This window comes from Patagioenas fasciata, chromosome 15 (assembly GCF_037038585.1).
Source record: "Patagioenas fasciata isolate bPatFas1 chromosome 15, bPatFas1.hap1, whole genome shotgun sequence".
Taxonomy (NCBI): domain Eukaryota; kingdom Metazoa; phylum Chordata; class Aves; order Columbiformes; family Columbidae; genus Patagioenas; species Patagioenas fasciata.
In genome coordinates this window covers 9,182,325-9,252,207 of record NC_092534.1, presented here as the reverse complement: position 1 = coordinate 9,252,207, position 69,883 = coordinate 9,182,325, and the positions used below count along the sequence as shown (strand labels likewise).

The 69,883-nt window shown below is 55.8% G+C and overlaps 1 protein-coding gene across 2 annotated transcripts; it reads right to left on the bottom strand.

The window, feature by feature from the left end:
• Positions 1-33,188: 33,188 nt before the first annotated feature.
• NTN3 (netrin 3) lies at positions 33,189-65,047 on the bottom strand. 2 transcript variants are annotated; one of them, XM_065850770.2, is made up of 7 exons: positions 64,922-65,047; positions 54,638-55,633; positions 47,433-47,621; positions 41,522-41,671; positions 40,493-40,546; positions 37,358-37,432; positions 33,189-37,080 (listed from the first exon to the last, which is right to left on the bottom strand). In XM_065850770.2, exons 2-7 carry the CDS (start codon positions 55,602-55,604, stop codon positions 36,752-36,754), a joined length of 1,764 nt encoding a protein of 587 aa, XP_065706842.2. In that variant the 5' UTR covers positions 55,605-55,633; positions 64,922-65,047; the 3' UTR covers positions 33,189-36,751. The 2 variants fall into 2 exon arrangements, with proteins under 2 accessions (XP_065706842.2, XP_071671260.1); XM_071815159.1 differs by lacking the exon at positions 64,922-65,047 and adding an exon at positions 64,168-64,437.
• Between the last annotated feature and the right edge of the window lie 4,836 nt (positions 65,048-69,883).

Here is a 69,883-nt window from a genome sequence, read left to right as displayed (position 1 = left end):
GCGCGGAGAGGTGGCAGCAAAGGCCCTGGGACGGCCCGGCCGGGGGTCGCGGGGACCGGCCGCAGCAGCCGGGGGGTTGCAGGGTCCTGGCCCGGGAGGCTGCATGTCCCCCTGCCCCCGGTCCTGGTCCCACGCGGGTCCCCCAAACGGCATCTCCGGGCTGAAGCCAACACCATCCCTAGATTATAGAAACAGAAAATGGTTTGAGTTGGAAGAAACCTGTAAAGATCGTCTAGTCCATCTTTCCTGAACATCTTTCACTGGATCAGGTTGCTCAAAGCCCTGTTCAACTTGACCTTGAACACTTCCAATGGTGGGGCAACCACAACAGGTTCAGAGGCTCTGAACCTGCTGTTAGGGCTGGATAAGCCTTAGCATTTTTGTCCCCCAGTCCAAGGCTGCCTCTCTGTGCCTGCTGATAGTCCAGGGCAATAGGAATCCCATGAGAACAGCTTGTGAGACTTCAGGACTTGTCAAGGCTGAAGTTGAACCCTGATCCCAGCCTGGCCGGGTGCCCACAGCCCAGCCATCCCTAATCTGGGACTGTACACTGCCCATGTTTAATGAGGTATTGTGTACGGATGTGTCTGACTGTGTGTATGCACATGTCCTGGGCTCTGGGTGTCTCACTCAATGTTTGCATCTGTCTGTTAGCAAGTTTGGGCATCTGGGGCTGTTCCCCTTGCCTGATTAAATAGCTCCCCAGGAGCGTGTTTGTGCAGTCATGGATCTTATCGCATGTGTCTGTGTCTGCGCACAGAGGTGTTCACAGCTTTGCATGCATACAGTATTTGCACAGTGCCAGTGAGTCACGCTGGGCTGTTGAAGATGCTCCTTCCACCACTGGGATGTGTTGAGTGATGGGGGACGGGTGGATGGCCAGCCCGAGGCCAAGGGCTGGGTGAAACAGCGCAGGTCAGGGTGTGTTTCCCTGTGGGTGGTGGGTCAGAGTGGGGACTGACACTGCTTTGGGGCCATTCCCTCTCCCCAAGGGCAGGTGGAACCCAGCCTGGATATCTTCCTGCACCCTGCAGCCATGGAGGCAGGGACAAGGCATCCCTGAGACTTGGATGCAGCCTCAGAGATGACCCCACCATGTGCAGCAAGATGCTGCTGTGAGGAGCGGGCAGGGGCTGGTGGCAGCTGCTGTGGCCCTGGGCAGGGCAGTGCCCTAAGCCTGGCTGCAACTCCTTTATCCCAAGGGACTCTGTGGTTCAACAGGCCCCCCTTGCTCAAACAGCCCACGACAAATAAGCCCGTGTGGCAGTCTCTGTTCTCACATCTCTTCCCTCCTGCCCTCCCTGTGTCTACTCAGCTCAGTTCCCATCCCAATAAGCATTGCACCCGGCTGGGGCCTGTCCCTGCCTCACCACACTGCCCTCCCTGCAGGGACCCGAAGACCCCATGGGGCATGGGCCCGGCAGGCAGGGAGGGCTGGCAGCAACGGGCAGCAGGAGGATCACAGCCTCCCGCACATGTGCTGTCCACCCTGTCATCACCTCTGTGAAGCAAAGCTGGTGCTGGCTGGGCACATACCCCGCAGCTCTCTCCCTTTGTCATGAAGAGCCAAGCGTGCATGCCGGAAAAATCACCCTGTGGTAGAAACCATCCCCTCTGGAGCATGACACTCCCTCCTCCGCTCAGTGGCCGCAGGGGTGTTTGGCTGCAGATATTTGCCGAGCAATTTGCATTCAATTACAGAAGCCGGAAGGACTGGGAGGATTTTCCTTCTGATTTTCTCTCAACCAAAGCCAACTTGTCCAAATTACAACCTAGGAAGCATCTCATTAGTGGGAAGTGAGGTCTCCAAAACGTAGAGGGCATGGAAAACATTCTGCCAGTGGCGCAGGGATGTGTGGCTGGCATGTGAGAGAGTGAGGAACTTATCTGGTCACCATCTTCTCTTGCCTATGTTCATATTCCCCATACACACCCTCTCCCGTGGCACCTAAGTGGAGAGGAGATGGTATTTTGGAGGCTGCCAACTCATCACGTTGCTTCCCCATTCCTGCTTTGGCTCAGGAGGTATTTCATTTTTCTGTGCAGAGGCATAGGCTGTTTTTCTCACCAATTTCCTTCCTCACCACCTCCTTCTGTCCTTCCTCTCAGGGTGCATGGTGTCACCCAGACCAGGAGAAGGTGCAGGTCTAGTGGCAGAGTCCTGGGGATGGCAGTTACAAGTGTTTAACCACATCGCTGAAAGCAGGATCCTCAGCAGCGCCACTGGGCTGATCTGTCTCAACACTGTTGGGCCAAGAGGCTGGTGGCCAGGGACATCCCTCACTTGGGCTCCTGGAGATCTGCTCCCTGGGTGGCTCTCCCAGAGGGACCCATCCCAGAGGGATCTGTGTGGTCCCCAGACTTGCTGGGCGCCTTGTCTAGGGTGGGATATAAACTGGCCCAGGGGTCACAATGTGGGGAAAGGGTGAAGCAGGAGCCCTTCACCACAGTGGCAGAGGTAGAAGTGACCTGGGGACCACCAGCTGTGACTACAGAGGGGTTTTCTGCCGAGGTTTGGGAGCAGGAGAGCTCAGGGAAGTGCAGCTGGCAGCTGTGCTTGGGCTTCCATGGCTATGAGGTGACTTTTATGCCAATAACCTAATGCCCTTCCAAAAATACTTTCCTGGACAGAGCTCACAAGCAAACTGCTGAGCCAGCTTCTGCCAGTGCCTGAGATGGAGGCACAGGTCTGACATCTTCCTACTGACTGCTGCCCTCAGTATGCACATGCTGCCCGATGTGATGCTTGCTCCCGTGCATAAGTGAGGACATCCGTGTTTTGATGGGGGGATTGAGGGTGGGGAGCTCGCTCGCCCGGCTGTCTCCTCATCCCAGCAGAGCCTGCGGGTGCTGGCGGGAGCAGTGCCATCGCCCTGGCTCGGGGCCTGCGTGGGGAGGTGTCTGCGCTCCCCTGCCGACTGCACCATCTGCTTCCTGTGCTGCCGGCCAGGCTGGCTCTTCCCGGCTGCTCTCCCTGTCCAGCGCCTCCCAACCCTTCTCAAGCGCTTGATATGTGGGCAGAAGCCTCTGTGTGGGCTCCGCTGGCATGGTGGAGGTGGCTGCCAGGCAGCCCTGGTCCCCTCCCTGCATCATGTTGCCTCTGCCAGCATCTGGGTGACACCGTGCCCTTAAGGAAGTGGCTCTTATGGCTGTGCCATCGAAAGCCATCTCCTTTCTTCACTCCTCTTGTTGGCAGCTGCAAGGCTGTGGCTTCTATTCCAAGGTTGAATTTGATGAGCTCCAGCTTCCAGGTGGGTGATCTTGCAATGACTTTGTCTGCAAACAAGAATTGCTCCTGCATCCTGCAGGCATTCCCTGGGTGTGGATCAGGCTGGACACCAGCTCCCTTGAGCACAAGGTGAAGGAAAGGTGGGGATGCAGAAAGCCAAGCTGCCTGCATCAGCTCAGCAGCTCTGTCCCCACACTTCTACCAGCCTCATTGACAATAGAGCTGCTGGGTTTCTCCCACAGAGCTAGGTGGGCCAGCACTTGCTGTACCATGTGGGTCCCCATGCCCCCAGGACACCCCAGCATCTCACTTCTGGGTTACCAAGTGCCTGAGCCCCTTGACATGACCAAGGCTGGTTTTGATGTGGAGGTCCTCCTTGCTCCCCATGAGTACCACGTCCCACCAAGGAAGATGAGGAGTTTCCACTGGAAGAAGCTGCTCCTCTCAAGCAGGAGAGATGGGAGAGTGTGGCCTGGCCCAGCAGACATGGGATGCAACTCTCCGCACAGCAGGCTGCCCACCCCATCCCAATGAGCCTCCTGCCCCTCTGTATGGATGAGTTGGGTCCTCCTTTTCCTGAACCACCCCTGCCTGCCCTTTTGGGCGCTGCCTGTCCTTCCTTGCTGCCCATGGAGGGGCTGGTCACTGCTCCCAGCCAGGCAAGGCAAGTCCTTGGTTAGCCCCATCCCATGCAGCTGCTCAAGGTACCACACCATGTCCCATGCCTGTCCTGGGTTTGCTGTGGCTGGCACCATGGGAACACCCACCCTTCACTCCCCTGGCCTCCAGCAGCCCCAGAACCAGCCAGTTCTGCCCCCCAGAGCTGTCCCTGCTTCCCTCACCCTGCCACTCCTGGGCTGCCATGGGTCTGTGGAGAGACTTGCCTGTGATCCCTTGGGGACTGGGGACAGCATGGGGGGCAGGAACACCCCCCTGGCAGCGTGGGGCCAAGAGGAGCAGTGGGAAGGGGGTCGGGAGACAGGGCAGCCCACCGCCCAGCTCGGCTGCGCCGGCTCCCCTCCCTGGCCTCACCATCCCATTTATTACCCCTCCACCATTCATCGGGCCAGACAGATGCCCCCAAATAAATACCCCCAGACAATAGGGTGGGAGGGGCCAGCAAGGCTCCTCATGAATAAACATGAGGGTCTTTGGGCACAGCTTCCTCTCTTTGGAAAATGGGACCGATTGTGCGGCAGGCGTTTAAAATTCAGCCGTGGTCGGGCTGTCTTCCAGTGCCCCCCGAACCGCCGAGGTGCTTCATTTATTTCATAATTTCCCCTCCTCCCCTCTCGGCAGCAGACCTGGCTCTTTTCACGCCTTGTCCTCCCTCTTTCTTTCCTTCTTGCTCCCTTTCTCTAATTTTTTTTTTTTTATCTTCCTTCCTTTTCCTACTCCTTGTTTCTTTCTCTCCCTGGCTTTTGTGCTGGGGGCCGTGACGAATGGCTCAGAAAAGAGGGTGCTGTGAGAAACTGGAGCTGCCGCTGGCGGAGTGGGTGGTGAGGACTTGGCGCTCGGGGGGCTGGGGGTGGATCTGCCTGCGAACGTCCGGCTGGGGCTCCCGCGCGGTGCTGGGATGGGGAGGTGGTGGTGTGAGGCGGGCTCCCCAAGAACCTTGCTGCCTGGGTGCTTGAAAAGCCAAGGATCGGGTCCCCCTGCCTGTTCCTCTGCCTGTCCCCCTGCTTGCAGAGAGCCAGTGCCCATCCCAGAACTCGCAGTCTCTGGCTCTGCATGGCCGTGGGGAAAGGTCTACCCTGCTGTGTCACCCACTGGTGAAAAGCAGCCCAGGCTTGTCAGAGAACATGAAAATTGGGAGGTGCAGAAGGAATAAGGAGATGCCTGGCCATGCCAGTGCAGCCTAAGTTTTGGTGGGCGGCTCCTTGGCCAGGACTTGCCAGACCCCTGATCTGCTCCCACTCTGGGATGGCCCCAGCAATGCTGGTCTTTAGATCCTGTATGAGTGGCTTGTTGGGATCCTGGACATTGCCAGGGAGCTCCCAGCGCCCCCAGGCCCACGCATGCCACTTTGTCCCAGGGAGAGGACGAAGGGGTAAGGGCAGAGCCAGAGCAGCAGGGAATGGAGGGAGCCCAAGGGCACTGGTGGCCCTGTGGCTCAGCATCCCAGGGGACGTACTGGCACCCAGGCGTTTCATCAACCATGTGCCGGGATCCCAATGCTGTGCACTCCTGGGAAAGCCAGAGCAGGCCCATGCCACACACAGGATGGCCCCACAGGTTGTGGCACCCTGTGCTGCGCTCACTGTACTGCTTGTGGATCAGCAGGAGGGTGCATGGAAAGGCAGTCTCTGATGCTCATCCTGCCTCCAGGGCTCAGCCTGCCGGGACAAGTGGCACCCATGTCCCTGCGGAGCTGCGGACAGTCCCCAGGAAGCTCTGACATTGTCCCTGTGCTATGAGAAAGCATGCTTGACCCTTCTTCACCTCCATGATTCTCTGTCTGGTGGCCAGGCAAGGAAAAGGGTTTCTACCCAAGGGCTGGCAAGAAGGATGCTGTGAGTGAGGTGTCCCCTGACAGACCCTCTCCCCTTGGGGACTGGCTGGCAAGGGAGGTGAAGGCCATGCTCTCAGCAGCAGGTGCCGCTGAGGACGAGGGGACATCATTAGCTGAGGCTGAGGCTGGACAGAGCCTCCATCCAAACCCCTGAGGGCTCTCAGTGAACTTTGGGGATGGCTTCCTCAGCCCACGAGAGTATTGGGGGCCTCACCCAGGGCTTGGGGATGACTCTATGGGATGTGGGTGCTGGTGTGAAGAGCCACCATGCATTGCCCACTGCCACCTCCTGCCTGGGGACCGCTGCCCGACTGTCCCACTGCCCGCTGGCAGGACTCGGCCGGCCAGCAGCCCGCGGGGGGACGGGGCTGGCAGGCTCCAGCAGCAGGAGGGCTCCTGCGTGACAATCCAGTACAATCTGTCCCCCTTCCCGCTGCCCAGCAGTAGGGGAGACGGTTACTGTTTAATCCCATTTGACAGCTCTTTCATCATCTGCCGGCCTCCCTCCAGCTTCCCTGTGGTTCCTCCAAGGCTCCTTTGTGGCCATAATCAAAGCCTGGTGAGTGATGGCTGTTCAGGGGGAGGGAGGGGACAGCCAAACAAGGGTGGCTCGCCTGCCAGGGGGGGTGAGGGAGCACAGCCTTGCTGCAGCCCCAGAGGGCTGCTTGGGATGGGTATGGTGGAACCACAGGCTGTGGGTGCCTTGCTGTGAAGCTCCTGCAGGTGCAACTGTGGGTGGTGGCTTTGGGAGCTGGACTGGTTGGAGCATCCCCAGTGCTGGGAGCAACACTGGACTGAGCATCCCCAGTGACAGCCAGGTGGCTTCCCAAGGTTAGGCTGGGAGGTGCTGGTGGGGACAGCAGGGCCAGTATCTGAGCAGGGGTCAGGCAGGAGGTCAAGGCTACACCAAAGGTGGTCTCCCTGTGGGGCAGAGAAGCAGGCCTCCTCCCACAGCCCTCTCCTGTGCACCTGCCAAGCATCCTTTCCGGGACAGGGGGTACGCTGGCTCAGACCACCCTGATACTGTGGCTCTACTGCCTTTCACTCTACGAGTGCAAGTGTGGCCCTGGAGGAACACGGCTGGTCTCTGCCTGTGCCAGGGAAGGTGGGGAACACTGTGTGGGAGGGATTTTGGTGCAAATCTTCTAAGCAGCACATGCTCCTGCCAGCAGAACATGGCTTGCATGTCAGGGTGAGCCTTGCTGTGCCATGGGACCCTTTGCTGTCCCTTTCAGCAGAGAGCCGAGGACTTGGCCGCTCCCAGACAGGCTGGTTGCAGTCAGGGCAGGCTGGGGCAGGTGAAGTGTCCTCCAATGGGTTCCCTGGCTTTGACATGTCTGTGCAATTTGGGAAACCTCACCCCATGTCTGGAGGCAGGTGTGTAGGTAATGGGCCATCTCTGGAGATTTTTGGCTGGAGGAGAGGAGCCCATCAGTGACCTGTCTGTGGGCGCTCCCACCTTCCCCCTGCTCAACTCTGCCTGGACTGAGCTTCAGGCCCAGTGCCTTGGCTTCCCCCACTGCAGACTGGTGCTCAACCTTCACCACACCAGTGATGGGGCCACACGGGTCTGCAGGGACCAGAGGGAAATAACCCTCCCACCCGCATTCACGCGTCGGGCAGAGACTCAGCACCCACTGCAGCTGTCAGGGAATCATCTCTCCAGGAGGACCTGGCAATGCTCTGCACCGTGACATTTCCTTGTTCAGCAGCAATGCAGCAGGGAACCAAGGGAACATCCGTCCCCCCGCAAATGTGTTCCTGTGGCCCAAGGCAGCTGCCTCTGAGGACCCCCAGCCAGTGGACACCCCAGTTCTCTGGGGAGGGAGCCTGTGCATCTTTGGGTTATCACACATAACGCGGCTGGGTGACGGCGTTTCCCAAGAACACATGTTCCCTCGTAAACCCGGGCTCTGTTTATCTCAAAGGGCACATCCGACAATTAGCTTATCTGCTGTGAAAGTGAGGAACAGCTTTGGTTATCTGGCTGGCTTCCGCAGGCTTGGAAAAGAAAAAAAGGGGAAAGAGCCCCTGGAAGACCGAGGCACATCCTCAGCGTCCTATAAATAAAGTGACTACACTCCGAGCGTGCTGCAGACAGACTCCATGTGCTCAGCGTGGGGAGCCAGAGGTGCCCGCTACTTTTAAGGATGCTCTGTGCTTCCTTGTGTAAAACCCTGCCTGTAGCTGCTGCCAGCTTTGCCAAACCATCCCAGTCTGGGAGGCAATTTTTTGCAGGGTGGGTTCCAGCATCCAGTTAAATTTTGGGGGAGAACTTCAGCTGGAGAGCACGGCTCTTTCCAAGAATGGGGATAAGGGAAAATAAAGCATTTGTCCTAATTTTGTTTGAAAATTCTGCCTTTGAAGCAATTTGGCAACTAGGGAGGGAAGAGAGGCCGATTCGTCTTGTGTCCCTGGAATATGCTCAAATTTGACCAAGCTAGAACACTTTATTTGGGAAAAAATGTGCTTAGCACAAGCTTGGTGCAAACCTCTTCCCTGGGAGCAACTCCCATCCCAGGGCACAGGTTCACCCCCTCCCAGCTCCTGCCCAAGTGGCCATTCAATCAAAGGGCCACCTGTGTCCCAGGGGTGCCAAACCCTGCCAGCGGCGCAGGGGTCAGAGGAGCCACAGGAGGGAGCCTGCAGCCAGGTGAGCTCCATCCTCTGCTGGCTATGCCAGGTCCATGCCAGGCTTGATTTTGTTTTGGGTGATTTACACCATTTTTCTCCTGTCCCATAACAATCCTGCATGAAGCAGAGTAAAGCCTACGTGTTTAGCCAGCCCTGTGCAGTGTGATGAAGTTGTCCCCTGTGCAATGCCCTTCAACCCCAAGGAGTTTTCTCCTCCCTGCCTGTCCCAGGGCATGGTATCGCTCGCTTGGAGAGAAAATTAAGAATTGATTAAGTTAATTTGCTGCAGATTATTGTTTGAGGAGCCAATAAGCAAAAAAGCTGGTGGTGAGCCCAACTTTGCTCCCTCCTGGAGACTCCTGGAGACTTAGTGGAGCATGGCTGGTGCCCCGTGTTCTGCTCTGAGAAAGGCATGGGCTGCCTTTGGAGGGAAGCTTCGGTTGGCTTCCCCCGCTCCTCCCCAACTCCTGCTGTACCCCAAATCTGTACGAAGAAACAAGTATCTTGTTTGCAAGCTAAAAACTAGAAATGATTTATATGTTTATAAGCCTGCTCTGGCTCCATTTATTTTGGCAAAGGAATTGTTTGCATCTTTGCAGAATTCCTTCACCCAAACCACTCATTAGATATGAATTTCAAAACAGCCAGAGGGAGCGGGTGACTCAGGGGAATTAGCAAATGGCTTCCCAAAGCCTTTTACGTCAAGTCCAGCAGCTCGGTTCCAGATCTTGATGCCAGTGGCCCAGAAAACATTGTCATCTAATGTTGGGTCAGTGACCGCGAGTCAGCGGGTGCATTTGAGGACGTTGGTCTTTGACTCCTAGCTGGCAGGTGCCTTCACCATGAGAAACCTCAGCCAAGGGAGAAGCCAGAAAAGATGGGAAGATAATGATTCAATCAACAAGCGTTCACTGGGCAAGACAATGTCCGCTATGGGAGCTGACCGAGAAGTGGAGGTGTTCCACCACAGCCCTTTCACCCCAGCATGGAGATCTATGGACTTCTGGAAAGGATATTTGAGGAGGGTCGGCCTTGAAGCCTGGAGATAAAGAGCCTGTGACAGCTGGTGCTTCTGCTGTGGGTTTGAAGATCACCTTGATTTTCACCTGGAAGCTATTAAGAAAGTTCTGCATGGAGATGATATCCGCTTTCTCTTTTGCAAATAAGAACTGACAAAGTAGCCATCGCATGTGATGATGCCACATCACCTTGTGCTGGTGGAGCTCCTTGACTTGTGCTGGCACTGGGAATGGGAGCAAGGGCTTAGGCTGCTTTGGCTAAGGAGATATGTGTATGGAGGGCATCATTGCCCTTCTGGTGGCACCGCATGGGCTCTGGACACTTTCAGTGCCCTCAGGAATGTGTGCTTGGTGTGGGCAAGGGGATAGGCATGTCTTTTGTGGGAGAAGGTCTGTGAGGAGTGGGATCATCTGAGATCTCCCTGGCAGGAGGAGAGCCCTCTCTCAGTCCTGGACTAGTCAGCCTGGACTACCAAAGGTGTCCAATTCTCTGAACCTCCATAAGTACCCGGTGATGGTGTCCCCAGTTTCCACGTCACTTGTTTTCCCTGGAGGCATAGCTGGAGGTCCATCAGCCAGCATGCCCTGCAGTGGTGGTGTGAGGAGGGCGCTGGTCCCTACCCATGTGTGTCTGGGAGCTCGTGGTGCTGCCAAGCTCCTGGTCTCCATCTCCACCCTACCCCAACCTGCCCTGTGCCCCCATCTTGGCACGCTGGCTCGCTCTGAGCCAACCTTGGCTCCTTGTCTCACAAGTAGAGATGAAAATAAACTCCAGTGAAGGGTCCTTTAACTTTCTCTACTCAAGTGAAAATAAATGTGATTTCCCCACCACCCAGCCCTGTAAATTCCCTGCACTGTGAAATATCTTCCAGATATAGTAAAGAGACGGCTTTCGGCTATTTTTTTTAAACATCTTTAACTGCTGTATATATTTCCAGGGAGACGTAATAAGCGCTACAGCTAATTTATCTGCATGTACTGTAAATATTTTCAGGAGATAGCAGAAAGGATTTCAAACACATGGCTGGGAGGATTGGCACACAGCGTATGCTGGGTGGGAAGGACACCTTTAACCCTTCGTGTGCTTCATCCCTTCCCCTCGCTCCTCTCTGTGTGTCCCTCCCACCCTGCTGCAGCATCTCCCCCCAGCCCATGGCTGTTCCTCCAGCCTGCTGTCCAGCCAGAAGATGTTTGGTTTGAACAGGGCTGTGAGGCTTGTTCTTCCACTTGACAGCAAGGTCTTTGCTCTGGGGGCACTGGGAACTCTGCCAGGATCCACCCTCCTGATCCACTGCCTGCTGCCGTGCTCAGACCTCTCCATCCCCGCTGGCACAGCTACCTGCTGCTACAAGCACAAGATGAGCTTTGGGAAGAAAAGACACCTACTTGGGCACCTAAGCAAGTGTCTTGTAGCCTCAGCAGCCTCTGGGTTTCAGCAAAGGTTGCACCCCCACAGAGGGAAACCAGGGCACCCAGTTACTGCTGAACACCAGGGCTGGGCGAGGAGGCTGAGCAGGGCAGGGACAGAGATGCTCGCCACAGGCTTTCGTCCTCTGGGTTGCAGTCCTCCATGTCCCGGCGGGCGGTTGGCCCCTCAGGGTGCTCTGGCACCTGGGATGGAGTCCTGTAGAAGAAGGAGCCTTCACCCCCGGGCAGCCCATCCCCAGGGCTCTCAGCTGGGATGGGAGACACCCTGGGTGATGGAGAACTGGGGCAGCAGAGGGTGGCAGGGTGCAAGTGTGGGTGGCTGTTTATGGAGTAGCCACCCGCAGATGCAGACGTCCCTGCCCATCCCCAGGGGATTTAGGAGCAGGGAGCTGCTGGAACACAGCCCACCATGTACACATGGCCCCAATTCTGGCATGGTGACTCCCTGCTATGCAACCCATTCATGATCCCGTCTGTAGTGTCATGGCCGCTTGGAGACCATGACATTGTTTTGGGAGAACTCTTGCAAGGATGGGTGAGATGGAGATCCAAAGGTCACCTTCACTCTCCCTGTGCTCTGATATCCTCAGGATCTTCCATGGGCGAACAGGAACCTTTCCAAGGGGAAGGTCTGAGGAGGAAGCTGTGGGGTGCTGGGCTGGGGGAAGCAGAGGTCTTTCATCACACAGCTGATGTCTGGTGTCAGCAGGGAACCGCAAAAAAGCACATTCAATTCAATGCCTGTTATTAAGCAAACCCAGCTCTGTGGCACGAACAGCCTGTCCTGAAGCCGCGGGTCACCGCAGCCGGGCCAGTCAGCCTGCTGAGGGGTCTGCCTGCTGGATCGGAGACGTTGTGCCCCTTCCCCATCGCCACTCTCACCTCTGCTGCCAACTTGCCATGAGCTCACTGCGAGCTCTGGCCGGCCTGGTGGAGGTGATGTGACCTAGGTGGCTTTTCCACTAGGATTGTCCTGCAATAAGCCCACTCCTCCACTCTGGCAGCATCCCCTCGTCCTGAACCCAGCCAGGGGTCAGGGGACCCTGGCAGTGGCTGAGGCTCCCGCAGTCCCATCAGCTGGTGCTTCTGGCTCAATGCCGCCAGTCGCTGCGTCGGAGAGGGCAGGTTTGGGGGCTCTGCTGGCATGTGGGAGTGGGGGAGAATGCACTAAGGGTCTGTTAGGAAGGAAGGTGGGATTTACACAGCTGTTTGCACCAGGTTTTCAGACACCTCTCTGTCACCTGAGCGCTGGGATCCAGGCTTTTAGTGCAGGCGTGGTTCTGATCCAGATCGAAACCTAGAGGGGTTGCGGTCCCTTCATCCCAGGACAGAGCATCATCTAAGTCCTAGACAGGACAATTCCTCCCACCAGCTCAGGCTGGACAACCAGCTGAGGTCTCCAGGGCAGGAGAGCTGACCAACCAGCACTGGGAGGGCAGCCCTGGCAGGACAAGTCGTCCCTGGCAGCGGGTATGGATGCATCGGCTGCATCCTCCTTGTGATCTGCTCCCCAGACTCCATTCTTCATGATGTAATTTAATGCAGAGTAAGGACACAAGGTACCTATTGGCTTGAAGCCCACCCAAAAAGCCATAAAAGAGAGATAAAAGCATTTAAATGCTAAGTCTGTCTGAAGAGGCAATAAAAGGCAAATGTCTTCCCAGCTTTATGTCTATGCCTTTTTACTTGAGTTATGGAGTTTTTGCTATATTCCCTCATGGTTTGTGACTCTTGAAACTGTTTGGCTGTTATAAAAGGCCTGCGGAAGCAAACTGCATCCGCTGGGAGCTTGTCTGGTCTGCAAATCCATCCCTCAGCCCGGGCTGGTCCAGCTTGGGATCTACCATGATCTTTGCCCAGTGTCCCACAGGGGACGGTGGCTTGGGGTGAACCCTGATGCCCCAGGGCAGCACCCACTCAGCTGCAGAAGGCTCACGGAAGGTTTTACAGCCAGCAAGAGGAAGAGGCAAGCAGAGAAAAAGGACCCAAATGTTTCCATTCAGCCTCTGGGTATGCAGCAAAATGTTTGAGAGCTGGATCTGCAGAGAGGATCCAGATGGGGGGAACTGCAGCTGCTCCCTGCAAGCAGAGCCTGGGTGTCTTTGGGGATGTGGGGTGGAAGGTCGGCGGGGGGCAGCCCCGGGGCTGGGGGGGCTGTGGGAGTGCGGAGTGTGAGGCAGCCATCCCCACACAGCCAGCGTGTGTGGATCTGGAGCTCATCAGCCCCAGGACAGGATGCGTGTGTGTTTGTTGGGGCAGGGCTATGAAAGCAATTGCACTCAATAAAACAATGCTTCCACAATGCTTCCCTCCTCCATTTCGTTCGGAAGTGAAGTTGTGAGCCCAAACGTCCTCAACTGACTCTCCTGGTCCTCCGGCCTCTCCAAGAGGGAGGAATTGATGACGATGTGGGGATGGTGTGGCTGGGCAGGAGACCGTGCGCTGTCGCATTTTGCAGTGCTGGTGCCCCCAGTGCTGGTTTCTGGCTGTTGCGCTGGGCAGCTGAGCAGGTCTAAACCCCAGGGACTCTCAGGCGCATGCATCCCCTGTGTCAGGGAGCAAAATTAACCCTGCTCCCTGGCATCCCGCATCCCTTCGGTCTTCCCAGGCCAGCTCTTGTTGCAGGAGAAGCAGTGACGAGGTTTGCATCATGGCGAGGGGAGCGGGCTGCTTGGAGCTGGTGTGGATGCGGTGATGGGTGATACCAGGGCTAGACAGACAACACGGCCAGGCTGGGGCATGGCAGTGGTGGGGGCAGCCCATCTGAGTGCCCACGCTGCTCCCGGACATGGGGACCATCCCTCTGAGAACCTTTTTCTCGAATCATGACTGAGAAGGTCTTGGGTGGCCAGGCAGGGGGGAGCGGCTGACTGTGGCCATGCTGGGAGCACCCAATGGCGTCCCTGCTCCCTCCCTGTGGCCGGTGTCCCTGCTGTCCCCTGCCTTCACTTCTGACAGGCAGCAGCTGCCCCAAGAGCAGCGTGTGACCGCTGTGTGGGGACAGCCTGAACTTGCCCAGAGCACACCGGGAAGGGCACGTGTGTCCCAGCAGGTCCCCCCGCAGCCTGGGCTGCTGCCAGCAATGCAGCGTCCCTCCCCAGTGCCATGGTGTGCTCCCGCACCCTCAGCCACATTTCATTTGCTTTTCTGCAGCACTTTTTTGTTGTGCCCATTCCAGAAACCTTTCAGGCTCCAGGTCCAACTTCTACAGCTTCAACTGGTGACTTTGTGTCCTCTCCCTGCTCCACGACTGGGCTCCTCTGGGACCCCCAACTTGTCAAGCCCTCTATCACCTCTCATACTCAGTGCCAGTTTGCTACAAACCCAAAGAGGGGAGAGATTTGGGGTGCCGAGGTGGGGAGGGATGTGGGGGAGTAGAATTTGGCATGTCCTTAAATGTCTCTAAAAATATATATATTCTTGCCTGTAAAAAAATTAGTAATTTTAAACCACAGGCAAATGCTTCGCATTCCTGAGCAATGCTGCCCTCTGTTTACTGCCCTTATTGTTCTCAATGAGCTGGAACCGTGGAAATGAATATTCACCCCAACCCAATCCTTCGTCCTGAGAAAGAAAGGAAGAAAGAAAGAAAAGAGGAAAAAGAACCAAAACTGCTGAAGGAAAACAGAGTCAGTCTCCCCATGATTGAGTGAAAGAATAACATGGGACCGTGGAAATAGAGCTGCCAGGGCGCAGCAATTGATTTAAAGTGGGATCTGAATGCCGTCACCGCCGTGGTGTGCAGGGCTCACCCTGCTGGGGGTTGCTGCTGGTGTCCCCCCGCTGTCTTTCCAGTAGGAGTGGAGATGTTGGCCATGGGGTGGGGGGCTCAGACTCTTGGGGGCTGCTGGCAAAGGGCAGAAAGATTTAAAGCTCAGCCCTGAGGCTTCCTCTGCTTAGGTTATCTCAGGCTGGGGCATTGCTGCAGACCACACAGGCACACGCCGAAATAATTTTTACTGGTTCCGCAATATAACAGGCAGCACATGGGGCCGGGAGCCGTGCTGTGCTGACAGGCTGCCCCGGCACGCCGGCGCGCCATGGGGTGGTGGGTGTGCTGGGCTGCGGGTGGACATGCATCAGCTACGGGAGGGACATGCGTTAGAGACATACATTGGGCTGCAGGAGGACATGTATTATGGAGACATGCACGAGGCTGCAGGGTGGATGTGTATCAGCCTGCAGGAGGGTGTGCATTAGGAGGATGCGCACTGGGCTGCAGGAGGGTGTACACTGGGACTTCCAACCTTGTCCTCCATCTGACTGAGTGCTTACAGGCTGCTGGAGGCCAGGGAGCAGAGCCCCTGCCTGGAAAAGGACTCCAAACCCCATCCCTTGGTTTTTGCTCCCCAAGTCATTAAACCATTGTCTGAGAGTGGGGAGGAGCAGAGAAACCAGCCCAGCTTGGGGCTTTGCATCAGACAGCACTATGACCCACAGGGCTTGGTTTCTGAGACAGAGGCAGGGATGCCAGGGAGAGGATATTTATGCTGAGACCCATCCTCCCTGGCTTTGGGGAATGCTCTGGAGGCAGCACTGGGTGGGGGGACCCAGCTGCCCTGCACCAGGGGCGAAGGCAGCTGCTGCTGGCAGGGTGAAGTCCCTGTCCCTCCTGCGCTCCCTCAGTTAATCATCACGTTAGGTAATTGCACGAGTGGCCGAACGGGCAGCCCGCGAGGACTTGCCTGCAGGTGTGGGGCGAGCTGGAGGCCCGGCGGGCTGTGGATGGGTGCAGAAAGCTTTTAACTGGAATAGGGTTACAGCCAGGCAGCCCAGAAATGCCAGGGATGCGAGGAATCCCCTACCTGCTTCAAAAGGACGCTTTCTTTATCGGCTAATTAAAAAAAGGGCAGTGGTGGGGGGGACCGGTGTGCACCTGTGCCTGCAAACAGCCAGCCAAGAAAGGGGGAGAGAGGGACCGAGCTGGGAGCGGGAGCAGGAAGGGGAGGGGGTGAAGGGACTGCGATGCAGGGCAGTGGCAAAAGAGGACAGACTGGGACCGGTCAGCATCCTGCAGCATCGCGGCTGTTTTGCCAGGCAGCCCTGGCCTGGTACCCACCGTGGCGGTGCAGGGGAGAGGCTGTGGTCAGGCTGTGCAACGGAATCCCTCTGCCTGCCAGGTCCGAAGGGAGACACCCTGGCTAGAAAGCACCTCCATGGTCAATTTACTGGCAAGGTTTAATATTAATCCATAGGGATGTGTCCTAGCTGAGTAGTCTGGTGTGAGCCATATGCACTGTCACGGCTCCACAGCAGTGCCATGGCCAAGTTTCACGCTGCTTGGCTCTTACTCTTCCTTTCCTCTTCTTCAGTTGTTATTATGAAATGGGAAGAGTGTTTTAAAATCCTGGTTTCGGTCACAATGCTTCCTGCAGTGAATCAACCTCAGCAGCATTGATGCAGGCAAAATTTCCAGTAGGAAAGAGGAAATTATTCTTGGGGCTGGTGGGGGTGAGCCCCAAGTTGTGGATTTGTGTCTCAAGGGTGGTTTCCCATCTGGCTCTTCTGATGTTCTGTGAAAGCAGAGCTGAGTCACAGCATCTCCCACCCTTCCCACAGGACAGGTGGGGATGGAGCACCCCTGACCTCTCCATCCCTCTGTTAACTCTGGTTGAAATTGGCTGGTGGCTTTGAAAGTTATAGAGCTGGACAGAGAGACATACCCACACATACCATGATCGCAGAAACCTTGTTTGCTTTGGAAACCAAGCCAAAATAAGAAAGGGAAAAAAAAAAAAAAGAAGGATGAAACGTAGTGGAAACGAGCCATTTGTAAGCTGTTAGAGCAGTTTGGACACAGAGACCAGCACTGATTTAATGAGATCATTTCACACCTTTAATTAAATAGGTGCGACTCTGCGGGGAGGGGCTGTGGGCCCTGGGACACCCCGTGGGTTTGCAGGATGGAGGACCCCAAGGAATGGAGGAGCCTGGTGAAGGAGCAGGGCTGGTCACAATGGCTCCATCTCTGGGGAAAAGGATGGAACCGCCACCGAGTGTATGGAACAAACCCCGGAGGGGTTTTGAAGTGTAGGGGACTGTTGCATCTCGCCTCCACACTGTCACGCTGCAGGGACAGACACCCTCCAGCAAGGGCATGGGATCCCCAGCTCCCAGGGAGATGGTGTCACCTTGCTGAGGCCAGGGTGGGTCATTTCCCCCACCCCAAGCTTCAATTTCCCCAGCTGTGGACGGCAGGTTGGGACCCCCAGGGCTGCTGGGAAGCAGCAGGTGGAGGAGCTTCAGCCTGGTGGCTGACCTGGGGGTGCTAGTGAACAAACACAAGCAATAGCCAAAATCCAGCTGGACAGGGGGCCTGGTTCTTCTTATAAACCTCCCCCCAACCCCTGAAAATGGAGCTTGGGTTTCCTGGGGGTGCCAAAGGTTCTGCTGCCCCCCACCCTGCAGGGATGTTGTCAGTGGGGCTGGGTGCTGTCCTGCTGACACCAACAGTGGTGGTGGACATGACCTGCTGGTGACAGTGCCCAGGATGGGTCCCCAGGTGCTCACCCCCGTGGGTCACATCCTTCACCGTGGCCCAGCCCCAGCCTCTGTCCACCCCTCGCAGGGTCTGACAATGGGGACACAGGGTGGATGCTGAGGCAGCAGCGTGTGTTAGGGAGTGCCTGGGTTTGGGAAAGCTCCTGGAGCCCCTCAGCAGCCCCTCCTTTCTCCCTGCAGAAGACAGGCCTTGGTGCAGCCCCCCGAGCCCGGGACAGCTGCAGCCGGGTGCATCCGCTGCTCCACTCTGGCCCTGCTCCCGGCCAGCCCGGCCCTGCCAGCAGATGGGAAAGGCACCGTCCTCTGGGGACGGGGGGTGGGAGGAGAAGGACAGGGACGAGGACAGCTATACCTTGAGCTTCACATGCCTTGCTCTACTATAGCTTTTGGCTCAGCCTCACCTCCCCTCCCCACCTGGCAGCTGGGCTCTGTGCGGATCTGTGCCAGGAGAAAACAAATGCCCTTCCAGCCCCTCAAAGGGCGCAGCGGGGTGGGAGGGTGGAGGAACAGGGGCTGTGGGGGAGATGAGGACCCCCTAAGCCCCACCCATGGGCAGGAGAGGACTCCTCCATCCCTGCTGCGGCAGGTCCTGGCACAGGGCGGAAGTGCAACCCTGGCCATGGGGGGACTAAAGGCCCCCTTCACCCCATTGCACCCTAAACACATACACAGGGGGCCCACTTTCCTTTGTCCCCTTTTTGCAGGAGCATGAGTGGTGGGAAGTGCTGCTCAGCCTTGGCAGCAGCATCGCAGCGTCATCGCAGGGACATATGGTCCCGGCCCCGCTGCAGCCCTGCGGGGAGCTGCGGTACGGCTGGGGCGGGAGCTGCATGGCGAGGGGGGAGCAGCGCAGAGCCCCAGCCTCGGTGGGCTGGGACCATGGTGGGAACAGGCTTTTGCAGGACTGAACCCCGCACCTCGGTCTGGTTTGCAGAGCTGTGCTGTGCTGGCTGCTCCCAGCCCAGGTCCCCAGGGACAAGCAGCTCCCCTGTCCCTTTTCCTTGAGAGGGTTGCCCAGGCTGTGTAGTGCTGCCTAGGTCAGTGCTGCACCCCTCCAGACACCCGCCCCGTGCTCCTTGTATGTCCAGGGAAGGGCTTGCAAGGATTGTCCCCATGGCATGATAGACCCGTGCCAGCAGGAGCTGCAGGCAGCTGGGCATCTGTCTGCACCACCTCCCACTGGGCAGGGTCTGGGATGTGTTTCCAACCTGGAAAATAGATGCTATTTTAACACGAGTGTTTCTTGCTGAGACAGTGCAGCTCCCAGCTTCCCAGCACTTTTCCTCTGGCCAGGGGCCTCAGCATGTCCCTGCCACCTGACCCTCATCCCCGTGGCAGGACGAGAGCCAGTTTCCTGTCCCCTGCCAGCTCTCCCATGGGACAACATACTACTGCTGCCCAGTGCCAGGGACGACATGGTCCCACTGTGAACCTCCACCTCATGGGCAAAACCATGCAAATCTGTCCTGAAAGCCAGCATGCCAGGTCCATCCTAAAAACACCTGCTTGGATCCTGCAAACATGGCACATATGTGAGCTGGCCCCTCGAGACCGCCTGGGACCCAGCTGACAGCTTCTGGAAAGCAGAGCTGGTGGCAAGGCTGGTAACACCCTTCCTAAACCATCCCTTTCTGTCCCTCTGCCTCAGCTGATAAATCTTAAAGGAGCATTTCAGGGAGAGGGCGTGGAGCCTGGAAGCTGCTTGAGCAAAGCCGTGTACAGAAGTTGGCTGGATTTTCCAGTGTGTGTGCAATGGTTTGCTAAGCTGCTCGTGTCTCCCTGCTCTGCAGTGAGAGCCTGTGGCTCGGCACAATGGAGCCTGGGGTGAAAATACCAGGTTTGGTTAAAACTTCCATTCTCTGAAACCTCAGCATCAGTAGTGGCTTGTGATGCTGCCAGATGCTCTGCATTTCTCCCGCTCAGACCCCGTGTGACGACTTGTGTCCCCACTCTGCACGGTGGCACTTTCCCCCAGGTCATCACCCTGGGACGCTGCACCCACCGCTGCTCTGCCGCCCTCAGTGCTGGCCAGCACGGCTCCCCCATCCCGCTCCTGCTGCTGCCTGCAACCCAGAGCAGCTGCCTTCATCTCAGGCACCCCCAATACAGCCGTGCAGGCACAGCCCTGCTGCCTGTCACAGCCTGAGACGCAGCTCCATGACGTCTTCAGCTTTTCCAGAAGAACTGTGAGAAGCTGAGCTGCCCCAGAGGAGAACCTGGGGCGGGTGGTAGAAGGGAGGAGGGGGAGCTTCCCCTCCTAATTTCAATAAACTAAATGAAAGGGGTGGAAAATTGGTATTTCATGCAAAACTTGGCGAAGGTTAAACCACTTCCAGATGCTGTCTCAGAAGGTTTTGCTCCAACCTGATCTGTTGCAGATAAAGTCATAGACACCCCTGCCAAATATTGTATTTCATGCCAGCAGATTTTCCAAACAGCACCATGATCCAGGTGGCATTTCATGCCATGCTGTTCGTAAAGGGAATAGAAAGGACCCAGAAATGTCCCTGCAGCTTCACACCTACCCTGGGATTGCATCGAGCATCTCTTGGTATGGGGCAGGTGGTTGGGTGGCCATGCAGTGACAGCCCCGTGGGGACCAGGCAGTGGGTGCTGACAACATGAGGGACCTCCTGCCCCTGGCCACCGCTGGGGCTTTACTCCCTTGCATCAGCCCTTTCCAGCAGGGCAACCCCTGGCCTCTCCTTCTGCTCCTGGTCTCACCAACTCCCATCCCTGTGGGCTCTGCCCTGCACCCCATCACCCCCGTGGCACCCAGTGTGCACCCAGCAGGGTGACTGGTGGTGACACAAGTGTTGCCGTCTCCATAACTGTGGACATGGGAGATCAAAAGCTCCCTTGATCATGGCTCTGGGTGAGGTCCGGGGCCATGCACAGCAAAGCTGTGCAGCTCAGCCCCACTGACAGCTCGTGCTTGACTTGACACCCCCAGGGTGGGCTTGCCACCGACTGTGGCTGATGCACAGGGTGATTTTAAGTTCGGGCAAACTGAGGCAGGGCCATGCCAAGCCTGGGAGAGGAGCTGGCGGCACCTCTCTGGCTGCCACTCTGCTCCAAGCCGGCCTGTGCAGAGGGCACAGGGCTCCCACAGCCGAGCTGCAGCTTTGGTGTGGGCCAGCAGCGGGGCCAGCAGCGGGTCCGGCACACCTGCCCGGAGCAGGGACATAGCCAGCATTCCTGCCCCCGGAGCCCCCTTCCTGCCCCCCCGCCGGGCCCTGCGCCCCCGCTGCATTTCGGTCTCCGCTTGTTTTCTTAGCAGGCGGGTCCTGCGCTCGCCGAGCCCAACAATTTCCTGCCCCGGCGAACACATTCCTCTCCTCATCACAGGTCCCTCCCGCCGCCTTCCCACCTTGGTGCTGGATGCTGCTGCCTGCGCTGTGTCCCCCCTCGTCCTTCCATGTCCCCCCTCTTCGCTCCCACCCCTGCCCACCATCACTTCCCCCAGCTGGGAAACAGAGCAAAGCCTGGGGATGTTGGGATGCTGAGATTTGTATAACCCTCTAGCAGTTCTGAGCTGCTAAAGGAGGTGGTGTCTGTCCCTGTTTGTGATGTTGGGGGGCTGGCTGAACCCCCATCGGGAGGTGGTGATCTGGAGCAGGGGCCAGTCCAGCCCCAGCCTGGGCATCAGCTCAGAAACACTGCTGGCATTTCTGGTGCCCCTGGAATGTCCCCAGGCTCATGGATGGGAGGTGATCCTGGGGTACCCCTGCCCCTCAGGAGGGTGAGCCAGCGAGCAGGACGGGCAGAGTGAGGTGATGCTGGGCACCTTCCTGCCCCTGCTCAGGGGCACAGCTTGGGTGGGATTTCCACCTCTGCAAGTTGGGAAAACCAAAAAGGCAGCAGAGTAGTGGTGGGACATCCAGGGTGGCAGCAGTAGGGCAGTCACATCACCTTGGGGTGCCAAACCCAGCACCAGTGCAGCTGCTGGAGGGGCTGCGAAGGGATGCAGTGGGCAGAGCCCATGAGGTCTACCTCGGAGACCACCACCCAGCTTGGGGGGGACCACAGCACAGGGGCCAGTTGCTGAGCACTGTCGCCAGCGTGATGTGATGGGGCATGGGCTTGAGCCAGGGGGACCCCTTTTTGTCAGGCTGGTGCTGCTGGCAAAGGGGGCTGGCGGGACGGGGGGAGCAGAGATGAGGAGCCCGGCATGGGCAAGCCCGCCGGACGTGCCCGTCCCACCCGTCCCCCCATGCGCTGCCAGCTCTCCTACACACCCGTGGCCCAAAAAGAGAGAAAAAAAACCCTGACCCACCCGTCAGGAAACCTCAAATCAGAGCCAATGTTTTTGAAAGGTTTTTTTCCCTCCTCTCTCCTTTAACACATCTGCCAATATAATCTGACCTTTTCCAAATAAATAAAGTCCGCGCGCTCCGGCTTTGATCCCGCGCTCCAAATTTTCTGTTTACTTAATTGGCCCATCCAAGGTCTGAGCAAGCTGTGGGCCGGCAGCTGCTGCTGCCACATTCCTGGGGGCTTATCGCCACCTGCTCACCTGGTTGTCATTACCACGGCCGCCCCCGGCCCCATGCCCCTGCTGCGGCCAGCTGAGACCCCCATCCCTGCCCCAGGCTGCCGGTGCTCCGGTCCACCACTCCTACTGGGTACCCTGACCCACTGCTGTGTGGTGGGGGTGCAGGTGTGGGGACACGCCTTGGGGGTCTCATGGAGGATCTGGCTTGTCTGCTGCCTGCACTCAGTGCTGTCACCTCACTCCACCCCAGCTCCATCTCTGGAGGGTGGCTTGTTCCAAGGGAGAGGAATCCTCACACAGTGTGGGGTTTGGACCTGCTAATCCCATCCCTGTTGGGGGGTAGAGGGTCAGAGGCTTCCCCAGGCAGTGTGGGGAGGGATGTCCCTCTACAAAGGGGACCAGAGCTTGATGTGCTGCTGAGATTCTTCTGTTTCCGTACAGACTGTACTTTGGTAACCCTGCCTGGATTAGGGACCGTGAATGTGTCCCGTTCTGCTGCAGACCTCTGCTGAGCAACCAGCACAGCTGACGCCTCCTTGTGTCCTCATGTCCCGGGAACCCCAGCATGGGACATGCAGTGCTGGGACCAGCAGAGGTGGGAGGACCGTGTGTCCTTCTGCAGCACCGTGTGTGCCATGAAACAGGAGGCTGTTGCACCATGGAGAGATGGAAAGCCCCTGAGGTTGGGTTGCTCCTGTGCTCCTGAAAGATGCCTTTCAGCCATTATATTTTGGTCCAGAAAAAGGAAAGAAGTGCAGGGAAGGCTGCAGGCAGACACAGGTATATGCCCTGGTCCTGTGTCTGTCCTCCACACACCGGCTAAGGTGGTCCGTCCCTACCCTGACAAGGCAGAAAGTGCTACTCCTGACTGTGGTTTCTCAGCTTCTTCAGGCAATAACCAGAGGATATGAATGGCCTTTGGGGCCCTGCAGTTTGCAGGGAGGTGGGGAGAGCAGCACCCCAAGGGACCCCTCTCCGAGCAGGCGAGTTCACCTGGGCACAAGCACTGCTGGTGTGACTTGGAGCCTCTTGTGGGCAGGTCCAAGACGTCACAGCCCTGTGACACTGTGCAATGCCTGCTGAGGTAACCTCATGGTGATGGGAAGGATGGCTCAGTTGTCCTTTACATCACCCTTCATTTTCCACTCTCGCGGGGGAGGTAGGGACATCTCTATTTAACCTGGTCCGGTGCAATGATGTGGGAAGACAATGGTGGTGCTTTGTGTACCCAGAGTAACCTCTGATGCGTGTGAGGCCCTGGATGAGCCCTGAGGAGCCTGTCCTCGTACTTGAACATCACTGAGGCATGAGGATAGATTCCAGCTCCCAAAAGACCCATATGGTTGGCCATAAACTGTGGGTTCCTGGAACCCAACATAGTGTGATGTGGGAGATGAAAGCCACCTACAAGGCCCTAGACAGTGCTTGGGTTTGACTGGTAGCAGTACTGGTCGTTTTCCTTACTGATCCTCAAGACTGTGTGAATGGAGGTAGATGGTCCTGACTATGGCTGTTCCCCTGGGGCAGGCAAGCCCATGATCTGGGTTGCAGGAAGCTGAAGAGCAGCAGGTTAGAGGAGGCAATGGCTGGGCCCTGGAGTTACAGCACTGGGAACTGAGACCAGAGGTGTAAAAGAGGTGGTCAGGCTGGAACTGATGGACCTAAGCCTTGGCAGGGCATCCAACGTGGGTAAGGAGCTGGCGCAGTGTGGTGGGTGTCACCCACCACTGCTGCTTGTCCTGGGGTGCCAATCCTCCTCCAGAGCAGTCTATTGGCATTTTCCTCTGATTAACTCCCAGTTCTGCTTTTCCATGTCACAACTTGTAATTTAGAAACCACCAGTGGGAAGAAGGAATATTTCATTCCCGAGTATTCCCGGTCGGTGCTGATGGATTTGCTGGCTCAAGTGACGGATGGGCACTATGAGTCCGGGTGCGATGAGCTGTGTCAGGGCACGCCCCCAAGAGCAGAGGGTTCTGTGGTGCCACCTGGGGCAGGTGACAAATGTGCTGTGTCCAGTCAGTGAGGGATGACACCTCCAGCGGCTGCTGCTCGCTGCTGCAGCGGGGTGTCGCAGTCTGTGGAGCGTGTCCAGCTCAGGATGGACGTCACCCCTCGGCTATGCCCGCTCTCACTGACATGCTGTCCTTGCTCGCCTGGCCAGCTCTGGAGACAGTATAAATCCTTATAGTCCGTTTACACTGACAGCGATGATTCAGTATGACTGCTCTGTCCAAGAGCTCCTTTCTCTGGGGAAGCAGCCCCAAGACCCCATGCCTGTGCCCTTCCTGCCCCCTGGCAGCTGTCTGCTCAGCTGGGTTCGCCCAAGGATTGAGAAAGGTCTTTTATCTGACTTGCTGGGAAAGCCCTGCTGCCAGAGACCTCAGATGGCTTCACCACCCAGACTGTCCTGCTACAGCCCTATTCCCAGCTCTTTGAAACCTCTTGCAGATGCCTCCTCAGGTGCCTGGTTCTGCCTCATCCATTGCAGGCAACACTCCTGCAAGCTCACCCAGCCTCTCCATATCCCTCTGCTTGATGAACCAGTTGTTTCCAAGTGACAAGCTAGGTCCATTGATACCTCCTGGTGACACCTGTCAAGGTTCCTTCCTCTTAGGGACATCCCAGGGGGATGATGTGGGCAGCACAACCAAAGCAGGACAAGGAGGAGGTGGAGAGGGACAGGGAAGGAAGAGAAGGTGGTGTCGGGTGGGATTTCAATGTCTGACATGCTGACATTTCCCAAGTAGAAGCCAGTCACTCAACATCTGGCCGAGAATATTGCGTCTTGCTTAAGAGCAACTCCAGATGTTCCCAGGACCTTTTTTTCATTATTTTATTTCTTTCTTTCATTCTTTTCTTCTCCCCCCTCCCTCCCAGCCACTCTTGACTCACTAAATCAAGGGAGACAGGCTTTTAACTCTCTGGAAAGAAATAAATGGCTCAATGGTGAGATGAAACAAATTCTCTGGAACTGTGTGAGCAGATGTGTGTTGGGGGAGGGAAAGTGGGGAGCAAGGTAAGGGAGATCAAGAAAAAGAGAGAGGCACATGTACGTGGCCATCTCTTTAGCATGAGGTGCCCCAGCTGGATGCACAGCATGATGGCCAGAGGGATGTACATTTTCCACTGAACATGCAGGACTGGCAAAAGCAGGACTTAGGACTGGAGAGAAGAAAGGGTGATGGACTGGTTCCCGTTTCACTGGGTCAACTGGTGATCTCCTCTCCAGCATAATTGGGTCCAGTTCTTACCTCCTGGAAGTGGCTCAGAGCTGAGGAGGTCAAAAGAAGGATGAGTCTGGTATGTTGATGACGCTCATCCGAAGAGGTGATTTATCATCCCTGACGGGAGTGGGAGAATGAGCAGCCAAACAGCAAGAAACCCGGGAAAAGAGAAAGTTTGGAAGGAGGAGGGGAGAGGTCAAAGGCGAGAGAGACGAATAAGAGAAAAATTGAGGAGGATGGTAAGAATGTGAAAGGAAGATCCAGAGATACAGAAATGTGGTTTCTCTGTCATGTTTTTTGACTCCTGCTGAAGATCTGTTCTGTGCTGCTCAACCCTGCAGCACCCATGCCCACCCTGTGCCATATAGACAAAGGCCTCGTGTATCTCTGATGTCCTAGAGCTGCTCCATCTGCAGTCTCTTCAGGCAGAGAATCACTAGCGCAGTGCCTGTCTCCCATTATCTACGCTATCCCCTCCTGAGCCATCGCCTTCAACTCCATCCATTTGTCAGAGCTGCTTTGACTGGTTTGAATGCTCCCAGACTCTGGCAAACTCACCCCTTCCCTGGGGGGTTTTGTAGACTCCTTAGATAAAGCCACAGGGCTTAAACCATCTGCTTTCTTCTCTTCTTACATCTGTAAATGTACCCTGACAAATAGCACCATGGGGCTAGTGCAGGAAAAGCTCATTTTGTTGCCTTTCCCTGCCCCTTAGAATTAATGAGACAAATTATTGGGTGACCACTGCGGTCAGAACCTGATAGCGTCCTGCAGACGACTACCAACAAGCCTGGGAGAGCTTGTCTCAGAGAAACATGCCATGAAGAGGCAGTTAGGATGACAGAACATGACTCTACATCATTTACCCCATGCCAGAAACATGCCACTGGCCCCAGAGCAACCAAGGAGCCAAGAACCTCCACCAGCGCTTCTAACTCGGTGCATGGTTCTGATCTGCTCATGCCAACACTTCTGCAGGACACTTCCCATGAGAGTTATCCCAACGCCAACAATTCTTCCATAGGTGAGGCTGATCCTTTGACCTGGTGAAGACTGAAGCATGGAAAGCAGTTCCAGATACCTGTCTATTTAGCCTCCCTCGTGGCAATGACAATAAGGCTCCTGGCTTTCAAAGAGCTGATGCTCAACATTGTCTGATAGCTGTCTCCAAGAGGTCTGAGGGCTGGAGGTGCACATACACACAGCTTTGTAAAGGAGTTTTCACAGTGCTGTACACTTGAACCTCACGAGAAACTCTCAGAGACCTTTTGTCTGGTAGTAAGAGCCCTTCAGAAAATTATAGAGAAGGTCTCTTGAGGTCTAGAGAAACCACAAGTACCATCCAGTAAACAGGTGGCTGCTAACACAATTCTGCAGAGCAGTTCAGCTCATTCATGAGCAGGAATTAAGTCTGGAACTGTGTAGCAGGATCGAGATGGCACCTCAGGGTCTGCCACTGGCATGGTGTGTGCAGAGGATGCTGAGGAGAAATAACCTGGCTCCCACACCAGCAGCTGGCACACACCGGCCCTCAACCGTCTGTAGCCAGCACCATGCTTGCTGGTCAAGAGCTAGGGTTAGTTAGAAAACTCCCAATCAAACTGGTTTTACCCTCTGGAAACAGCCAGTCTGCCTGCACAGAGCCAGCTGACCGGCCCACTGCTCAGCAGGACCCCTGTGTCTGGAGAGCCTGGGGAGGTTCAGCTCCGGCTCCAGGTGCGCTGGTGGGATCCTTGTCCTGGCTCAGCTGCAGGTGGCCTGCAGCCCCTTTGCGCTCCAGCTCAAGCCGAGGCTGTGAGAGTTTCTAGGCTTCCTGTCTTGGAGCCGGGGTCTTGGCTCTTGGTTCCTGGCTCTGGAGAGCAAGATTGAGAGTCCATCCTGGCTCTCAGGAGGACCTGAGCTTCAAAATTTTCCGAACAAATCACTTGGATTATTTCTAACTGACATTTTTGGAGGGCTTTTCCTTCTGACAGAAGGGAATGACTTGATTTATTATTTTTTTTTTTTTTTAAATTCCTTATCCAAATCCCCTGGATGCTTGTAAGAGCATGGAGAGAGGACCAGTGAGTTTGGCCAGACAAGGTCCACCAGCCCTGCCTGCTTCCCAGCACCTCTCTGAGTGCTCACAGACACTCCAGAGTCCCCACAGCACCCTGACACTCGTGGGCTGGGGACCAGCATGCCATAAGCCCCACACTCACAGTCCACCCTTACAACTGGCCAGGATGGAGCCACCAGTCACTCATGAGCAAAATTTAGTTTTTTATGCTTTGATACCTTTTGCCTTTCCCTTTTTTCCCTTTCAGCTGGGGAAGCCCTGGGAGATTTCCATCTGTGTGGGGACACCTGTCCCTTGGGCAGGGCATGGAACCATCTCCATGCCACTTCCCATGCCAGGGCACAGACCCCAGTCTATCCTGGTGGGTCCTTCCAGGGTGGGTGGGTGCTGTGGGAAGGGTACAGGAGAGGCAGGAAGGGGTGCAGCAGGCAGGGACCTTGTCCTGGGGAGAGGTGGCAGAATGATGGTTGCACCGGTGATGGGGATGGCTTGGGGACAGCTCTGTTGTTGGTGACCTCTGACTATCCCTGTCTCTCCCATCACCCCCTACTCACCCAAATGCAGGCTTCAAGGGCCTGCAGGGAAGCAAGGGCACATCTGACAGGCTTTGCTAGAGCATCTTTTTAGGGACACCCCTTCCAGCGGCTGCTCTCTCCATGGAGCATGTGTGCCCCTGCAAGCAGCGCCTGGAGCATCAGCTGCTCTCTTCCCAGCATCAAGGGGGCAGCGTCTGGGACTTGCCACCCTCGCCTGCACCAGGGGACAGTGGCTGTGAGCAGCAGGCCTTTACCCCTTCCCCACATCACAGAACTTTCAGTGGGACAAAGCTGTGGAGCAGAAGAGGTGGTGGCACCATGCTGCCCAGTGACAGGAGCCTTCCAAGCAGGGGGACGAGGGAAGCAAAGCCCTGAGACACCTGCATCCCTGGCAGGACATGCTGTTCACAGGGGGACAGGGCAGATTTCTCTTTAGAGACACTGTGAAATTCAGATGGAAAAAAAATATATATTTTCCAACTGTTATATTTCATGAAAGGAGCTGTTCATCCACTTAAAATATAGGTGACAAGTACAAAAGGCATTTGGCATTATAAAGCAGGCCAAATCTTCAGGAGATCGAAGATATATGGTACGCAACCAAGTCCCAGCTTCAATCTGTTCCTATACTGTAAATTCCAATTACATCATGCCGCCTTGTTTAAATACCGTGAAACCTGGCTCATGCCCTAAGTATGTTTTATATATTGCCACATCCATTTGAAATAGATGGGCAATGTGTTTTACGGCACATGTGCAAATATCTCCATATTTTTCCATCTGGGGGTTTATGGGATCTTTCAGAAAATTAATAATGGGGCTCGGAGGAAATGTTCGACTTGGAGGCAGTAGCAGAGATTTATGGCCATCCCACTGGATGCCAGGGAAAAGTCTGAAAGCGCCCAGAGCAGACGAAGGTCCCGCAATCTCCCTGAGAGCTAATTTTGCATAATGGATGAGACTGGGAATTTCCTCCTGTGAGCTGGCAGATTGATGGGAAGTGATTGCTCTCGAAGGCGAGGAGCTGAGCACTGGAGCAAGGGATGGAGATGGAGACGGGGACCAGCACCCATGGTGCTGCTGCCGCAAAGCTCAGACCCGGGCAGGGCAGGAGGAACAGGGACAGTGCTGCCCCAGCCACCCCACCAGCCCCCTTTGGCCACCATGCCTCACTCCCAACTCCAGGCATTGTGTGGCTTTGCTGGAAAAGGGACAGTATGAAGGTCCACACGGGTGTGCTGGCCAAAGCCACCCTGATTTCTGGCCCAAGACATGAGCCCTGTTGGTCTCTGCTGGGCTTCCTGATGGGCAAGCACACCCTCACTGTCATGGCATGGAGAGCACCAAGGGCTCGTAGGACACCCACTCAAGCAGCACTGACCCTATCCCAGTTGGGCCTTGGGGCCAGAGAGATCACGGCACGGGTGGCCAGCAGTGCTGGGAAGGGACACTTAAGAGTCAGCACATACCAAGAGCCTCAAATGGCCATGAGGTCAAGTTAGTGACCCATCGCACAGCTCTGGAGCTGCAAGCATTGGAGAAGCTTTGCTCCCGCTGTCATCTGTCCGACAGGGCACAGGCAGAGGACAGATGCTGCTTCAGGGGTCTTTGCGGGGATGTTGGTGCCAGGGAGATACCTGACTCAGGCGTCTCTGGACTGCTCAAGTGTGCTGAGCTGGGTCTGCTCTGCCCCCTCTCCATCCCCAACCTCCTCACAACCATTGTGTGTGCTGCGATAAACCCAGGGGTCAGCTGGTGGCTGCTGGCTCCCCCTCCTCCTCCAGCACCAGCCACCTCTGGGAGTGCCACCTCTTCTTGCTCCTCCCAATAAGCAAAAGTCGATGATTTCCCGTTGTGTGGGTGCACCGGGTGGGGAAGCAGTGGCTGGTGTTTATTTTGACAGTGGAGAGGCCCTTTGTCCAAGCTTTTGGGGTCGTGCATCTTGTCCAAGATGAAAACATCAGGTGTTTGTTTGAGTCTGATGGTGGTTATGTAAATAGAAGACTCACTTCAACAGCTGCTGGCTCAGCAGTGAGGGCCTGATCCTGCCCTGCACAGAGGCCCCCAGCCTGACATTGATTTAATGGAGATGTAGCATTCCCCCGAACAAGCAATCCCACCCTGATCTGGTGCCTCGTGGGCTGAGGACATTCATGTCAGAGGGTGAAACAGAAGGATGAAGTTGTGGCAGTGGCTGAGTGGAGAAAGCCGGGAAGGAGGTGCAGTGATGCTGATCCCGAATCACAAGGGGACCAGCACGGCTCTGCTAGGGCAGCAGCATCTCTGGGTGGGATGTTTTTTGGTGCCACTGGCAAACAGCACAGTGCAACATCGCAGCGATGCCTTAGGGCCAATGCAGCACAGACGCAGGTGATGGGGTGCAGCAGGGTTTCCCCATCCCCAGGGCACGGATGGGGAATGGTCTTCTCTTTCGCCTCATCCTCTTCATCACCGCTGAGGTGGGAAAACCCCAGCAGGAGGGAGCTGACGGGTTTCTCCAGATGGTGCCCCACTGACCCCAGCCATTCCCCGTCTTCGTCTCTTCCTTAGGAAAACACGGCGTGGGCCAGCCCATCGATTAATGGTTTCCTCATGTTCCCCTGGCGCGGCTGATGTGGGAAGCTGCCTCCCCACTCCCCAGACTCTGCTGAACCAAGCCCCTGCATCCCCATGTCCGAACAACTGCCAGGTATCCTGCACACACGGGGAGCATGTGTTTAACCAGTGAATTGTGCCCTAAAAAATATCAACAGGGAGATAGATAGACTGGATGGAGGAATAAATGAACAAACGAATGACGCAGTGATTAACTCTGATGTAATAAAGGCCCCCAAGGCTTGTAAAAATAGACTTGGCATTTTGAAGTATAGCACATTTCTCATCATTTCGTGGGGGTGAGAGTGGCTGGAGCAGCTAAACCCCCTGCACACTTGGCTGACACAGTAACGGGTGAGAAGAGCGCATCCTGCCCTAGTCCTACAGCACCTCTTGCAGGAGCTCAGGTGGCTGTGGGTGGGTGGAAGAGGTTGGGAGGGCAGGAGGAAGGCTGGGAAATGTAGAGGCCAAAGTTTGCTTAGGAAACAAGATTTGTGACTAAAATTAATGTTAACGAGGGTTGGTAGGGTTGTGAAGTGCGGAGTGAAACGCTGTGCTGGGTAAGGGGTGGTGGATGGAGTGCTGCGGCACCAAGGGCACAGCAGAGCCCGTGTGGGCTTTGCCTCATATACTTGCTCTGCTGGGAGCTCGTGCTCTCCAGTCTTGTTGCAGAAGGGCCAAGGGAAAATCTCTTCAAATCCTTCTGTCACATTGGGGAAGGCAGATGAGAGAGGGATATTTTGGGCCCTGGGGCAGAGCAGAGCTGTTGTCCTCCGCGGTAAGTCCTGGCCATAGGGCTCTGGCCACTTTGTGGACACTGCTGCCTTCCCTGCCAATCCCTGCCAATCCCTGCCAAGACGAAGGATGTGGCACTTGAACTGAGTGGTTGGACGGGTCACCACATCTGAGGGATTGCAGCAAACCACCATTCCCAAGTACACCATGTCCACAGGAGACAAAGCACCACTTTTCCATGTTAACCACAGAAGAATGGAAAGAACAGGCTAGCAGGGCCACCATCACTCCTCTCCGACAGCTGGAGCCACTACTGTGATCCATGTGGATCTGCATCACAGGATGAGAGGCTGCTCTGTGTACCAGAGAGCATCAAGAGAGCAAGGAGATCACATCACACCATGACAAGGGTCCGAGCAAGCAGGTCTTACCTCTCTAAGTAGGTCTTGTCTCTAATTAGAGGCACAGCTCCTCACCTGGGACCATGTTCCCAGAGCCCAGCACTCAGCTGCACCCCCTTGGCCAAGCGAAATGCTCTTTGCTGGACTGTGCTGCACCTGAGGGAGGTGTTTTCCTGTGGGATCTAGGACTATTTTTATTTATATGGACTTTGGTTACCAAGAGCACAGTGATGGGAAATGATCTTTGTATGCATCCATCTGTCTGTCCATTCACCCGTCTGTCTGACCGATAAGATTTGGGTTCAGCTGTCCAAGCTCCTGTGGTCTCTCATGAGTGGAGTTGGCTGGACGACACGGAAAAAGAGCATTGAGTTTTCTGCAGTATTCTCACATTTTGCTTCTTTCCCCGGCCAAATTCTGGGTTTCCATGAAAAATGTCCACTGGTGTTTTGAAATGAGAAAAATTTCAACCAGCTGCAAAATTCAGTCCCAAAGCAGGAGGGAACTTGCAAACTTGGCCTTTCTTTCAGCTGCTTTTGAATCTCAGGCATTTTTGCCTCAGCTGAATACTGGGAAAAAAATCTCTTAAAAAAAAAAAAAAAACAAACAAAAAGAAACAAAAAAACCCCACAGCACGAATGTAAAACGTGCATGGTCATTTTGGCCTTTCTTGCGTGGGGACGAGGCATCCGTTGCCTGGAGCAGCTGGTCCCGGTGCAGCGTTTCTTGGTGCGCGCCTGAGCTCAGCCAGCTGCTGCACAGGACAGGCGAGACCTGCACTCGAGGAAATGGGAACATGCCGAAGCCTTTTCTGATCCTTTGCTGAATTAATATATTTTTCTTGAAGAGTTGTTTGGGAAAGCTGCCATTGTGGCAAGGTGGGGGTGCGCTGCAGTATGTGTTGCCCTTGCAAAGCCTATGGCTGCTGGCCCTGGCCACCAGATACCGCTGCTGCCACAGCATCACACATGGGTCCTGGCAGTGCCCCACGGTGACAAGTGCTCCCCACCACCAAGGGAGTGGCCTCTGTCTGCACCCCACAGCCCCAGCAGAGCTTCAGCTTGCACCCACCAGCCTCCTGGTGCGTCAGTGCAGGCAGGAAGGCAACTCCTTGCTTGATTGCTAATTTCTCCTTTATTTTTTGCCCCCTGTTAAATTTGCTTGCAAAGCAGTTAAGTCTACTGGAAATTTGGCTTGATTGCTCTTTAACTGTGGCTTTGTTTAAATATTAGCATTATGAACAGCAATGAAATAATTACATAAGCCATTAATGAGGATATAAAAACAATACTTAAATAAAATAAACAGCTAGTAATATCATTAATGTTCCTGTTTTTTTCAGTTACAGCTCTTGGAGAGTCATGATGGGAAAGTGGAAGAGTTTTTCCAGCTATTTAACCCCTGTGGCTGCGGAGCCCTCCAGGTTTGGGTTGCTCCAGATGCTTGAGCTGCCAGAGAAGTGGAGGTGGGTGAGGGGTTGGGGAGAGGCCCCCGCTTGCCTGGTGAGTCCAATGTGTAGAAAGAAGCCGACTGGAGCCTGGTAACCCAGTCTTGGTGAGGTAGAAGAGCTCTCTGGGGTCTGCTGTCCCTGTTACACCCAGACAGGTGGACAACCACAGAGCCAAGCCTGGCAGCCAGGATGGACCATGAGCCATCGGCCCCTGGTGTACCTGGGGGTGCTCAGAGCTGGCTCCATAGCACACCCAGAGCCCTGACCTGCAGAGCTGGGGGTGACGGGAGGGAGTATCCCCTTGGCAAAGCCCCCTAGCTTCCCAGCCCCCACACAAACTGCATGTGCATGCAAAGAAGATGCAGAATTAGGTGCTTGGTACTTATTAGACTCATGTTATTAAAAATAATAATAATAAAATAATAATAAAACCCCCAAACGTACATATCATATATGTTACACTATGGTCCACAACATTCACTGGCTTTTCTTTTTACATATTTCACAGATGCCACCACATTGCAGGGCCAGGGTCCCTCTGCATGAGCACCCCCGGGATGGTATTTACATGACACATGTCCCAGCACCCCAAGAAACACAGCAGAGCCCACCCCCCAATCTGCACTGGGTGACTCGCAAAGGATCGCACCAGCATCCTGGATCTGTCCTGTCCAGTCATACGTTTAAATTATAAAGCAAAGAGAAAAAGAAGTTGAAAAGGCAAAGAGATGCATGTGGGGATTTAAATATGCATCTGGGAGCAGCTCCATGTCTAAATCCCCTGGGCAGCACTGCTTCTCCCAAAAAACCCGCTGCAACAGGCGCAGAGCACAGCTTGGCAAGCTGGATTCCCTGTCCAGGATGGTTCCCCTTGCACCTGGAGAAGCCTCCAGCTGTGTTTGGTACCCAGCTTTGGTGAAATGCAGACAGAAGAGCTAGAGCAGCGCAGGGCTGTGCAACACAGGGGCTGCGCAAGGAAGGGCAGATCCAGAAGAGCCAACTCAGCAGCATCCCTGTGAGGATGGCACAGCAGCCCCTGTTTTTGCAGCCCTCGTGACCTGCAGGGCAGCATCTCTGTGCAACTCCGTGGTGCCTCCAGCAATGTGCTCACACTCCAGCACCAGCTCCAGGTGATGCAGCCCCAGTGTCCCTGCGACAGCAGAAGCTGCGTCTGGGGGTTTCCAGAGGCCTGTGCCAGGCAGAGAGAGAGCAAGAAGAAAGATGAGTTCTTGCTTCAGACTTTGGGGTGACACTAGCAGGGGAAGTCAGGAAAACCTCTTCCAGCCAGCAGCCTTAGTGAAGGCGCAGAGTGGCCTGCTCCAGTCCTTTGGCCAGGATTTTAGGACACCCCCAGCCAGAGGGGGAGAGCTCCTCTCCTCAGCAGCAGCCCATGGAGTACGTGGTGGTCCTGCCCCGGTGTCTCTGATCTGCCCCAGTGGGGCACCCATGTGCACTGGGGCGCCAGCTGGGAGCCACCCCTCCTCATCAGCAGTCCCAGCTGGCAGAGCTGAAACAAGAGTGAAGGGCCGGCTGGGAGGGTAAAGAAAGAAATTCAACCACCAGCATCCTCAAAGATTTTGAGGTGCTCCACTTCGAGGGAGGAGAAATCAGGTGCCAAAGGAAACTCTGGAAGGAGCCTCCTGCCCTAGCAGCCTGTGCAGAGCAGTTTTTGGGGAGTGCAGACACATGGTGCCTCTCCTAAAGGCTGTACTTGCTTGGAGAAAGCACATGGCTTCTGTAGCCCTGCACTGATAAGCATCCATACCCACAGAGCAGTGATGCTGTCCTGCTCTTTTGTGAGCTGTGGCTGCTGAAAACAGGGGCCAGCGAACCCCCACACCCCATGGGGTGATGCCGAGCAGTGCCTGGGACTGTGGGGACGACCCTGATGGGAGTCCTGGCCATGCATAATGAAAGGTTGTTACATCACTGACTCTTGCATAATGACTGTTGGGTGCATGGGATTGGAATGAGCCTGGGGCAAGGATGACAGCTCTGCTCCCTGGGCTCTTGGGTGCAAGCAGGCATGGGAGGAAGAGGAGGGCTGGCTGGCCCATGTACTTCAAGGGCCATCTCATGGTAGAGGCTGACAGCCTATGACAGCCAGAACAAGAGGAACCAGAGATGGGAGTGTCCCCTTAGCTCAGCTGGAGGAGGGAAGTGGGGGGTCTATGCCAGGAGTGTGGCATGGGAGCAGCTCATCTAAGCCCACACACCCTTTGCCCCTCAGCTTCTGGCCTCCCCACAGCTCTGCCCATGCCCTGTGCAGGCAGCCCAACATCCATGGGACCTGAAAGATGGCACTGCAGGCTCCTCACATCTCTGAAAAGCAACTTCAGCATCTCCAATAGCTTCACCAATGCACTGAGCTCCCTGACTAGGGCACCTGCATGTCCACACAGCACCTAGATCCTCACTGCCCAAATTCCCCTGTCCTGAACCCCAACAGTGCTCCAGCAGTCTTTTCAGCTGCAGGCCCCAGCACCACCCTGGGATGCTGGAGCCCAGAAGCACCAGACCATCCATGGGATGGAGAGTCCACACAAGGTGCCATGGGCTCCAAAGGGCAAAGCATCATCCTAAAGCAGTGGAAGACTGCGCTGTAGGCTACGATACCTTGCTGAGCCATTCAATAAGCAAGGCAAGGTTTGTGGGGAAGGGATATCTATTGTGAGAGCACCTATTATTTCTACTCATATTCATTATGCCAAGACCTCTACAATCTCAACATGGGAATATACTGATGTCTAGTTGAACTGGAGACTAATACATAGTGAAGAAGACATAAAGGACTAGAGGTGGGTCAATGAAAGCTCTTCCCTCTTCCTGCCACCTCTGCCCCGTGCATCTCCTTGGACAACCTTGGCCACAACAATACTTCCCAGGAGAGCACGCAGTCAGACCAGCTCTGAAGGATGCACACCAATGCAGATGGTCACCTCATGTCAGCTCAGTAGAAGCAGGTGGAATTATGTCAATTGGTACCAGCTGAGAATATAGGGACATAGACCTGGGTGGATGGGTGATGATCCACAATGGCTCTGGTCAGCCTGCCTTATGGGGGGTGGAAATGAGTGTCTCCAGGTCTTTCCTGCTGGGTTGCCTGGACTATGCACCAGGATAGATAACAGCCAGGGGGTTGTGAAGTCGGTCCCCTTCTCCCTGGTGGACATAGCTTTCCCTGGTAGTGGCCACCAACCCACTGCCAGGGCCTGACTCTTCCCCACGGCACTGCAGCATTGCATGGGTCCTGCCCCAGCCAGCAGCACTGGTCCATTAAGCCTGAGGTCAGCAGAGAATCAGGCATTGCAAAAGTTCATTTGTTTTTCCTGGTGGAGCTCCTGGGGCTGGTCTCTCTGCAGCATTGGATGGTGTCCACTCAGCCTGCCCATACGCACGTCGGGATGAAGGACAGAAGACTCTAAACGTCCCGTTCCTGCTGTGCAAGGAGAAGGGCAGAGAGAGGTCTCACAGTAACATGTTTTCAGAGACGGAGGAAGAGGCAGGCCCCGGATGCTGGAGAAGGGAGATCTGTCAACTCAGATGTCAACACTGGGCCGAGGAAGACTTTGTTAACGGGAAAAGGAAAGCCTCAAAAATGAGCACTATGAACAACATGCCCACAGCAGGACATCAATCCCCTTCAAGCTCCTTCAGGCAACAGTGACCCATGGGATCCTGCTCCGCTTTGCTCCTCACTCAAGGTTTGTCATTACTGCATTATTTTTAATACACACTTAGATAAAAAGACCCCCGGACACACCCATGTGTGCACACGCACACTCAAAGGGAAACCATTGCCAAAATATACACTATAGACAGAAGAGTCTGTTCACACTATATATATGTACAGAGTCTCTGGGTGCAGTCTGGCAGCGCACAGCTGGGCTGGGGCTGAGCACGGGGTGGGGTGGGATGGGTGGAAACCCCTCAGGGCTTCACACACTTTCCCTTCTTCTCCCGCCGCTGCAGTTTCCGAAGGCGACGCGTCCAGGCGTCCCGCCACTGGATGACCAGGCTGTTCTTGTCGGCCATCAGTCCTGGCCGGTCAGTGGAGTTTTCACTGATCCCCATGACCAAGTACTTCTTGCTGATCTGGATCTTGGGGCATTTGCAGGACAGGTCTTTCAGATGGATCCACAAGAAGTTGTCACCACGCTTCACCCGCTCATCGCGACACTTGTAGACAGAGAGGATGTTGATGGTGAACTTGGCCCAGTTTGCCACCGTCTCCATTTCCAGGATGTTCACCTGGACCACTGAGGGAAAAGAGGGGGAGGCACGGTGATGGGGGATGCTTTGCCTTGCTCTCCAAAGGAAGCTTTTGTGACGTGAACTGTCAGTCCACAGCAGTCCCACCCGCTTCATTTATTGTACCTTTGGGAGGGCTCTGATTTGGGGACCCTTCTCCATGATGGGTGCTCCCCATCCCCTGGGACATCTGCAGCTCTCCCACCCATGGCCAGCCTGCAGCTGGCCCTCAGCTGCCTCTGTGGCAAAGCCCAGCGTGGCCCAGGGAGGGAGGAGGATCCTTACCATAGTCCTTCTTGCAGTACTTCTTCATGTTAATCTTGTAGTTGCCCTTGGCTGGCTTGCAGTACGAGTCACAGTCTGCAGAGGAGGAACAGAGGGTTGAGCACTGAGGAGCTTGAAGCAAAGCACCACACATGGGGTCCCATCCCACCATAAGGGAAAGGCAACCAAGCGGGGAGGAGAGCAGCAAGACCCAGCCTGGCAGAGGGTGGTGGGTACTCCATGCCCCAAGTGCCCTCTAGAAGGCTTCTGAGCCAGAGCCTGGGCTGCTGCTGGGTATGGGGGTCTGACAAGCCCAGCTGCCCCACCGGCAGTTGACAGGGGCTGGGGGCTCAAACCCAGGCACAAATACATCAGCTGGAAAGAGAAACCAAGGCTGGGTCCCCTCCTGTGCTTATGGTGACAGGATAAATGCAGGATAAATCAGCACAGGAGTGGTGGAAAGAGCCTGGGGACCCTCCTCCAGGATGCCGAAGGAGATGGATGGGACACATACAGGTGAGGTGGTGATGCCACCAGGGAAAGCAGACAAGAGCCATGGCCAAAGACAGTCAGCCAGAACAGCTGTGGCCATGCAAACCTGGGCAATGCAGGGAAGAGAGGCCTCAGCACCAACCCCACCATCATCCCCACAGGGAAGAGACCCAAAGGTAGATCTGACCCCAGACCAAAGGGGCTGTGATCCTCAGAGCTGACTCAGCTCTCAGGGACCAGGGTGGTGGGCATCATCTTTATGTGGCAGCCTCTCCAGAGACCTGCACCTCACCAGTGTCCCAGCAGCAGGGAGGGGGACTCAGATTGTGGGGAGCAGGTGGGTGAGGGAAGCAGCTCTGCTCTGCCAGGTTGGTTCTGCTGCCTGAGCATCCCCTGCTCAGGCCACTCCAGCACAGCCAGGGAGGTCACCAGGCTGTCCTCCACCCCACACAGCATCCCTCCCTGCTGTCCCCCAGATCTCAGGAGAGGCTCATGTCCTCAAGAAGGCTTTTTTCTGTGCATTTCTAAAGACCCAGATTTGCATCTCAAGCAGAAGGAGGGTAGGGAATGCCTCTTTCCTTCTCCCCAAAGGCTTTGATCCCAACAATTGCCCGAAGCAGCCCTGTTCTCCTCCTTTCTTTCCCCCTGCCATCTTCCTTTGAACATCTCAATTTGTCTCTTTCCAAACGGCATGTTTTTTCTAAGCCCATCTTTCTTCTTTTCTCTGCCTTTTGCAGGTTCTGTCTCTGGCTTGGCCCCATGTCCCGGGAGAGAGCCAGCAGTTCCTGAAGTTGTCTTTGTTTGCGGGTTGCCACAGCAATTACTGGGGATGGAGACAAGAGTCTGGGGGAAGACGGGAATAACAGCACCCTGTGCCAAGGGGAGGAGGAGAAAAGAGGAAAGAAAAAAGCCCAGGAGCACAAACTTGCCCCAGAGTCTGCTGCTCCCCTTTCTGCCCAGCTCCTTTTTATTGGGGACTTTGTGCTGTCTGTTCCAAATTTGTCATTGATAGAAGCAGTGCAGCACGAAGCTAATTCTTGTCAGAGCGGGGTGAGCCCTGATTCTCGGCTCAGCTGCCCCCAGGACAGCAGTTGTGCCTGCAGAGGGGGTGCAGGGTCCCCCCATGTGGGGTGGCTGCTGAGTGCACTGAAGCGCTCAGCCATAGTGCTGGATGTGCCCCACCTGTTGCATCCTTGGGATGTGCTACAGCCTCATCCCGGACACTGCTGTATCCCTGGGAGACATGACAGCCCCATCCCAAACACTGATACATCCCTGGGACGTGCTACAGCTTTGTCTCAGACACTGCTGCATCGTCCCCTGGGATGTGCTACAGCCCCATTCCAGACACTGCATCCCTGGTGAGCCACTGGCCCAGCATGGGCGTCCCCCGTCTCTGCGGGGAGAGCACATGTAAGAGGCGTCGAGTTTGCACATCTGGTTTACTTCACCTTGAAAAAAAATGAATATTTTGTTTTAAGAGAGACGTAACTTAATTAGGTGTTATGGCTGCAAATCTTTTACTGCTGACTTTGAGTTACTTTAAAGCTCTGTTTTGCCCTCCACAAGTTTTGTTAACTTTGCTAACGGGGAACAAGGATTTTATTTTTTTTTTTCCACTAAGTGAAAAATATTTTAAGATAATAATTAAAATTACAAGAAGTGGACCCAGGATGTTTCACTGCCAAGCCAGTTGAGCAATCAGGCAGGGAGACCAAAGCTGGACCTCAAAGGCTGTAGATTGTTGGAAAGGCAGGAGAAAACTGGGAAGAGCGACACAGAGGATGGAAATGTCAGCACTCGTGGACAGGACTCCAGCAGAGAGGAGGATGGGGAGAGGAGGGGAAGCCCAGCACCTGAGCACAGTGGCCCCGAACAATGTCCCCCTGTTCCTGCAGTCCGGCACCTGCTGCCAGAAGTAGGGAGGGAGGTGGGAAAGAGGGGGAGAAGGGGCTCTGACACTGCCTGGGCTGGCAGGACCATGGGGTATTGAGGGGCTGAGAAACCCCTCAGGGAGTTCCCAGCTCACGGGGGAGCCTGCGGGCTCCTGGGGCAAAGGGATGCAGGCAGAGGGGCATCAGGGCACAGGAAAGGTGCACGGCCATGGCCGGCCCTGACTGTAGCTCAAGAAGACTGAAGGCACGGTGCCCCAAGTAGACTTGGGCAGGGCAGGATTGCCTGCCTCCTCTCTGCACCTCTGATTTGCCCCAAGGATGGGGGCAGCAGGACCCCAACTGGGTCCCCTGCTCCCCCAGTGCAGGCTCTGGGCAGAGGCAAGCTACTTTGCATTAAATATATTTGAGCTAGAAGCCAGAAATCTTAAAACAACAAACCCACAGATAAAACTAGAGGCAGTTTAAGGCAGACCTGCTCTGCTAAAACAAAGTAAACATCCAAGTCTCCAGCGAGTGCCATTTATTTTTATGCGGCTGAAAATATCAGACATCACTCTAAAGAGTGTTCCTATTTATAAAGCACTGGAGAGGAGTCACCTTGATTAACTCTGCTCCATGTGGCACTCTCTGTTTGCAATAAAACCATCCAAATCCCCCTTTCCCTTCCCATTTTTTTTTTCCTTTTTCCAAAATCTGGCGTTCCCAGCTCCCCCCCTAGCAGCAGGTAGGGCTGAGGCCATGGGCTTGGCCTGGCACATGGAGCACTTACCCGCGGGTGCCTCCGTGCTGGTGACCAGGGAGGTGGGGTTGATGGCAGGGATCTCTGAAAGAGAAAAGGAGAGATGTCTTAAGGAAAAGAATCCCTAGCTCTGGGGGTGACACCTGGGCAAGTGGGGTGCAGAGGGGATTTGGCATTCACTAAGGATGGATGAGTCTGACCTGAATATCACAGGCCATTAAACAGACCCAGAGATGCCCGAACTGAGTTTAGTAAATTGGGAGATGCTGAGATGCTGCAACATCCAAGAGCCCTAAGTCACTACTGCGGAGGATATGCTTCAGGGACACATGGTCCTTGAAGGAGTTGGACTCGATGATCCTTGTGGGTCCCTTCCAGCTCATGGCATTCTGTGGTTCTATGAAGCCTCTGCTGAGCTGAGCTCGGTTTGGGCATCAGGCAGATGCTTGGCTGATCTGAGTGTATTGCAGGCTGCACGGCACAGGGATAAGCGTGGACAAAGACAACACTTTCTCCGGGCTCCTGAAGACAAAATCTGGGGGAAATTCTGTCCTAACCCCAAACCTGGGGAACAACAGAAGGAGAGGAGCCAGCCCTGTCAGCTCACCCCCACTGCCACTGCTCCAGCAGCACCAAAGGATGCTGCAGAGCATGAAGTTGTTCCTCTGTCAATTGGGTCAAATTCAGACCCACTGCGATAAATACATTTTTATGCTGATCACGGGATCTGTCTTTGCCCCAGACCTGACCGTGCTCAGGGCTCAGCTGAGTGAGGGAGGCACCTTGCTGCAGATGAAGACACATCCAGCAGAGCTGTTTCAGCCAGCTGGAAGCACTAACCCAATGCATCTTTCACAGCCTTCCAGGATGGGAGTGCAAAGCACCGGTGACCCCAGATGGCAACCCAACCATCCTGCCTTGTCCGCCTCCTGGAGGACAACCAAATGGGTTGGCAGCCCCTCAGCTCAGCCTCCCAACCACCCCAAGCCAGCCCTAGGAGAACACCCTCTGGTACCAGTGGGGGTCCCCCAGCACCAGGCAGGGCATGGTGGTACTCACTGATGCAGGGGGCCACCGGCGAGCGGCTCTGCTGGTAGCCCTTGGCACAGCGGTTGCAGGTGAGGCCAGTCACGCCATCCTTACAGGGGCACTGCCCTGTCGTCTGATTGCAGGTCTTGCCAGCTGCACCAACGGGATGGCAGTCGCAGGCTGGGTGGGTGAGAGAGAAGAGGTTACATGGGACGTGACGTACAATGCAAACCCCAAACTCAACCCAATGTGCCACCCTTGGAGAGGTGAGGAGGAGGTTGGTCCTTCCAGAGCACTGACAGAAAGCAGCTGCTAGGGCCAGCACAGCCAAGACCCATGAGTCTGGATCACAGCCCCTCGTGTGCCACCAGCCAGATGAAGAGCTTGGCCAGGGATGCTCAGGATGAGCTTCTGGGGATCCCACAGCTCATGCAGGCAGCTGCCAGCTGGCATTTAAGGTCTGGACACCAGGAGAACAGTTTCTTCCTGCCTGCTTTGCAGGCAGCTGCTCTGGGGACAGCCCAGCATGTGTGCAGGAGGAGGGATTTCCACGGGCAGCCCCGTGCCTGCTGCCAGCCGTGTCCTGTGCAAGCAAAGGGAGTGGGGCTCACAAGCAAACCCTTGCTCATGGCCAGGGTGGGTTTGGGGGCACTGCAGGGCCAGAAAGGGGACAGACACACACCTGAGTCTGCTCTTCCTGCACCTCAGCCCTGGGGTGATGCTACTGTCACAGCAGTAAAAGGCATTTTCTCCACTTGCTCCCCCACCTCTGAGCTTTGCAGTCCATGCGGCTGAACCAACACTCAGCTTCTACACAAACTTTGGCCTTGTCTTAGTTTTAGGATGGTCTGAAATGAGTTCTCTCAATGCTTCCCAAGCTCACGAGTCTCAGCACCCATACTGCCTTCTGGAGACCCCAGCCAAAGGATGTTCCCATGCCTTTCTACCACAGCCTCCCCAGGGACAAGTCACACCTGATGCAGGTGAAAGTTGGGTCTTCACCCTCAGAACAGACCCAAAGTGGCTTTCCATCACACCACACTGCATGAGGGACCCACCAAGGGCTGTTTACACAGAGGGATGTGGGAAGGAGATGCTCACTCAAAAGAGGACCTTCCCACCTGCCTGTCCGGGGCTGGGCTGGCTCTGAGCTGGAGGAGGTTATCTCGGTCTCCATCAGTGTAAGAGTTGAACGTGATTCCAAAGCAAAATAAAAACATCTCCCCCTGCCCACCCCCACAGCCCCCCGATGTTATCATTTCTCTAATTTTCACCAGATGGGACTGGTGGGAGCACCACAGTGCTGCTCCTCAGACCCCCTCCCACATGGCCAGAAACCAGAGTGAGCAGCCTCTAATGGGGACCAGATGCTTCATCCTTATCAGATCTTGGCTGGAACTGGAAGTGAACGTCTTTCTGATAAGGATATTTTGGGGGCTCAGCTGTGATAACAAATGGCAGGGAGCAAGGGAGCCTTGGCATGGAGAGCAGCCGTCAGAAACACAGGGTCTTTCTTCAGCCACAACAGGCCTGTCTCCTGCCAGGGCAGCCAGCTCTCCCCAGTAAGCCTGTCTTTGCTGACTCTCCTGCAAACACCCACCATCAGGTCACTGGAGACCCTGGAAGGTCATGAGATCAAGGCATGGTTCAGCCCTGGACTCTGAGGAGCAAAGCTGGCAGTGATGGTCTGGTGCTTGGCCAGTCCTGGATGACCCATGGGAACAGTACTGCTGCTTTGTCTGAAGGAGAACACTGGGCTGACCAGCCTCTATTGAACCACCATGTTCTGGGACATTTCAGGTGCTTCAGACCCATCTTGGTGGTCTCCCTGTGCCTGCTCTTCAGGTCTCTTCTACACGGGCTCAGCTGTGTCCTGCAGCACTTGCAGGAACCGCAGCACTTTGATGAGCTGGCAGGTACACTTCTTGGAAAACATCCATTGCTGTGTCTCTTTTCTACCAGCAAAAGCTTGGGTTTCTGTTGGTGGGCTGGGCATGAAGCATCACTCGTCCGCATCACCACCTGTGCTGGGAAGAGCAGCCCTGTGCCACCAGCATCACCCCAGTGCTGCCCTGAGCGAGAGGCTCTCATCCCACCACTGCTTCTCAGAGCACTCCCAGGCCCACAGCACCCATCTCCAGCCAGAAAAGTCCCACCCACCCCACAGCAGCTGCACACAAGTTCTGCCAAAAGCCCAGGAGACAGAACCGTGCAGGGAGAGTTCCCTGCGGCCATCACTCCTGCTCTGCACACACAGCAACAGACAGTCCATGCCCTAAAAAATGTACGGCCAGAGGCACACTTCCAGCAAAAATTTATACAAGTGCTCAGCTTCACACGTTGTGGATAATCTCTTGGGCCCAAGCAGTGTGTTCCTGGTGAGAAGTCTAAGGATGGACATAAATGTCAGCACAATCAGGACTCAGTTCATCCAAGCAGATCTCTCTTCACGCAGTGGAAGAAGGCTTTCAATCACTTTTGATGTTTTATCTGGGTTGGTAATTAAGGCAGCTTTGCTCATCTACGTCCACAACTGATAGATGTCTTTGGAAGATGAGCTCAGTTTCCGGCAGACCAGTCTCCAGCTCCTCACCCCGCCATAATGAGATTTCCCACAGTCCCACAAAAATCCGCTGCTCCTTCTTGCTCTGATGGGAAGAGCATCCCAGGCAACACCGTGCTTACCCAGCTGGTCCCACATCCCAGCACAGCCACATCCCTCCACTCCAGCTGTAGCATCTCCATCCCTCCTCATCCTGACACGTTCTACAGAGGGGAGCTGGCTCAGGGACCCCATCCCAGCACAGGGGCTGTGGGGACACAGAGCAGCTCCGCGCCTGCTGCACACACACAGAGCCCGGCTGCTCACAGCCCTCCCGTTGCTAGGATCTGGCCCACAGTGCTCGAACAGTGGATTAAGTCACTAACTTGGAGCTTAACTCATCGAGTTGTGCTTGCCAGAAAGCATGTCTTGCACCTAATATTGAGGGTATTTTTGCGTCTTAAGGCTTAGCTGCTACTGCTTCACCAGTTTTCATTGGAGAAAGCTGGGGGTTTACAGCTTTGTTTAAATTACAGGGATTAATGCACAGCCATTCTTTATTTGACTTTTCAATTACCACCATTGAATTAATCCTGTAGGTTGTTCTGCCTTTTCCATCCTCCCAGCTTTTCCGTCTCGCAGCATCCAGCGGTGACGCTGGCTGCTGGCGGCTGCAGGGAAGAGCTCGCCTCCCTCACCGGCCAGCGGCTGAGAGCTCCGCCAAGTCGCCAGCAGCAGATGCAGGCTTGTGTAATCTGCAGTCGATGTTTTTGTGCCTATTTCAGAGACATTGCATCCCATGACAAACCATGGTTGGATATTTAGTAGCAGGCTCAGCTTCTGCCCTGGACCAGCGCTGCGGTAGGTGCGAAGATCTTCATTCAAAGCTGCAGATGTCAGTTCGCAGCAGCTTGCTCCACACCTGTTTTCAAGATCTGCTGTCATGAGCCTTGCTTTTCCTTATCTTTATCTTGCAAGAGCATAGGCATCTGAGCTGCAGGTACAGGGCACATCTTTGGAGAAACCAAGCCCAAACTGTCTTGTCACATCTCCATGTATTGATCTGTGGCAGCACAGGCTCCCATTCATGGCACTGGGCAGACAGGCTCCCTGGTGCTGGTCCTGCTCCAAGGAGCTCCCAATCCAATGGATCCACCACTGGATAAGTACAAGAAAGGGATGGTAACACACTCTGCTTTACTGAAGGAGGAATGGCCAAAGGAGCAGAAGCATCAGGGATTTTATTATTAACTCAGTTCCCTGAGGCAGAGCCAGGAACTGGCTTCCAAAGACCCAGGGTACCGCCTTTACTGCCAGATCCTCCTCAACATATGCACCGTAGCGGGGGACAGCCCTTGTGCACATGTTCATCTGGCTGGGCTGAACCTTCGCAGCATTTCCAAACCACGGACAAGCCCTGCCAGTCCCCTGGCAGTGGCACCCCCTGGACTGGCCTGGCAGAGACCTGCCTGTGGCTCAGCACAGGGAAGGGCAGGGAGGGAGGTGTGTCTGCAAGGACTTGCTGCACTCGAAAGCCCTGTTGCTATTCGGACTGAGCCAGGGCTGCCTGTGAGCCCCCAGCGCTTGAGGAAAATCCTCTCAGAAGAAGGAATTTTGCTGCAGCTGCCCCAGTCCGGCGGTGCTGTAGCAGGGGCTGGGGGATGCTGCCATTCCTTCCTGGCCTCAATCAGACCCAGGATCCCTCCCAGGAATGGGACACAACCCAGGACACTGTGCTATAGACCTTTGGGATGCATGCCTTGTCCTGCATCCTCCTCTCCAGGTGCCTCTTAGTGTCACCTCGAGGATGCTGACACCCAGCATGGCCTTGGGACCTGGCTGTCACCTGACAGAAGCCCCATCAACAGGAAAGCCTTGCTGCTGCCGGTGGAGCTGCCATGGCCATTGCCATCGCTGTGACAAGGCTTGGCCAAGGCCGTGGGGCTGGGAAGCAACACGTGGCCCCCTGGGATATGGGCTGTTGAGGTGGGACCTGTCAAGTCCGCTGCTCTGCTCATTAAAAATTATTAGCTCGCCGCTTGCTAATGAGCTGGCTCCAGGCAGGGCTTCCCCTGCCAACACTCCCACCACTGCTGCAGCGTCCATCAAACGTGGCACGTTTCTCCCTTTGCCCTTTGCTCTGTCCTCTCCACCGCTCCCATGGGAACAAGGATGGGGAGAGGCAGAGACAGTTCACACAGCATGGGCAACAAGAGGGATTTTACCTATTACATCCCAAATGAGCCATACCAACAAACAACACTAATGCACCCAAGAGGGAAACCCCAAAAGCCAAATCCTTCAGTTCAGGTCCATAGCCACAATGTTAATGGTCTGAAACCAGCAGTTGCTGGAGGCCCTACGTAAACATGCCAGCATCATGTCCTCACAGCAGCGAAGTTGCGCAGTGCCAACGTGGCTGCACAGCACACCGGACAGGGACACTATGCTCTCTTTGGGGAGGTACTTGCAATCTAAGCTGGAAAAAATGGGGATCAGGGATGAACTCCCTGTTTCAGAGCAGCCATGACCGACCTCCTGCCCACTCCAGCCTTTCAGCCTGGATCCCACCAGTCCTTGGGGACAGGCAAGGTGTTTTCTTTTCTCAGCTTCTTTGGTGAAACCATTGTTTTGAGGCTTCACAGAGGAAAAAGGCTCCACAGAGGTGGCTGAGCAGGGAGAGATAAGAGAAACCAGTCTGGCTTGGCCGGAAGCCAGAGGAGGGAGAGGTGCAGGTCCCATGACATTGGGCACAGGCTAGGGACCTTACAAGGTCAAGCTGTGGCTTGAGGCTTGGTCAGCTCAGGGACAAGCCACCCTGCCCACAGGCACCAGGAGCCATGGTGCTCAGCATCCCCCAACAGATCCCAAGGGCCACCCCATAGCTGAAACATGCTGTGGGGTCCTGCGCTGCAGCTCAGCAGGGAGATGGACACCTCCATCAGCATCCCCAGCTCTCCAAGGCAGAGAAGCCACCAAGGGTCATTTTGTGAAGCACCTTGAATGCCTTCAAATGTGTCTATGGCCCAGACAACATCAGTGTAAGAGACAGGTTTCCAGCACATTTAGTCATGTGCCTTCTCCAGCACCTGCCCAGCACTGATCCAAACACTGATGGTGGAGACCATAACTGTGGCCACACCAGGACCCTCTCGGGGTGGATGGGGCTCCTGGGAGCCTGCTTGCTCAAGTAGATGCTGCGCTTGAAGCAATGTCGCTGCCTGGTACCCTTGGGGTGGCAGAGTTAACCAGGGTGATGGAGGCTGAAGGTGACCTGCAGTTGCTGGAGGGAGTAGCTGGGCTCCAAGAGAGCAGAGGGATGTCCAAAGGATGGAAGAGTAAGGAGACCAAGAGAGACTGTATCACCTCTGCTGCCCGCACGGAGACCCCTCAGCTTACCTTTACAGGCCTTGCGGTCGGTGATGGACTTGCTGAGGTCCCGGTAGAAGCCCTCCTTGCAGTAGTGGCAGTGCCGCCCCGCTGTGTTGTGCCGGCAGTTGAGGCAGACACCGCCGCTCTTCCTGCCCGAGAGCTTGTACAGCTCCATGTTGAAGCGGCAACGCCGAGCGTGCAGGTTGCAGTTGCAGGCTGTGAGGGAAGGGGAGAAGGTGAAGGCTGGAGTTGAAACCTCCAAACCCCGCTGGGTGGGCTGGAGCTGCCCTGTTGCTGCTGGGGGCCGGGGCTGCCTGTGCCGGGAGAGCCGGTCAGGCAGGGCACGGCACAGCTGGCTCCAACGTGCCGTCCAGATGTGCAGTATCCGCCATTCCACAGGGCTGGTGCTGGGAGGTCAGGGCGGAGGAGAAAGGGGACATGCAGGGACAGGGCACGGCTCGGCTGAGGGCAGACAAGAGTAAGATGGAGGGCTGCAGCCAGGGGTCCAGCAGCACCAGTCGAGCACCTGCAGACCCACCATGCTCCCTGCCCTTTCCCCATCCCCCTGCCCCTTTCCCAGCAGCTGGCTCTGGTGCCAGAGCCTGGCAAGCCTTTCAGCAGGACCACCTGCCTCATGCCAGAGGCTGTGACAGCATTGTCCCTGCTGCCTCACTGGATGTCATCCTCAGTGTCAGCAACGGAGCCCCTTCTATTTACGGCTCTACCCTGTGTGCATGTGCACACACAGAAAGAAGCCCTGCATGCACGTGCACACACGCACAAGCATACACACAAGCATGTACACGTGCACATGCTTACACACAAAAGTGCACCTAAATATCTATATACTATTATACATGCATACATGGCACATGCACACACACACAGATGTGCACAGAAACAGCCACATACCATTACACATATGCACACACAAATGCCTTTGCATATGTGTTCACAAAAATGCACACAAGCATGTGTGCTCCCATGTGCAAGCATGCACATTCATACACATGCTTACGTGTTTGCATGCATACGCTTGCATGAATATACATGCACAGCCACTTGCACATTCGCACACACACGTGCATGCTCCTGCAAACACACGCACACTCTATTTTTTCATTAGTCACAGGAACCGCACAGCCCCCCCGCCTGATTCCACGTGTGCGAGATAAAAGAGCAAAGCAATGCCAGTTCCTGCTAAACACTCTTGCAAAAAGATAATGGGAACAAGATTTCCTTCGGCAAAACGTGTCGCCCTCCTCCCCCAGCCCCGGCCCCCTCCCCACACCGGTAAAATGAGGTTGGGTGAGAGTTTTTCCAGGCATACTGTGAAATTCATTAACATGTCAGTCCAGATTTAACTGCTTAGCCCTGGCTTGGCGGTCGTGTGAAGTTGCCTCCCCCTCGGCCGGCAGCGCTGGTGGGAGCTTCAGCCCAGGCAGATCAAACGCTCCCTCGCCTGCCTCAGCCACTCCGTCTTCAGAGACGCTGGGGGAAGAAAGCTGGAGCAAACTCCAGCTCTGAAAAAGGGTCTTTTCGGAGGCTTAAATGAGCTGAGTGAAAGGCTGGTGCCGGCCTTGGTGCTGCCGGCACCACGCGCTCAAACCTCAGCTCCCCCTGGAGCTCCCCCGCGTTATGAGATTAGTGTAAAAATCACATGGCAGGCATCAAAATAACACTCCACATGGAAGTAGGTGCCTTTTAAGCTGTTTTCTTTCTTTTCTCTTTCCCTGGTGCTTGTGAAAAATAGGAACTTTTGAGGCAAATTCTGACAAGGGCTGAGCTGCTGGGATGCAGCACCTGGAGGGAGAGCAGCAAATACTGCCTGTGGTCCCAGGCAGTCAAGGATGCTGCTGCGCTGGGGATGCTGCTGTGCCAGGGATGCCGATGCTCATCCAGGCTTTGTTGGGGTCAGGAGAGATGTAGTGTAGTAGCTCAACACCCAGGCTATTCTTGCTCTCATGAGACAAAGGAACAGGGACCAGCTCCGGTGGTTTTTGCCACTGAACTGAGGCAGCCATATGCAACTGCAGGAAAGGAACAATTTTTAGGGGGGTAGACGGGCCTCATTAGTCCCTTGCATCACTGAATGGCCAGCTGCACCACCCCAAAAGGCAACTTTGCTGTCCTGCCAGGAATGCTCGGGGCTGCCCCCACAAGCCCCTGGCATCCTCTGGGGATGGAGAGGGGACGGCTGCCCAGAGGGAAGGTGATGGGCAGTGGAGGAGAAAGGTCAGGTAAATGATTCGCTGCCCTCGGCACAGGTCCCTCTCTGTCTCCAGTTTAATTGGTGAGAGAGTAACTGGCCAGGGCCCTTCGTGACATCACCAACCCTGCTGTGGGCTGCGGGTCCTCCTGGCTGGCACGTCCCCATCAGCCCTGGGGCCACATTCATAGAATCATAGAATCATAGAATCATAGAACCATAGAATCATAGAATCATAGAATAGTTTGAGTTGGAAGGGACCTTCAAAGGCGATCTAGTCCAACCCCCTGCAATGAGCAGGGACATCTTCAACTAGATCAGGTTGCTCAGAGCCCTGTCCAGCCTGGACCTGAATGTCTCCAGGGATGGGGCCCCTGGGAACATGCTGCAGATCCTCCCAGAAGCTGGCTTTTGGGGAAAAACCTCCACTTGCTGCACAGCCTGGGCTGGTGTCAGCAAACTGCCTGTGGCTCAGCAGGAGACAAGCCAAGATTTTGGCAGGATCCTGTCCAGCTGACATGGGGACCTGGCTGGGTTTGGCCATGCTGGGATGGTGGCTGTCCCCTGCTTGGGGACAGGGTCACACCAGCACATGTGACTGTCCCCTCACCCCCCTGGCACAGCCACCCGGCACTAATCGGGGCAGACGGGTCCCCCCTCTTACCCAGCTAAATACTTGCACTGTTCCTCAGCACTGACTCAGTTGCAAGCTCTGTCTGTCTCCTGTTAATCACTAATTAAAGGCTTGAATGTTCCCTGCTGTTTGGGGTATTAATAAGAATTTAATTGCACAGTTTGGGGCTAATTACGTGGTAGCTCGCTTCCGCCCATGTACAGTATGCCCAATTAAACAATCATATGATCAATTAAACAATCACAAGATCTAATAATTTGCAATAATAGACTAATTAAGCATTGACACCTTGCAATGGAGCAACATTCTGCCCCCTTTTTCACGGTGTTTGAACCCTTGCCCAGGCCTTGGCCCCCCCCAGCCCCCTCTGGGCTGCTGCAGATGGAGGATCCTGGGGTGACGGCACGAGGGGGCTTGGGGCAGGGACCCTGGCATGGGACAGGCAGCATTGTGCAGCACGGCACATGTGTGGCAGGCGATGGAGCCTGGAGGGTAGGAGGGAGACTCACCACCCCTACAAGTTCCCTGGGAATAATTAGCAAAGGCAGCCGGCTCAGCGAAACCCTAGACCAGCCGCTGCTGCCAACCCACAGCCGATTCAAGCTACGCCCCTGCTTTGGCTGGAGGAGCGCCCGGCTGGGACACGGCAAGGCAGGAGGGGGCTACACCTCCGCCCCAGGGCTGGAAACTGAGACCAGAAAAGCCCCTTCCCTCCCACCCACACAGCACCTCCATCATGGGGAAGGTGTTTGAAGGGGCTGGAGCTCGCACCTCCACTGCCAAGGGGCAGGAGGGGAAGCAGAAGCTGAGACCTCCCCAAGGGGCTGCAAACTGAGAACAGGGGTGCAAGGGAGAAGGCTGAGCCACTCCAGCCCCATTCTGTGAGGAGCAGGACGCAGGAGAGTCACACAAGGTTAATCCTCTTCACCACAGTGGCTGCCTCCCCCTTCCACCCCAGATCTGCTGGGACACTGTACCTCATGGGGAGCAGGTGCCCAGGCAGAGGGATGCATCCTGCTTGCCCACCTCTGAAAGCCATGACCTACCGCAAACTACTCTGCCTTCTCTGGGGAAGAACCATGGCCGGTGCTGCTGAGAACCCCCTGGTTTCCAGAACATCTGCTGGGGACGAGGCAAGGAACATGCCGCTGGGGGGATGTAGCAAGGGAAGGAGAGGCAGATGCAACTGCCAGCAGTCCATCAGCAGCACAGATCCTGCCCCAGGGGGTAAAACAACCCAGGACAGCTCACTGGGGGATTTTGGAGAGAATTTTTGCACGGGAAACACTGAGAAAAGAAAGCACACACGTACAGGAAGGGAAGAGGACACAGGTGAAGCGTATGGGATCCTCTAGATCCCATCACCACTCCAGGGATCACTGTTTTTGGGCACTGGCATCCTGGATCGATGGCTGCAGCTCTGCAGTCTAAAGCAGAGGGAGCAGTAGCCAGCGAGGTCTTCCCAGGAGAGAGCAGCCCCTTCCCTGCCGAGCCCCCTGGATCAAAGTGAGCCCCGTGCATTATCCCGGTGCTCCAGGGAGCGCTCCCGCCGTGGCAGTCACAAAGGGAACAAGAGCTCCCGCATTACCAGCGAGTGCATCAATTACTTCCAGTGGCTGCTTTGTGCTAATCCGCTTCCCCCCCCTTCCTAGGCCGGGTGTTTTGGGGACAGCCTGCTGAGGGGGTGACTGGACTGCCCTGAGCAGCTCCACGTGTGCAGGCAGGAACCGGCAGCAGTGGTGGGAAGGAGGTGACGTGAGTCTGCAAGAATAAAAATGATCCATCACCTGGGAGGGCTCAGGATTTTGGCAATCCTGCTCCTGCCGGCCACTCTGCCAGGATTATCCACCACTGAGCCTGACCTGGGCTAAAAGCTGGAGTGCCAAATGGATGGGGACACATCTCTCTCTTTCCTGCCCTTCTCTTTCCCCTGTTTCAGGCAGGGCACACTTGAGGGTACATAGGGTATCCCCATATTGGCAGGGCAAGTTACTTTTGGGGTATTGGGAGAGCCTTCAGTGCCCATGGACCAATGGCACTGTGCTCTAACCATCAGGCATGGGCCCATGCACCCCATGGCACAGGGCTGGCACTGTGCCCTCTTGCCAAGCCAGCAGTATGGCAAATCCACCATCACCGGCCTGGCTGCAACATTCCCAAACCTGCCTGCTTGCCCAAGTCACACTGACCTTCATAACGCCACAGCACAGTGATGTCCCCACAAGTGCCACAGCCACCCCACAGCAGCCATGGTGGGGTCACACCCCATGCTGATGCTCAGGCATCACTCAGCTGTCTCACCTCTGCCTCTCCCCACACCAGCCGAACACAGAAGTTCTTGTGAAATAAGAAAAGTTTGATCTCAGCTCGAGTTACGTGGATGGATGTCCCAGCACCGTGACACGGTGCAGAACATCAATTTGTCCCCACGTTGGAGCAGGTAGAGACTTCCATGTATTGCGGGAGGACAAAACCCCATGCAGGGGGCAGGGGAGCACAGAGCCAAGAGGTGACATCCCAACATGACCTGGAGCTGCACCAGTCCCAATGGCTCCATCTGGATCCACTTTTGGGATGCTGCAGCCTCCCAACCCTGCCCCTCAGCTGGCACTGGGCTGCCAAGCTCCTGCATCCATCCACCCTCTTCCTCCTCACTCCTCCCTGGCCAAACACAACCATCTACCACCACAAGCCAGCATCACAAATGCCCGGCCACAGGACAGAGAACGAAACCCCACAGTCCCCAGGCTGAGCAAAGGGAACTTCCCGGGCGGCCTCTCCTTTTAATTGGTGCTAATTGCTGCGTCTGTTCCTGCTGGCTGGGGAGATGTCATTGTTAAAAAGCACAGAAGGGAAGGCTCGAGGAGCTTATCCAGCTTTCAGCCGCTAAGCCCTTTGGAGGCGGGTGATGGAGAAGCTCTTTCAGGTCCCTTCAGAGAGGGCACAAAGCCCAAGAGGGGAAAGGGAGAAAGAAGGGGAGCGAATCAACAGGAAAAACTACTTTCACATGCAGCTCGGTGAAGGGTCTTTGTGCTGGGGGCTTGTCAGGGGGATCTTGAAGGGACCGCGCCGTGCTCCCGCCTCCTCTCTCTCATTTATCTTTTCAGGCCTGTCTGCCAAAAGGGGTGATGCGGCTGGGGGCAGGGATGCTCAGGAGCACGGTCCTGAAGAGTGGGATCCTCACCCTGCAATGGACAAGATGTACAGACAGACAACAGATCTGTGGATGCTCCCCAAAAATGAGCCTCCTCTGGATTCACCCCTTTTGTGTCAGCAGAGCCACCTCTGCTTTACCAGAGGATTCAGTGGCGAGGCAGATGCAGTGTGGGGCGCCACAGGGGTGTCAGCCATCAGGTCGGGGTCCTCCTTTTGTCCCAGGGGGTTTCCATGGCGTGACCTACCAGCCAGAGCCGGCAGCAGCCATGGGCAGGGTGCAGGATGCTCCAAAACTCATCTTTCTGAGACAAGCAGGAAAACGCAAGGGCTGACACATTCCCACAGGGTGTGAAGTGGTTTAAAGCATCGGCTCTAGCAATTCCTTTGAATCTGCTGCCTTTTTAGCCATTCTTAGAAGAAATCCACTGTAGCATATACATATTTAAGCTGATAGCTGGGATCTCAACAAGACATCGATCACAAATACCAACAAGTCCCTCTGACCTCTGGCACATCCACTGAGCAGTTCAATGACTGATTAATCTGTTCCTCCCTCTCCCAGACCTTCACAGGGCTCTGGCATCCCCAACCCCTTCCCAAATCAGGAGAAAAGGCAAAAACCTCCACCAAATCCTGCAGAGATTCATGGGTGGGACAGCCAAGCAATGCCAGTTTGATGTTTTGGAAATGCATTGTTTCAATGACAAGATTTTTAACCCATGGAAACCTTTGCAAGGACAGACAAGTTAAAACCACCACACAAAGCACCATGCCAGACTGAATGTGAATGATAAAATGTTGAATCAGGGTATCTCGAGTATTTCCTTAATCTCTGCCAGATTTTGCCGCCTGATCCCTCCTCCAAAACACATATCGCAGGGAACCGCCATGATTCCCACTCCCAGCCCAGGGACATCTGGTTTGCTGCCCAAGGGAAACACCTCCAGCTGGGCATCCCGCATCCCACAGCGAAGTTGCTGATGAGATGGAAGGCACCAGTGATTTTTGGAGGCTTTTGGTGCTTTGGCTCATGGCCAAACCACCGCACCTCCAGAGAGGCACCTGCAGCAGAGACAGGGCAGATGCTGGAGCCTCTCCCAACCCTCCAGTGAGGGGGATGCTCCCAGTATCTCTGGACAAACACGCTCTATTGCTTTGGCTCAGCAACCATCACTCCCTCCCACAATGACCCGTTTGGGTGTTTCAGCCCCAGGAAAAAGAAAAATCACTTACCCAAACACTCGTTGGCCTCCCGGGCGCTGGCCCGCTGCCAGGGCCGGTCATAGTGGAAGGGCTTGCAGCGGTCACACTCGGGACCCTCAGTGTTGTGCTTACAGTCACACACCAGCTTCTGCTCCTTGTCCTTCACGCAGCGTGCAGCGTGCCCATTGCACTTGCAGCGTCCACCAACCTGCAGCTCCCCCACTGCATAGTAGTAGGGGGTCGAGCCAGTGCCCCCCTCCTCCTCACCAGCATCCCGACCGCCCAGGTCACGAAAGAGATGCGGGCGGCTGAAAACCACACGGATGTCAGTGGCTGTCACCCAGTCCTGGAGCACGGGGCTGCTGTCGAAGTCCTGGGCAGAAGGTCGCCCATCAAGGGTGCTGAAGGCAATGAGCCCACCAGTGAGGGGGTAGAGGTCAGTGAGGCCATCGGTGCAGAGGGCCTCCTGCTCATTCTGCTTGGTGACAGTGGCTTTGCTGGGCTTGCCATAGATTTTGCGGCACTGGGAGGAGTAGTACTGGTAGGGCACCCATGTCTTGCCATAGTCCATGGACTTGAGGATGGCGGTGGACTCAGGCCGGGGTGAGCAGAACTGGAGGCTGACATAGACCACCTCGAACTTCTTGCCAAGGGACAGGGTGAGGGTGACGTTCTGGGGCGAGTGGTGAAGGGTCTCTGAGCGCCAACACGTCATGTTGGAGGCGGTGTTGAGGTCGGTCAGGTAGGCAGGTGGGTGGGCTCGGCGGGGGTCCGAGGCATTGCAGTGTCGTGTTGGGGGCTTCCCGCACGTGCTGGAGGCTTGAACCTCCTTCCCAAAGGCAGCATTGACGAATTCAGGGATGCAGCGGCGAGGAGCACCATTCTCATCATAACAAGGGTCCGGAGGGGTCTGCTGGGCTGCGAAGGGGTTCACTGTCTGGGAGAGGCCCAGCATGGCGGTGGTGAGGAGCAGACGCAGGAGCTGCAGGACCTCCATTCTCCCAGGGCGAGGGAAGCAGCTCCTCTCTGGGGTGAGAGCAAAGAGAGCAAATGGTACTGGCAGCCCTGCTGGAAACAACACAGCCACGACACTGCCCGTGCTAGGGGGCTGGTAAGAGATGGGCAACACACCTGTATCTGGCCCTTAACCCATACACACCTTCCCACCCCATATCTACTGATGCAGCGTCCTGGGAGTGGGACAGGGAGGCAACTACTTTGCAGTGCCGTAGCCATAGCAATCCCTTGCCACTTGTCAGCAGGAGTGAAACATTGTGGGAAATGGCAGAAGGAGCTGAGCTTTGGAAGGAGGAGGTTGAAATCAGGGTCCAGACCTTCCTTGGCCTCTTATGAGCTGTCTCGGGGGCAACAGGAGTGTTGACGCCTGTCAGTGGCCCCTGCTGTCACAAACAGCTTGGACACCCCTGTCACTGCACAGCTGCTGAGCAGAGGGGGCGGGGAAGAGCTGGGGAGACCTTTCAGCTGTGACAGTAGCTGCAGTCCCCAAGTTATCCAAACGCAGTCTAAAACAGCTCCCACCAGTGCAGGAGAAAGGAGCAGCAGCAAAAATACCTCATGGGGACATTTTGCAATAGGCAGGAGCTCACTAGGATGAGGCCCTGAAGCTCCTGGGTCCGGCACTGCTATGCCACAGCCCCAGCAGCATCCCACTGGCCATGGGCACAGTTGCTTTGCTGAGCTGGAGGCTGGATCCCCTCCAAATCCCACCAACTATGCTGCCCAAACATCCCCACTGGCAAATGGCAGTTATTCTGGCCTCACCCCCAAGAAACTTAGCTCTGGGTTTGGCCTGTCTGTTATGGAGGGAAAAGCAAGGACCAAATGCAGGGCTCAGCTGGGCTCCTCTCCCAGCAGCCACAGCACATGGCCAGAGGATGCTAGGTGGCTGCCAGGGAATGTGGGCCATATCCTACACTGCTGGCTTGCAGGGTGCAAGAGGGACCAGAGTTCACATCCTCTCCCACAGGCTCTGGTTGCAGCAGGAGCATCCTGCGAGATGCAGATCAGCCATGCCTCATTCTGAGCATCATGCCAACACCCACAGCTCACACATTCACTGCAGAATGGCCCCAGGAGCTGCAGCTGGTGGTGGACCCCTGAGCTGCCCAGTTGGGTGGATGGCATCCCCCCTGCCACCCCACATGCTTGGCTGGAGCAACCATGCTGAGTGCTGCCCACCCCAGCCACCAAGGCAGATTTTCTGGCCTCTACTAGCCTGTGCCACAGCCAAGGCAGGCAGGGGGATCCCCACATCACACCCTCTCCCACTATTAAATCCTTACAGAATGACTTGGGTTTTGCAGTTCACTCTTGGGAACAGAGCCCAACGCCAGCGGCATGACCCAGCGTGGCAGATGCTGCCCATCTACAGCCCTCAACACTGCTCCTGCCTGTCAGGCTGCCCACTCCAGCCAAAGGAGGCTGGCAGGGAAAGCCCATTTCAAATGATCTGTGATTTTTGTTATTTTTATTTTTTCCCCCTCTTTTGAAAATAAATAAATAAATAAATAAACAAACAAGGAGCTGTGGCTGTGGAAGAAAGCTGCCCCTCTCTGGGCTGCCAAACTGTTAATGGGGGGAAGCTCCTCCCTTCCCAGCCACGCTCAGCTGGGCAGCCAGCACCAGAGCCTGTGCCCACCAAAGGGACAGCAGGGACAGGGTTCTCAGCCCATCCCTGCACATCTCCCCATGACAAATCCTGGCCTTGCCACCTCTGTGCTGTTTCCTCACTGCTTAATCCTCTGCTGATGGAAAAGGAGATGCTCACTGCTGAAAAATCATTGGCTTCCTTGGCGGTCTCTGCATTGCTCCAGCAGCGCATCTCCAACTATCCGGCAGCACTGCAGAGCCTTTGGGGAACGTGTCAGCGCATGGCTTGGTGGCTGGGCAGCTGACAGTCACCAAGACAGGGGATGCTGTTCCTGGAGCACCCAGAGCACCAGAAACCCTCTTTTTGAGGAATGTGGCACCCAGATGAGGGCTGTGGGAGCAGAGAGGGGAGCTGCAGCAGGGATGGAGCAGCCACTGCAGCAGAGGGAGCAAGCACCATGCCGCAAGCACCAGCCTTCGCAGAGCATCCCCGCTGCAGGCAGCCCACAGGGTTCTATTGAGAGCTTCAGCCCAGACCAGTCAGCTGCCTAATGGGCAGGAGGCAAAGCTGCAGCCGCTGCAAGCTCTCCAGCATCTGCCTGCCCAGAAACTGCTGAGTGAAGACAGCACTGGGTTAACTCCTCCGACATAATTTTGATGGGACCATCCCCAGCACTTGCCCGCTGCTTGAGCAGCAGGCAGCAAGCCGGAGCCCCTGCCAGCCCACGGGCAGAGCCCTGCTCCTGTCCTCACACCAGCTCTGCAGCTGTGCAATGCTGACAGACGCCCCTGCAACGCCTGGCAAGACCTGGCCATGCATGTCTCTGTGGATATCCAGCACAGCCCCTTCCGCCTTACGATGCTACCAGTTACTCCATTACTCCCACCCCATCGCACACCCCACAGAAGAGGACCCAGCTGGTTGCAGCCACCACCACCTCCCATCACACCAGCCCCACAGCAGCAGGTAGCATGGGGACAACTCCGTGGGAAGACCTCTGCGCTGGGAGGAGAGAGGAGAAACCCCTGGGGATGCCTCAGCAGCTGCATCCATCCATCCCTGGGTGACTCAGGGTGTTTCAAACACGGCTAAACCCTGCCAAGGAGGAGTCTCCTCCACCCACCATCTCCCCTTCTGCCACATGGCAGCAAGGGGACATCAGTAGGGCTATGCACAAGTGTGACATCTACAAAGACATTTTAACTCCCTGTATGGCAAGATAGGAAGGTGTTGAGAAATCCTTGCCCAGGGGAGAGCGACAGCACCAGCATCCAGTGGTGGCGAGAGGAGAGCCCAGAGGTGAACGTGTTATGAGCATTGCTGGGGTAGCAGGTCTAGGACTCAGGCCAGGGTTATTGCTGCTTTTGGGGCACATGGGAGGCATGAGCATCTCCTGCGCATCCTCCCTACAACAATAGGAAACTGTCCCTCCTGCCAGCCATACCAAGGCACGAGTCCCAGAGATCTGGTATCCAGCTTTTGGGGGTTCTGCTCCTGCCGGGGAGCAGCCACTGGGAAGCCAACGCTCGCCCAGCGGCACATCAGTGCTGCCGAGGCAGGGCATGAATGGAAATCATTATCATCTGCCAGACCACACACAGGCACGCACGCTCCGCGCTCGGCTCACCCCATTCTCCCGCTGAAAGAGAGCCGGGGCCGGTGGTCTCCGCGGGCCTCACCTCCACATCGGAGAGGAGGGCAAGCTGCAATCTGCTCCCTTTTATGCATATTCAGCGTGACCCCAGGACTGCCGGCAAGCTGCCAGAGAGGCCCGGGGGTGGGTATTTCTCTCCCTGGCCCCCATCTGTCCCCACTTCCCATCTTCGCTGCTCCCAGTTCACATCAAATGGAGACACTGCTGACTAAGCAGGGAGCGATGGCACAAGCCCCTCAGCACCAAATCCAGCCCAGCACCCACCGGGACCCAGTACGAGGAGAGACATAAGCGATGGGGTGTGTGTCTCAGAGGCAGCATCTCAAAGGTGTCCCCAGCAAGGTTCTCAGGTGGCTGCCAGGTCCCGGCCACCAGCAGCACCTACGGGGCTGGGGGACTGTGGCAGCGGGGCTCACCCTTCCCGAGGAAGCAGCTGCCCCTCCCAGCTCCTCCCCAGAAGTGGCTGCATTTTTGAGGTGGGCGATTTCCTCACTCCTCCGCTCGGGGAATGCTAACAGCCGTGCGGTTTGGAAGGAAGTCACGCCGCCATAGCGCTTCAGAAGTGCTTGAAAAAAAAAAACAAACTAGCTACTGCATCCAACGCCTCCACACCCCTTCTCCCTACAGCAACGTGCTTCCCAAGGCGATGGGTGGTGTTTCCCTGCCTCATAGGAGGCTTGTCAAGGCGATGCTCCAGTCCGCTGTGTGTTCCCCTTCCCATCGCCTTCCTGGGATTGCAGTGCTGCCAAGAGTGATGCCGGCTGCATATGCATGCCCAGAGCTCTGAGGATCCTGATGCCAAGCCACCGGATGGTGTTTGGTCCCCAAAACTGAATGCATAAGGCAGGTGCAGCGGGTGAGCCAGGGCAAAGAGAGCAAACTTCCCCAAATACAGCTGCTGGTGCCTACAGCAGGTCCAGGGTCACCACCCGGCAGACCGGGGCAGCTGCAGCTTTGCAGAGGTAATTACAGGATTAAGTGGAACAACACGGGGTGGGGAGGGAAGCGGGTTATTAGCCAGATTTGATCCCAGAATCGCAGAAGCAGCCTTCTCTAATTGAAGTGTAAGGAGAAGGGATGAGTGGCCTGAGCAGTGCTCTGCTGTCCGCTGCAGCCCAGCTGCTGAAAAATGTGGGTTTAGAGGGCAGACAATGGCTAAAGCCAAGCAGCCAGCAACCGCCTGTGTAGGGAAGGGGAAAGCCCCGAGGGCAGGGAAATGGTGCTTCCCTCCTGCCAGGGACCTGTGCCACTGCCCTTGGTCCTCTCTGATGCTGCTGGCACGGTGCAGTGAGCTGGGTTTCTCCTCCAGGCCAGGGCAGCACGGTGCAAAGGATGCTCACATCCCGTGAGGAAAGCACATAGCCTTACTTTGAACCAGCTGGGATGGGGATGCCTGGTCCCCACGAGATGCTGCATCACCCTGTGCACGGGGACAAAGTCCTGGATGCCAGGGATGGAGCCACCCACTTGCATGGGGTACCAGATGGCTCCTCAAGGCACGGCACAGCTGTGGAGCAGAGGGCAGAAAACCTCAGGCAAGGACCTAAGGACCAAGCACTCAAGGGCATCCAGCAACTAGATCTGAAGTGCTCAGATAGGGCCAGTCCACAAGGACTGCTCATCCCTGAGCTGTGTCATCCCCAGTAAAGCCTGTCACCAGCTGAGGTGCCCTCTGAGCAGGAGGACACTGAGGGGGACAGGATGGAACCCAAAGTAGAAGAGGAATGATGTGCTTGGAGAAGCTGTAACTGGGTACAAATGACCAGAGTGCATCTTTTAACCAGGACGCATCTGCTCCCAGAGCTTGCACGTTCCCACTTCACTACGGGCCCTTTCTAGCGATGGCATTTGTGCTCCCCTGCCACACGTGCTGCAGGAGCAACTCACTGCAGATCTGCCCAGCCCCACGGACAGGACCTCTTGTGGGGAGCTGCTGGCATCTCCAGGTCCCTGCCACCCCACTCCCCTCCACAGGCACCCGTCCCTCGCCCACTGCACCGATGCCAGCTGGGGGATGCTTCATCCCCCTACCCCACAAGCAGAGTGCATCAGGACCAAACTGTGCTCCAGCTATGGATAAATCATTCCATGTGTTGCTAGGACAAAACAAACAAACACAACAAAACCCCAAAACCAAAACACCGCAACCAAGAAGTATTTAAAATGAAAAGAAGAACCCCACACAGCCAAGGCGCTGGGACGAGGCTCAGCTTTCCAGCAGGAGGGAGTGTGTGCGGCAGGGAGAGGCTGGAGGGTGCAGCGAGAGCGCTAATCGCCTTCACAGCTGCTAATGGAGCGAACGGTGCCCACTTGGGACAGCTAATGGCACCGAGGAGATGCTTCACTTTTCTTTACGAGCTCCCTTCTCTCTTCTAGTATTTAAATATCTGAAGCCTCCAAGCATGTACGGACCCACATCCACAGAGCTGAGCGCTCTGTGCTGCCCCTCAGGCTTTCACTCCCCACTCCCCGAAGTCTGTGCAGCTCATTCAGGCAATTACAAGGCAGCATCTTCCTGCAGTAGGCACTGCCGGTGATAGATATTGCAATGCACTCTGGCAGGCTGGAGCCAGCATTACACAAGCCATACGATACCCCAGCGGTGCCAGGAGACGCATACAAATTACACTGCATGCAGGAAAGGATGGGCCAGATTCTGACCTCAGCCCCTTTGGCATCAGCCAGAAGTAGCTCCATTCAGATCGGGCCAAACCAAGACGTAAGTGACTCCATTCAAATTTACACTGGCATACCTGTGGTCAGAATCTGGCCTGGCTTGAATTAGTTGCAGGCTGATGTTACAAAAGGCAGAAACAGAGCCCAGATTTCCTAGGTTATCGAAAACAATCAAGAAAAAAAAAAGACATCCACCATAAAGCCAACAGGCCAAAGGCTACTCAAGCATGTGCACGGAGCTGTCAAAGGCTGGATGCTTGGATGCACCCCTGCTCACCCATTTCACTAACATGTAAGCCATGCTGCCCAGGGGAAGGAGGGATCAACGTCCAGCACAGGTGTCCTGCTGGGTTCCCCATGCCCGTTCTGCTCCCCAGCAGCCCTGAGTAGAGGTGGTCCCGCTCCCAGGAGTGGAGATTTAAGCGCAGTATCAGCCACGTGCTGTGGAGCTGAGTCTGTTGTTCTGTAACACTCTGTTGCATTCCCCGGCCAGCACAAGCTGGAGATCTCCTGTGCTCCCAACACAATGGCAGCTCAAGGAGGCCTCTGGCTTTGCAGGAGTAGAAAGCTGCCTCGATACTATCCTATTTATTAACCTCTACTACTACTTGACTTGTTGTTTTACCCAACTCTCATCCCACCCCAGCTCCCTAAACCCCTTCACACATTCCGGCCGTGCTGCTTGGCTCTGTCGTGCACTCCCGGGACCATCCCTCAGGGTGCAGAAGGTTTTCCTCCGCCACTCCCAGCCCATGCACGGGACTCGCGTAGTCCTGGCCCAGAAGTCCTCATAGCTTCGACCCCTTTCCACTCCATATGGGAATAAAGTGATCTGGTTTCCATAACGTCCCCTGTTGCCTTTTCACAACATGCCGGGCACAGATGTTGAAAATAGTCTGGATGAATATTTAAAATGGTATTCAGAGATGACAACATTTGGCCGCCTTTGAAAGATCTCTCACATCGGGTAGAGGATGGTTCACAATAACAGGGCCGGAAACATGCTGCACTTTGACATCTCATTTTTTTCCCCTCCCTCTCCAGCTATTGGTACAATATTTCATGCCCCTGGTGTCACACAGCCTATTATTGCTTGAGTGCCAGCCAAGTCTGCAGCATTTGGAAGAGGCCGTCACGTACGTTTTTAAACATCACGGGGCAAAGCGGAATATGGAAAATCTGTCGTGTTTCCATACTGAGTGCAAGTGTCCTGCGCAGGCTCAGGGAGGGGCTCGTGGGGGCACAAAATAATTGCTTCCTTATGGAGTAGGGCCTGACTAACAGGGTGGGAGAACAGGAGACAGAGGTGCCGTGTACACCCTTGGCACTGCAGGCTGCTTCCCAGCTGAAGGACAACTAAGCCATCTCAGCATGTGGCCCAAGGTCTGCACCGATGCTCACCTCCTTCAGGGCTGGGAAACGCTGTTCAAGACTCTCATCTCCACCAGCTATCACCCAAAGTGGGATATCTGTTCCAGCAGCCCAGGCTGAAAACATCATGTTCTGGTGCCCAGAGAGCAGCAGGAATATCCCTAAGCAGCTTGCATTTCTGGTGGACTTCTTGCTTCAGGCCATAATGTGCTCAGCTGCATCCCTAAGCTTGGCTTTTTTCTTCTGCAGGCTGTAGACTCACCTGGGCTCCTGCCCAAACCGGCATTACACCTGCCCTCTTCTCTGCAGGGACCCGACTCGCCTTCCTCCTCCCACCAGCAGACAGAGGAGGAAGGGATGTTGGGACCCCCACAGCCCACCCTGCGCTTGGACTGCGGACTGCCTGTCCACTCAACAGCTCACTCCAACCAGGTGGTGAGAAAAGCACAGCAGCTCCCTCTGTTTTATAAATGGAATATTGCAGAAAAAAAAAAAAAAAGAAAAAAAAAAGAAAAAGAAAAGAAAAAGAAAAGGTGCCCTCCATTCATCCAAATGGCTTGGAGGATGTTTTCTGTGCGGCTCAAGCCACATCTCTGCTGGACAGGTTACAGGAAGCTCCAGCCTCTCCTGGCTTTGAGAGCAGGAAACAGTGAACTTGGCTGGGGAGAAGGATCTGTGTTATTTCCAGCTGTCCGTGGTTTGCATGTCCAGGTCTATGCTCAGTATCATCTCAGCCCAACTACAGGTCCAACACAAACAGCATGGAGAGAGGCAGGGATGCTCAGCCTGGCTTACATCCTGTACATTCACAGGATGAGCTCACCCTAGAGAAGTGAATCCATGCACAAGCACTGCCCGCCTGAGCAGCAAGCCAGCAGGACCACAGTGCTGCTGGAGGAGCTCCTGCCCACGGGGCCTTCCTCACCCACCCGGCTTGGCGAGAGCCAGGCAAAGGCAGCAGACTGCCAAGCTCCATGTCCCCCATCGCGCCAGTTACTCCTTATCCCAAGAAAGGTATTTCCATCCACCCACTCTCCAGTGTGCTGAGGAAGCTGGGGGAGGGACAGCGTTTTGAAGAAATGAGGGTTCAGCAGCTTCAAGACAGAAAAGCAAAAGCAAACCCACCAAATGCAGCCCAGTTTCCCTTCTCCCTGCGCCACCAACCACTCACGTGCCCTGCTCAGAACTGCCGGCCCTCACGCTGGCCATGGTTTGGGCCAAGGTGCTGGGAGTGCTGAGGGGTCTCACCCAGCCTGGTCCCAGGACTGCAACACAGCCGAGCATGTCACATAGGAGCTGTTTCCAGAGGGAATCTACTCTCCGAGCCACCATACAGAGATGTCTCTCCAAAGCAGCTGTGCTGGGAAGAGACCAGTGATGATCCCAAGCCTGGGTCGGTGGTAAAGGCAAAGCCACTCTGCAAAGGTGCCCCGTGGCTTTGTGCTGGCGGGGACCTTCCCGGCGGATCAAGGCCTCCGGCAGAGCTGCGGGCAGGGGAGAACACGTGTGTGCCCCGTGGCTGGTCAGCCGGAGCTGGCACCACAGGCAGCAGCCTGGCAGGGCTCCCGCGGTACGGCCGGGTCGCAGCGCCTCGGGAGCCTCCTGTCCCCCCGGCAGCGTTGCGGCAACGCGGGGATCTGCAACAACCGCGAGGCTTCGTACAGCGGCGAGCACCCCCGTGTCTCCCCCGCGCCGGCTCTGCCGCGGCGGTGGCAGCGAGCCGGGCCGGGCCGGGACAAAGCGCGGAGTAGCGGCGGTCGGAGCTGCCCGGGGCCGGGAGCGGGGCTCGGCCGTGCCCGGCTGTGGGCGGGCGGCACCCCGGCCCCGCCGCGAGGAGGTCCCGTTTTCGGTGGTGAAAGGATGGAAAGGGAAATAAAGGGAGCATGGGAGGGGGGAAAGAGAGAGAGGAATAAAAGGCAATGAGGGAGGGAGCGGTGGGGAGGAGAACGGGGAGCTGCTCAGCCGGGGTCGGCAGCGCCGGGAAGTTGGAGGAACAGCTTACCGCGGCCAGGCAGGTAGCGGGGTCGGTCCGGGCAGCAGGTCCGGGGTCGAGGCGGCGAGAGGAGCCGGGGCCGCCGCAGCAGCAGGGCGAGCGGCGGGGCGTGGGGGCAGCTCCCGCTTCCCTTGGTTGATCGCAACAAAAAAAAAGAAAAAAAAAAAAAAGAAAAAAAGAAAAAAAAAAAGAAAAAAGAAAAAAGAAAAAAAAAAACGAGGGGAAGAAAAAAGAAAAATCCCACACCAAAACACAATAATAACAAATTACCACGCAAGGTCGGAGGGAAAGAGAAAGCAAAATAAGGTGAAATAATGCAAAGCGGGAGTGCTGCTCCCGGTGGTGCGGGCGGGTCCCCAGCGCTGTGCCCGCAGCCGGCCGCGCTCCCGCCCGCTCCGCCGCACCGCCCGCGGCTGCTCCGGCTGCGGGAGGGAGAGAGGCGGCAGGGAAGAGAGAAAAAAAGAGGAAAGAGAAAAACAAAACAAAATTAAAACAAAAAAAAAAGAAAAAAAAAGAAAAAAGAAAAGCAAGAAGTGGAGAAACTGAGCCCCGACCGCTGCCTGGAAGCGGAGTAAAAAGGCTCCAATAAATCCCGGGTTGAAAAGAAGGGAAAAGTCACCTCCCCGAGGAAATCAGAAGCAGATTTCGAGCCATTTAATCACATGCAGGGAGGTGTGTGTGCGTGTGTGCGCCGCCCGCCGCCGCGCTGCCAGCCCTGCCTCCGCCCTCCCGCCGCCGCGGCCGCCCCGCCGGGAGCCGAGCGGGAAGGGGCCGTGAGCGGAGCGGGCCGGGAGAGGAGGAAGGGGCCGCCCCACCGGCGGACAGCCCTCCCCGTCGGGGCACCGTCGCGGGGTCCCGATGGCCGCTGGTTCCCACCTGCCGCCGCGACCAGGGAATTTGTTTTACCCGCAGTTGGTCCATCACCAGGGGCGTGCTGGTGGCTCCAGAGCAGCAACACAGGCAGCCCAGCACGCCAAGGGCTCAGCCGGTGCCGCAGGAAAGGCAGCCAGTCATCCTCCCCCTGCTTCCCAAAGCAGAAGAAATGAGGGATTTACGAGGCGGGGAGCAGCCTCCTCTTATGGAGGAGGATGGAGTCTCTGCTCCATTCAGTGATGCGAGGGCTTTTCCCGTGCACCAGGGCTGGCTTTGGCCCCTGATTTTTGGTCAGGAGAGGAGAGAAGAGGGGGCATCTTCACGGCTGCCTGCGGGCTTCCCCAGGAAGGTCTTTCTCCCAGTCACCATCCCCAGGCTACCTGTGAGCAAGGCTGGAAAAAGGTGAAACTAATTTAATCAGCATTTGTGTGAAGCAGTGGAGGAGAGCAGAAAACCTGGACCTGGATCCCCTCACTCACCGGGGTTGTGTTCACAGCACTGCAACCCCCATATCTTCCAGCTTGGCCTGGGAAATGTCCTTCCTGTAGATGCCCTTACAACGGGTGTGAGGACCGAGGAGGGTACCAGAGGTGGGGAGAAGGGCAAAGGTACTAGTACAGTGCTCACCTGCTCTACTCAAAGCCCCCACCCCGCATTGACCCGCTCCCAGAGGACCCCTGGTTACCCACATCCTGTTGCTACAGAGCAGCAGGTTGCAGGAGAAGCCTCTCCTCAGCCGGCTGGCAGATGCTTGGTGGAGGAGGAGACCCCAGCTGGCCAAGAGTCCCAGGGGAAATGCTGTTTGCTGCTCTCAGCCTTGTTGCACAAAATGCATTTTCCTCCTACTCCAACAGCAGGGATGTGGATAAACAAGGGCAAAGCCACCAGGTGACAAGGCAGAGGAGACCCAGGCCATGGACAGGGGAACCTTGAGGATCTCCAAGTCTGATGCTGTGGGTGTCCTGCAGCCCACTGTCTCTCAGGGGCACTGGTACATTTGGAGAGTCAGGAGGCCAAGCCACAAGCTACAAAGCCCCAGCAGCCCAGATGCAGATCCTGGGGGAGAAGCAAGTGCAAGGCCAGCATTTGCCTTGCATGGGCCAGATGGAAGTGCAGGGCAGAATGAGGCCAGTGACTGTCAGGAAAGTGCAGGACTTTGTGCATGGGCTGGGATGACCAAGGCAACGGGGCAAAAGGAGCTATGGCTCAAAGATACTGAGGTGATACAAAGCAGGAGTTGTCCTACGGATGGATCTGAAGGTGTTTTCCTCACCAGAAAGCACAAGAGCTACCATGAACATGAGCCATGATGCCAAGCTGGCCTGGCCTCGCTGTTCCAGGGTGGTGCTAAGCTAGGGGGCTGTGTCACCACAACCTCAGTGCTTCTGGTTTCACACTTGTCAGACTGCCCTGTCCTGGGACCCAAACGTGATGTTAGAGGTGCTGGCCACCACGAGGGCAAGTCCTGGGACTGGTGTTCACAGGCCTCACATCAGTGAAAGCCCAGCTGAGAAGGGCAGAAACTGTTTCCTGGTTCCCCATTTCCGCTGTTCCCTGCACATTCCCTCTCTACAGGATGGAGAGCCCAGGAGAAAAACGTGAATCTGGGTTTGGCAAACAGGGGTTGCTGAAGACATCCGCAGGGATGGGACACTCACTGTTGTAAGAACTGGATTTCTGAGACCCTGCTGGGTGTCCCTCGGCATGCCAACATTACCATGAATGAGGTGTCCAGTGCTCACTGCATTGCACTAATTCCTGAGCAGATTTGCAAGGGCCAGGAGGAGGCGAGGGCAAATATACTTTGTGGTTTCTGTCACCCTGATGTCTGCAGGAAGTTCTGTCCCCTGTAAGCGCCTGTTCTATATGTTCCTGCTCCTCTATGCCACGTGAAGGCATGATGTCTGGTGCCAGCCACGCTTCTCATTTAATGAAGGATTGCTGAAAGGCGCAGACATCCATGAGCTGTGGGAGCAAAAGCTGTGGCTCTGATACTGAGTCAGCTGGGGCAGATACAGAATCACAGAATGATTTTGGTTGGAAGGGACCTTTAAAGATCATTTAGTCCAACCCTGCTGCCGACCCTGAATGTTTCCAGGGATGGGGCATCTGCAAACTCTCTGGGCAATCTGTGCCAGTGTTTCATCACCCTCATAGTAAAGAATTTCTTCCTTATGTCTAATCTGAACCTACCCTCTGCCAGTTTAAAACCACTGCTCCTTGTCCTGTCACTACAGGCCTTGGTAAAAAGTCTCATTCCTTCCTCCTTATAATCCCCCTTTACATAGTGAAAGGCTGCAGTAAGTTTTCCCCGGAGCCTTCTCTCCAGGGTGAACAACCCCAACTCTCACACCCTCTCTGCAACCAGAATCTCACATCCTGTCTACAACACACACTCACAGCCGGACCAGTCCTGCAGAACACTCGCCTGGCCTTTGCTTTTGACCTGCAGAGGGGTCGGCATCCCTCGCAGCTCGCCCTCCCAGCCCCCCGGCACTCCCCGCCCGGCGTGGTGGGCGCTGCGCGGCCCTCGCTTGCCCTCTGCTGGGCCACCCCGCCGCGACCGCACCGATCGTCGGGGAACTGGGCGGAGTGTGGGTCCAAGCGGTTGGGACCCGGGCTCAGCAAAACCCGACTCACTGCAGGGAATGAACCGGACTGCAATTCAGTCCCCAGTCCACCTGGGCAGAAGTGACACGTGTCGCCTCCCTGCCTTCCCGCTCAGCTGCAGTGGGGATAAGGCAAGGGGGACCGGATCTGGGTACAGGAAGGCACAGCCATGCAAGCATCAGGCATGGCCATGCAAGGGTCAGGCATCCCAAGGCTGTGCCACCTGCCAGACCCGCAGCAGGATGGGCACAGCCCACAGCCCCGCCGGAGGAAAGAGAACGTGGTGGCACCAGGTAGCGCCAGCCCCTTCGCTGCCTCCACACCCAGGTAGGGAGGAGAGGTCCAGAGAGATGGAGGTTCACGTTCCCAGGCGGGCTCCTGCCACCTTGCCAGGCAGGCAGGGAAGAGACCCCATTTACCACCTTCCCTGAGTCTTTCTTTAATCTCTTCAGTGGAGAAGGAAGAGGTTTGTTGCCAGAAGGCAGGACTCTTCCTTTGGCTGGTCCCAGCAGGCTACTGCCCAGTGCAGTAAGAGGATCCTGTTTTAGCCACCAGGTCGTCTTCATGGTGATTCCATAATTGTAATGTTTGTCTTCTTTCTGTGCCATTTACTCTTCAAAGGGCACCTCACCTGCCTCCTTTGCTGGGCTGCCAGTCTCCTGGCAGACTGATCTCTCTTCCCATACTGTTTTCAGAGCCAGTCCCCACACTTCATTTCTTCTGGAGTGCAGGTCACCCCAGGTGTCCCCTGGAACTGAAATGTGGTCTTCCCAGGGCATGCAGAGAGGGACAAACAGCCTGATTCATTAGGTGTGCTTTGCCCAAGGCATCCTACCACTGTTCCATCACAGCAGTGGCTTGAGACTCACATGAGGCTCACCAGGCCTTGGGGGTCCATTCCCTCCAGCCCCGAGCCTCCCACTCACCACCAGCCTTCCAGCAGGCCCAGTGCATCCACAGCAGGTTTGGGTCTTTCCCCTCACTGTGCATGGCCAGAGAACAGAGACTTCCCAGGCTGCTTGCCCATCCTGGGGCCCAGGTCATGGCAGTGCCTGTGGTTTGAGCACTCTGAGGGTATCGGGGCAGCCCAAAGGGGCCTATCCTGGGGACCAGGAGCACTGCTCTGTCCTATAACAACTCTGCCACCCGGGAAGGTCAAAGGAGACAGCTCATGGTGAGGTTTTCAGATCTGGGTGCCCCTACAAGCCTGTGTGAAATAAACATGACATTGTCACGGGAAAAATGACATACACCTTTGCCTCTGCTTGCAGTTTCCCATGGGAAAGCTGATCATCTGGGGCTTAAGTCTCATTTATACATGAACCATTTCACTACTGACAGAAGTACCTGTTTCCAAGCATAAGCAGGTATGAGAGACCAGACCCTGGTGAGGGCAGGGATCGTTGGTTGAAAAGTGTGCAATGAATATGGGTTGGGAAAAAAAAACAAGGTACAACATCACTGCAACGTCCAGCATATAAAACCACT

Excerpts from the sequence above, each read along its gene's own strand:
- NTN3 (XM_065850770.2), bottom strand. The coding sequence starts at position 55,604 with ATGGAGGTCCTGCAGCTCCTGCGTCTGCTCCTCACCACCGCCATGCTG. Across the intron at positions 40,547-41,521 it reads GCCGGTGGCCCCCTGCATCA|AGATCCCTGCCATCAACCCC; the intron begins GTGAGTACCACC and ends TTTCTCTTTCAG. Across the intron at positions 37,433-40,492 it reads CAGCACGGAGGCACCCGCGG|ACTGTGACTCGTACTGCAAG; the intron begins GTAAGTGCTCCA and ends CCTCCTCTGCAG.